We start from the raw sequence: 71,784 nt of genomic DNA on the forward strand, positions 1-71,784 counted from the left end.
TACAAAGGACATGATTTCATTCTTTTTTATGGCTGTATTGTATTCCATGCTGTATATGTATCACATTTTCTTTGTCCAGTTCACTGCTGATGGGTATCTAGGTTGATTCCATATATTTGCTATTGTGAATAGTGCTGTAATGAACATACAAGTGCCTGTGTCTTTTTGGTAGAACAATTTATTCTCTTTTGGGTATATACCCAGTAATGAGATTGCTGGATGGAATGGTAGTTCTATTTTTAGTTCTTTGAGAAATCTCCAAACTGCTTTCCATAGAGGCTGAACCAATTTACATTCCCACCTTCAGTATATAAGCATTCCCTTTTCTCCACAGCCTCTCCAGCATGTGTTATTTTATATTTTTTGAGACCGAGTTTCGCTCTTGTTGCCCAGGCTGGAGTGCAATGGCATGATCTCGGCTCACCACAACCTCTGCCTCCCTGGTTCAAGCGATTCTCCTGCTTCAGCCTCCCTAGTAGCTGGGATTACAGGCATGTACCACCACGCCCGGCTATTTTTGTATTTTTAGTGTTTACGGGGTTTCTCCATGTTGGTCAGGCTGGTCTCGAACTCCTGACTTCAGATGATCTGCCTGCCTCAGCCTCCCAAAGTGCTAGGATTACAGGCGTGAGCCGTTGCAACCAGCCAGCATCTGTTATTTTTTGTCTCTTTAATAGTAACCACTGTAACTGGTATAAGGTGGTATCTCATTGTGGTTTTGATTTGCATTTCTCTGAAGATTAGTAGTTTTGAGCATTTTTTCATATGTTTGTTGGTCACTTGCATGTCTTCTTCTGAGAAGCGTCTGTTCGTGTTCTTTGCTCATTTTTTAATGAGGTTGTTTTTTGCTTGTTAAGTTCCTCACAGATTCTGGATATTAGACTTTTGTCAAATGCATAGTTTGCAAAAATTTTCTCCCATTCTGTGGGTTATCTGTTTAGTCTGTTGATAGTTTCTTTGCTGTGCAAAACCTTTTTAGTTTAGTTAGGTTCCACTTGTCAATTTTTTTTTATTGCAATTGCTTTTGAGGACTTAGTCAAAAATTCTCTGCTAAGGCCAATGTCCAGAATGGTATTTCCTAGGTTTTCTTCCGGGATTTTTATCGTTTGAGGTATTACACTTAAATTTTTAATCCATCTTGAGTTAATTTTTGTATATGGTGAAAGGGAGGGATCCAGTTTCATTCTTCTGCATATGGCTAGCCAGTAATTCCAGCACCTTTTATTATATTAAATAGAGAATCCTCTCCCCATTGTTGTTTTTGTCAACTTTATTGAAGATCAGATGGTTGTAGGTGTGCAGCTTTATTTCTGGGGTTTTCATTCTGTTCCATTGGTCTCTGTGTCTGTTTTTATACCAGTATCATGCTGTGTTGGTTCTTTTTAACCTTATAGTATAATTTGAAGTTGTATAATGTGATGTCTCTGGCTTTGTTCTTTTTGCTTAGGATTGCTATAGCTATTCAAGCTTTTGTTTTTTTCTTTTCTTTTTTCTGGTTCCATATGAATTTTAGGGCCGGGCACAGTGGCTCACACCTGTAAGCGTGCCTCAGCCTCAGAGGCCAAAGTGGGTGGATCACCTGAGGTCAGGAGTTCGAGACCAGCCTGGCCAACATGGTGAAACCCCGTCTCTACTAAAAATACAAAAATTAGCTGGGCATGTTGGTGGGTTCCTATAATCCTAGCTACTTGGGAGGCTGAGGCAGAAAAATTGCTTGAGCCTGGGAGGCAGAGGTTGCAGTGAGCCGAGATCACACCATTGCACTGAGCGAGACTCCGTCTCAAAAAAAAAAAAAAAAAAAAAAAGAATTCTAGGATAGTTTTTTTCTAATTCTGTGAAAAATGACATTGGTAGTTTGATACGAATAGTGTTGAATCTGTAGATTGCTTTGGGCAGTATGGCCATTCAAATAATATTAATTCTTGCAATCCATGAGCATGGAATGTTTTTCCATTTGTTTTTATCATCTATGATTTTAAATAATTTTTTAGAACAAAGGAATCATTGGATGTCCTGCCAAAACCAGATGGGAGAAAGCCATGTGTATCTATCAATTGTGACTTCGCGTTTTTTCTTGTGAAGTTGCTCTTGTGTTGTAAAGAAGAAAAAGGAAAAGGAAATAAAAAAGAATCATGGTTTTGACTATTACAACTGAAATAGAACTTCATAATCATTTTGTTCCATCTTTTTTCCATCCCTCCTTTTCTTTTCTTCCTCCTTCCCTCCTTCCTTTACTCCCTTTCTCCCTTCATCACTCTCTCTTTCTTTCCCTCTCTTCTTCTCTTTTTTCACCCGCCCTTCCCTCCCTCCCTCCCTCCCTCTTTCCTTCCTTCCTTTCCTCTCTCTCTCTCTCAATCACTCTCTCTCTCTCCCTCTCTTCCTTCCTCTTCTGAGGTCTGACAGTGAGATATGCCCAAGGGCACATAGCTAATTTGTTGGCAGGGCCAGGACTCAAGTGAACTCAGCTGACCACTGATTCTGTTACATTGTTTTCTCCATATTTTGACAGACACTAAGTACCAGAAAAGCTGTTCCAAATGTGCAAATCAACCAGTCTGTTGGTTTATATCCTAATGATATAAAAGAGTAGGGAACTGGCTGGGCACCATGGCTCATACCTGTAATCCCAGCACTTTGGGAGGCTGAGAGGGGCGGATCATCTGAGGTCAGGAGTTCGAGATCAGTCTGGCCAACATGGTGAAACCCTGTCTCCACTAAAAACACAAAAAATTAGCCCACGTGGTGGTGCATGCTTGTAGCCCCAGCTACTCGGGAGGCTGAGGCAGGAGAATCTCTTGAGCCCAGGAGGCGGAGGTTGCAATGAGCAGAGATCACACCACTATACTCTTGCCTGGGTGACAAAAGGAGACTCTTTCAAAAAAAAAAAAAAAAGGAAAGAAAAGAAAAAAAGAAAAGTCAGGTGTGGTGGCTCACACCTGTAATTTCAGCACTTTGGGAGGCCGAGGTGGGCGGATCACCTGAGGTTGGGAGCTCGAAACCAGCCTGACCAACATGGAGAAACGCTGTCTCTACTAAAAATACAAAACATTAGCCAGGCGTGGTGGCGCATGCCTGTAATACCAGCTACTCTGGAGGCTGAGGCAGGTGAATTGCTTGAACCTGGGAGGCAGAAGTTGTGGTGAGCCAAGATCATGCCATTGCACTCCAGCCTGGGCAACAAGAGCAAAACTCTGTCTCAAAATAAATAAATAAATAAATAACTAAGAAATAAAAAAATAAAAAAAAGTAGGGAATAGTCCAGTATGATATGTGAGTTGAAAGATTACTAAACTTTTCAACATAGGACAAACCATGATTTCACCTTTCCCTTAATTCCTCAGAGCTGATGATTCCCAGAAGAAAAATCTGGGCTCTACTCAGAGTTCCCCATACCTCATGCATTTCTCTAGGAAATGTTGTCAGGTCACTTGACCTTTTAGCATCCATTTCTTTTCTTGCAAGATACAAAGTGTCTTGATCTAAGTACATACTTCCCTTCCTGTCTCATGGGGCTGAGAGTAAGCTTGGCTACCAGGTGTTATGAAATGTATTCACCCACAGGAAAATAAGACTATTTGTGTTTGCTGGTCATTGGAGGGCTGCAGATGACAAGCATCGTAGAAATTAGAAATATTTATTATGGGTGGGTTGTGGTGGCTCACGCGTGTAATTGCAACACTTTGAGAGGCCAAGGCAGGAGGATCATTTGAGCCCAGGAGTTAGAGAACAGCCCGAGCAATATAGTGAGACCCTGTCTCAACAAAACATCAAAAAAAAAAGAAAATTAGCTGGGTGTGGTGGCATGCGCTTGTAGTCCCAGCTACTCGGGAGGCTGAGGTGAGAGGATGGCTTAAGCCCAGGAGGCAGAGGTTGCAGTAAGCTGGCATTGCATGCTGCACTCCAGACTGGATGACAGAGCAAGATCCTGCCTCAAAAAAAAAAATTACTGTATGAAATAGTTTCATTTTAAGGTCTAGACTTAATGGGTTGTTGTCATATCCAACTGTGACAAGAATTTTGTAACTTAATTTCTGCCTTGGCATGTTACATAAGCTTAATAACCAAAACAAATCTTAAATATGAAAATATTTCACAGGCAGTTTCCAAAGAAAATCATATTTAACTGTTGAGAGACTTCTAGAATGTCAAGACATTTGAAAAATACTACCTACTGCCTTTTTTCCAGTGCAGAGTTTTGTTCTCTTTTTCCTTTGATTTTTTTTTTTCAGTGTTATGGTGTTTGAGAGTACTATACATCCACCTTATAATTCCATTTGCTGAAGCTGCCACTTGTTTTTTGTGGTGGTGTTGTTTTGAGACAGGTTCTTGCTTTGTTACCCAGGCTGGGTCTCCAACTACTGGGCTCGAACGATCCTTCTGCCTCAGCCTTCTGAGTAGCTGGGACTATAGGTATGCACCACTGCACCTGGCCATATCCATCCTTATGAATGGGATTATTGTTCTTATTAAAAAAAAAAAAAAAAAAAAAAAAAAAAAAAAGGTGGCTGGGCACGGTGGCTCACGCCTGTAATCCCAGCACTTTGGGAGGTGGAGGCAGGCAGATCACTTGAGGTCAGGAGTACGAGACCAGCTTGGCCAACATGGTGAAACCCTGTCTCTACTAAAAATACAAAAATTAGCCTGGTGTGGTGGCAGGCGCCGGTAATCCCAGCTACTTGGGAGGCTGAGGCAGGAGAATCTCTTGAACCCAGGAGGCAGAGGTTGCAGTGAGCCAAGATCACGCCTTCAGATTTCAGCCTGGGCAACTGAGGAAGACTCTGTCAAAAATAAAAAGGTTGAAGAGAGCACCCTAGTCTCTTTTGTCTACCATCACTTCCACCGCATGAGAACATAGTGTTCATTCCCTCTGGAGGATGTAGCAACAAGGCTGCTGTTTCCAAGCAACATCTTGGAAAACAGAGACAGGGTTCCTACAAGACACCAAATCTGTCTGAGCCTTTAACTTGGTCTTCCAGATATATATATTTGGAACAGCACTGTATGACCACACATTTGAAAATGAAGATGGAAATGGGAAATAGCAGCCCTTTGATTCAAAATACATGAACAGGGAAAGGAGAACCATCTCTTATCAGATAAAAAGATTAAGAATTTGAAGAAGCCAAGAGAGTAGAGGAACTAGGAAAAAATGAAAAAGGGAAGAGAAAAAAAGGGAACAGAACAGGAAGGGTAAATAGAAAATGCATCTCAGTGTCATTAATCTATCCAATAAAAATATGCGGAGCACCATCTAAGTGCCTGGCACTGTTAGATTCTGGGATACAATGCTGTGCAAAATCAGTGTTGAGCCCCACCTTTGCAGAACTTATGAGTAACAAGGAAGACATAAATAATCCAAATAATCACATAAGCAAATGTAAAGGAAGTTCTACTCAGTACCCAGAAGGTCCATCAGAGACAGTGGGAGAAAAGGCAGAAAAACCAACAAAGTGGATTCATCACCCGCCCTGAGTTCCAGGGTGGAATGGAGGCTGACACGACAGAGCTGCCTAATGAGGTACTGACTGGGCTGGCACAATGTCCAAGAAACACAACAGATTTGGCTCTCAGGGCTTTGTTCAGAAATGGTCAGCTCCTGTGACTTCCAATCCAGGTAGGTTAAATGAGAGGGAATCCAGCAGCAGACAGTACACAGAGGGCAGGTGAGGCCAGGGGATCTGGAACTCAATCCCCTGATCTGCAGGGCAAAACTCCAGTGCCCTATGGCAGGACTGGCAAGAGAAAAGCAAAGCAGCAGGAGCTCAATTCTGGGCAGGGATTTACAGCAGGGTTTCAGTCAGCAGGGCCTGAACCAGTAAGGGCCAGGATCCCAGATACAGACAGGAAAGGATCAGAGGTGGACGATAGAGACTGGGAGCACTGTGAGGCCAGCCCATCCCTCAGGCCACTGAGGTCAGGACTTTAGATACTTAGGGGTTCCAGGGTTCATGGAAGTAATTTAAGACATGGAAACAAATTTTAATTGGCAAAATCAAAATTAATAAATGGTTAATTAAATGTCTAAAACACATTGCATTATGTCACTGTCACTCACTTATTAATTTATTTTATTTTTAATTTTTTGAGACAGAGTCTCGCTCTGTCACCCAAGCTGGAGTGCAGTGGCACAATCTCAGCTCACTGCAACCTCTGTCTCCCTGGTTCAAGCAACTCTCCTTCCTCAGCCTCCCGAGTAGCTGAGATTACAAGTGCCCACCACCTCGCCTGCCTAATTTTTGTATTTTCAGTAGAGACAGGGTTTCTACATGTTGGCCAAGCTGGTCTCAAACTCCTGACCTCAGGTGATTTGCCCGCCTTGACCCCTCAAAGTGCTGGGATTACAGGTGTGAGCCACCACACCCACCCACTATTAATTTATATTTATTTATTTAGAGACAGAGTCTCGCTCTGTTGCCCAGGCTGGAGTGCAGTGGTGTGACCTTGGCTCACCGCAACCTCTGCCTCCTGGGTTCAAGCAATTCTCCTGCCTCAGACCCCCGAGTAGCTGGGACTACAGACGCCTGCCACCACACCCGGCTAATTTTTGTATTTTTGGTAGAGACGGGGTTTCACCATACTGGCCAGGCTCGTCTCGAACTCCTGACTTGTTATCCACCTGTCTCAGCCTCCCAGAGTGCTGAGATTACAGGCATGAACCACCGAGCCCGACCTATTTTTATTTTTTTAAGAGACAGGGTCTCACTCTGTCACCCAGGATGGAATGCAGTGGTACAATCACAGCTTGGCAGCCTCCACCTCCCGAGTTCAAGCAATCTTCCCACCTCAGCCTACCTAGTAGCTAGAACTACAGGTGTGTGCTACCACACCTGGCTAATTTTTAAATTTTTTTTGTAGAGAACAAAGTCTTGCTATGTTGTCCGGGCTGGCCTTGAACTCCTGAACTCAAGCAACTCTCTTGCCTCGGCCTCCCAAAGTGTTGAGATTACAGGCATGAGCCACTTCACACAGCCCACTGTTAATTAGTGTTCATAAACATTTCACCACATTTGAAAATCAGTTGTAGGTTAGATTTTTTGAATTGCAAGATTTTTGTATTATGCCTGGTGATTGCTGAGAAACTCAAGGTCTGCCATAAATTTAGTAAGATTCAGGAATAAATATTTTCAAAGGCAAAGTCATAGCAATCCCCACCATTTCTCCCTAACAGGCTTATGTGTACTTTTATTTAATGCAGGATGCCATGGCAGCAAAAGATCACCATGAAAGGCAAACTCTAATCAGACTCTGGAGTCTGACTGCCCAGTTAAAAGCTCTTCCTCATTCTAGCAGTGTTGGCTGGGACAAGACACCTGTAAAATGGGATAATAGGCCCGGCGCGGTGGTTCATGCCTGTAACCCCAGCACTTTGGGAGGCTGAGGCGGGCGAATCACGAGGTCAGGAGTTCAAGACCAGCCTGGCCAACACAGTGAAACCCCGTCTCTACTAAAAATACAAAAATTAGCCTGGAATGGTGGCACACGCCTGTAGTCCCCACTACTTGGGAGGCTGAGGCAGGAGAATCAAACCTGGGAGGTGGTGGTTGCAATGAGCTGATATTGTGCCACTGCACTCCAGCCTGAGTGACAGAGCAAGACTCTGTCTCGGAAAAAAAAAAAAAAAAAAGGATAATAATAGTACCTACCTCTAGAAGACTGTGAGAAGTAAATGTCAAGTGCTTAGAACAGTGAACAGTACCTGCCACAGAGAAAAATACTAAATAAGTGTCTTGAATGAATGGATGAATGAACAAATACATAGATAATATGGGCAGAGGCTTCCAAATGTAAATGGATGAAGCCTTAAGAAAGTCTCAGAATGACTCTGGACTAATGGGAGTTTGGGGGTGGGAGCAAATGGAAAAGGAAGTAACTAAACAGCTGAGCTGAGTCATTAAAGCATTCTAGGGTCATTCTAGAAATTGCATCCAAGTCTTAACAGTCTTACTGCTTCCCCGTTGCCCTCTCTAATCCATTTTCTGGTCTGCAGTCACATCATCTTTAAAACATAGGTCAGATTATGTCACCTCAATGAATTCCCATACAACTTGAGGGAAAAAATCCAAACTATGGGCCATATGAGGCACCAAATAAAAGACTGTAAACTAGTGACCCCCCCAAGTCATAAGGAGTTCACAAATGGAGTTAAATACTCAGTTTGGGTTTTTTTGTTTTCGTTTTTGTTTTTTTTCAAGGCAGGGTCTCACTCTGTCACCCAGGTTTGAGTGCAGTGGCGCCATCATAGCTTACTGCAGCCTCAACCTTTCCGGCTCAAGCAATCCTCCCACCTCATCCTCCCAAGTAGCTGCAGCCACAGGCACATGCCACCACACCTGGCTAATTTCCGTATTTTTTGTAGAGACGGGGTTTCGCCATGTCGCCCAGGCTAATTTTTTTTTTTTTTGGAGACGGAGTCTTGCCCTGTCACCCCAGGTTCAACTGATTCTCCTGCCTCAGCCTCCCGAGTAGCTGAGATTACCGGTGTGCACCACCAAGCCCAGCTAATTTTTTGTATCTTTAGTAGAGATGGGGTTTCATCATGCTGGCCAGGCAGGTCCTGACCTCATGATCTGCCTGCCTTGGCCTCCCAAAGTGCTGGGATTACAGGCGTGAGCCACCACGCCTGGCCACCCAGGCTAATCTTGAACTCTTGAACTCAAGGGACCCACCCGCCTCTGCCTCCCAAAGTGCTCAGATTACAGGCGTGAGCCACTGGGCCTGGCCAATTTACTCAGTTTTTTTTTTTTTAATCTTTCCAAATAAGTGACCAAAATTTAAAAATTGGGAGAGTTCATGTAAAAATGTGGGATTATGGCTCCTCCTGAAACCCTATGAGACAAGTATTATGTTTAACCTCCATTTTATAGATGAGAAAACTGAGGAATGGAACTTGAAGCTTACATGAAATCACAGCGTTAGCAGAGGCAGAGTGGAGACTTGAACCCAGTCAGTCTGGTTCCTGAGTCTGTACTCTTTAACTCCCATGTCATATCCCTGCCAGTTAGATGGGGTTAGTGCTCTCCAGCCCTCCTCTCTCCCTGTCCCCCCATCCTGGGACCCTCTCATACACACAGTTCTCTCTTTCCTGGGACACTCCCTCTACTCTAAGGCTGCCTGGCTCTTCCTCATCTTTCTGCCAACTTTAATGTCACCTCCTTGGAATACACTTCTCTGAGCAAACACGGAGAGTCCTACCTAATTTTTCTCTGTTGCTGATGTTTGTGCTTCCTTGATAAAACCTATCACTGTTTCTAATTAATTCTTGTTTGTGACTCTATTTTATCTGCGTCAGCTCCAAAAAGGTAAACACCATTCCTGTGATTGCTATGGTTTGAATGTATGTGTCCCTCCAAAATTCATCTTGGAACTTAACCCCTAAGGTGATGACATCAACAGGTGGGGCTTGGGCCAGGCTTGGTGGCACATGCCAGTAATTCCCACATTTTTTGGGAGGCCAAGGTGGAAGGTTTGCTTGAGCCCAGGAGTTCAAGACCAGCCTGGGCAACATAGTGAGACCCCCATCTCTACAAAAAAATTTTTTTTAATTAGCCAGGTATAATGGTGCACATCTGTAGTTCCAGCTACTCAGGAAATTGACGTAAGAGGATCATTTGGGTTTGAGACTGCGGTGAGCCATGATCATGCCACTGCATTCCAGCCTGGTTGACAGAGTGAGACCCTGTCTCAAAAAAAAAAAAAAAGGTGGGGCTTTGGGGAGGTGATTAGGTCATGAGGGCTCTATGAATAGGATAAATCTCCTTATAAAAAAAAGCTCAAGTGAGTTCCAGAGCCCCTTTTTTTGTCCTTCCACCATGTGCAGACATGGTATTCATCCCCTCTGGAAGATAGGGCAACAAGGCACCATCCGAAAGCAGAGAGCAGCCCTCGCCAGGCACTGACCCTGCCAGCACCTTAATCTTGGACTTCTCAGCCTCTAGAACTGTAAGAAATAAATTTCTCTTGTTTATAAATTACCCAGTTTTGGATATTTTGTTATAGCAGCACAAATGGACTAACAGTGATTTACTCTGAGCCTCTGGCAGTCAATAGACCTTCAACAAATAACTGTTGAATAAAGCAATAAATGGTCTCATTTAACTGGATGTACACGTGAGGAATATCATAGATGCAACATTAAAGAGCTGGGATGTCATCCCATTGGGGCAGATTCTCAAGACTAGTTTTTCCCCTTTCCTAATTAACTGAACTCTAGGCAAAAGTCTTCAGAGGCAGAAAAGGGTTTTCCTTCTTTAACAGATGAAATCAGCAGCCTTTGAGATATGGACCTTATGAGAAGGGAAGAGAAATGAAAATATCTACATATAAGATTCCCACTTGGCTATGATTTGAAAGTGTGTTTTCTCCAAAATTCATGTTGGAACCTAATACCCAATGTGATAACAGTAAGAGGTGGGGGCCTTTTGGGAAGCAATTAAGTCATAAGCACTCCATCCTTAGGAATGAGATTAGTGTTCTTATAAAAAAGGTTGAAGACAGCATCTTAGTCTCTTTTATCCTACAATCCTTTCCACCAGGTAAGAACATAGCGTTCATCCTCTCTGGAGGATATAGCAACAAGGTGCCATCTTGGAAACAGACAGTGGTTCCCCACCAGACACCAAATGTGTCTGAGCCTTGAACTTGGACTCCCCAGTCTCCAAAACTAGGAGAAATAAATTTCTAATATTTATAATTACTCAGTCTGTGGCATTTTATTATAGCACCAGGAATGCACCAAGACACGTCCCCCCATCAAAAATAACATAATCTTTAAAAGTTTTACCATCTTTTCTTTTGAGTGCTGGGTGTTACCTGAATAGTATCCTCTTTTTATTATATTTTTATTTTATGTATTTATTTTTTTGAGACAGGATCTCTTTTTAAAGTCACTCAGGCTGGAGTGCAGTGGAACAATGATAGCTCACTGCAGCCTCCAACTCCTGGCCTCAAGCAATCCTCCCACCTTAACCTCCCAAGTAGCTAGGATCACAGGCACATGCCACCATGCCTGGCTATTTTGTGTGTGTGTGTGTATTTTTTGTAGAGATGAACTTTCACCATGTTGTCCAGGCTGGTCTTGAACACCTGGGCTCAAGAGAATCACCCAAAGTGCTAGGATTACAGGCATGAGCCACTGTGCCTGGACTTGAATACTATCACTTTATTCTCCAGACATCTATTCTTCACCAATCATCCAGGCTTTGGGAAGTAGACCATGTACTGCAGCACTTTCCTGACTCCTGGAACACCGTCTTCAAGGTAGGGGTCCATATGTACCCACTGTAAATTTGAATTGCGAAAAAACATTCTAATTCATTAGGTCCTGACAATTTTTCCTAACAATCGGTAGTTTAAAAACATCTACACATGTGAATACTGCAGACAAATTCATGAAAAGACTAATGATTTCTCTAGAGTGACAGAAAAATCAATTGTGAAAATCATGAGTTATCACCTACAAGGAATTTATGTGATTCTTTAGTGGGTCATTGGTCAATGTGGAAATGTCAACTATAAGCCCTTTTCATTTCCCCTAGGTAAGGTTAGCTATTCTTTTTCCGTCTGTGGCTCCACTAAAGCCATTATCATATTGAATTGTAATAATTTGCCTTTGTGTCTACATCCCCATGTAAGCAACTTAAAAGCAGTGAGCACACTACAAACCAATTTGTAACCCCAGCACAGGGCCAAAAACATTCCAGAGGTACTCAGTCACTATGGAATGAATAAGTAAATGACATAGTCCCTGACTCCAGGAATGTACAATCTAGCTGGAAACTAAGACATAGGAAAGTGGAAAAATAATTCCGAGACAGTTATTTGCTAAGAAGTAAAAGAGAGATTTACAATAATTACTAAAGAGAGAAAAGAGAGACATCAGTGTGTGCTGCAATCCACAGGAAGATGTATAGGAGGAGATAGTGAAGAGAGAGAGAAAGGCTGTCCAGATATAGAAAATGGCACGGCCAAGATATTCAGGCAGGAAAACACAAGGCATTTAATGAGTTTAGTAGATACAGATGGAGTGGAGTGGATGGTTGACTCTGTTGAGATTAATCAACTAATGTGGAAACTAAAAATGTTGGCTAGTGCTGTGGTTTGAATATTTGCATCCCTCCAAAATTCATGTCAAAATGTAATCTCCGGCTGGGTGCTGTGGCTCATGCCTGTAATCCCAACACTTTCCAAGGCTGAGGGAGGTGGATCATTTGAGGTCAGGAGTTCATGACCAGCTTGTCCAACATGGTGAGACCCCTGTCTCTACTGAAAATACAAAAATTAGCCAGCCGTGGTGGCGCGCACCTGTAATCCCAGCTACTCGGGAGGCTGAGGTAGGAGAATGGCTTGAAACGGGAGGCAGGGGTTGCAGTGAACTGAGATCGTGTCATTGTACTCCAGCCTGGGCAACAAGAGTGAAACTCCACGCTGAAAAAAAAAAAAATTAATCCTCATTGTGGTGGTATTAAGAGGTGGGGCATTTGGGAAAGTGATTAACTCTCAAACAATGGAATTAATAATGGCCTTTTACAAGTCCATTAGAGAGCTTCCTGGCCTTTCCATCTCTTCTGCCATGTGATGGCACAGCATTTGTCCCCACTTTTGCCCTTCTGCCATGTGAGGACACAGAGTTTGCCCCTTCCACCGTGTGAGGACACAGCAAGAGATGTCATCTATGAACCAGAGGGTAAGCCTTTACCAAACTCAAATCTGCTAATGCCTTGATCGGGGACTTCCCAGCCTTCAGAACTGTGGAAAAATACATTTCTCTTATTTATAATTTACCCAGTCTAAGATATTTTGTTATAGTATTCCAAACTAAGAGTAAGGAATAGATCAAGAAGGCCTCTGACATTTAGCTAAGAATTTTAGAAATTATTTAATAAGCTAGAGGGTATTGGAAAGGAAAGTGACAGAAGATATTTTAAGAAGTTTAGTTTAGCAAGATAGAACAGTATGAATTGGAGGTAGAGGTAAAAATATTAAGAGTCTAAGTTGGAATAATGACAATAAAAGAGATGAAAAGTAAAAGCTACCTTATATTTCTTAAGCCTGAGTTACTGAGGAGTAGGGGTTTCATACAGAAGGATTGATCAGCCATAGCACAACTAAGAAAAGTATCCGCTACAGCTGGAAATGTGGAGATGGGGCTTAGAAGAGAAGTCTTTATACGAGATGTTAGAAAAGATACTTTGGCCAGGCACAGTGGCTCACGCCTGTAATCACTACATTTTAGGAGGCTGAGGCGTGCGGATCACTTGAGGTCAGGAATTCAAGATCAGCCTGGCCAACATGATGAAACCCCATCTCTACTAAAAATACAAAAATTAGCAGGGCATGGTGGCAGGCGCCTGTAATCCCAGCTACTCTGGAGGCTGAGGCAGGAGAATCGCTTGAACTCAGGAGGTGGAAGTTGCAGTGAGCCGAGATCATGCCACTGCACTCCAGCTTGGGCAACAGAGTGAGACACCATCTCAAAAATAAATAAATAAATAAATAAAATAAAAATACAAAAGTTAGCCAGATGTGGTGGTGCCCACCTGTAATCCCAACTACTTGGGAGGCTGAGGCAGGAGAATCACTTGAATCCGGGAGGCAGAAGTTGCAGTGAACTGAGATCACGCCACTGCCCTCCAGCCTGAGTGACAGAGTGAGACCTTATCTGAAAAAAAAAAAAAAAAATCATAGAGACAAAAAGTGGAATGGTGGTTGCCAGGGGCTTGGAGAAGGAAGGAATGGGGAGTTACTGTTTAATGGGATGGAGTTTCAGTTTGGGAAGATAAAAGTTCTGGAGATGGGTGATGGTGGTGATGGTTGCACAATAATGTCACTGAAATGTATGCTTAAAATGGCTAAAATAGTACATTTTATGTTATACATAAAATACACAATGTTACATATAAGAACACAAACATAATAAGATGATAGTTCTACCAACCATCTTTATGAAAGGAATCATTGATCCCATGGGAGAGGTGAGAGCTCTGAGGAAGAAAATTAGGAGCAAGAAAAAGACAGAATCTTAGGGATGCCCACATTGAGGGGAAGGAGAAGGAAGTGGGGTTTAGTCAAACCTTCCAAGATTTGACATCCCTACCAATCAAAGTTCTACCCTACAAGTTAAGAGGAAAATCTGAGACCTGTTGATTATACCTGAGATGTCCAGTGAAGCATTGAAAGGCAAAATTGCTGTGAGATGGAAAAGGATGGTAGTGATTTTAAACTACTTTCCAAGTTGTTAGAGTGGCAAGCTATGAATATGTTTTGAACAAATACCAGTAGCTACTTGGCAAGAAAGGAGTTATTAATGGTCACTGGCTTCTAGCCGGTTTTTCTTGCAGAGCTTGGAGAGAAAAATAAATACATCATAAAAGATACTCATTTCAGTCAGTTGTAAATTTGTGGTTCTGTGCATGAGGGAGGTAGGAAAGGATGAGTATATGTACAGATGTGAAGAGGAATATAAGACAAGGGATGATTTTAGGCTTTAATTACAAAATAAAACACCCAGCACCCATGATTATGTTGATTTAGAAAAAGTTTGTCTAGGGAAGCAGGAGTATTAAAATGATTTGGTTCAGTTTTCAGCAAGAAAAGCTGGTTCTTTGTCACTCCAACCAGGTAGGCAGCTAAAACAAATAGGCCTCTATAAATAGCAAATAAGACTTTCATATAAAAAGATGAAAAAATTGTCAACTTAAAAATACAACAAGTTTTTCCTGGAAAACATACTCATAGCTGTATTCTCTGGCAGATCCTATTGCTACAGAAGCAAGTTGTAGGGAGAAAATAGTTGTGTTTCTCCAAGAATACAGGGCAAAATTCGTATACGTTTGTGTGATAAAAACATTAGAACTTGTATGTTTGAGTTGTTTTGTCTAGTTCCTTAATTATCTGGAGATAATACTAATACATCTGTCTTTGCAGTTGGAAAATCTACACTTAGACATAACTGTCCTCTAAAATTAATCCACCATATCTCATTCTACTGGATGAACTGTTTTTATATTTTCTTTTCTTTTTTTTTTCTTTTTTTGAGATGGTGTCTCACTCTGTCAACCAGGCTGGAGTGAAGTGGCACAATCTCAGCTCACTGCAACCTCTGTCTCCCAGGTTCAAGCGATTCTCCTGCCTCAGCCTCCCAAGTAGCTGGGATTACAGGTGCCCACCACCACGCCCGGATAATTTTTTTGTATTTTTAGTAGAGACGGGGTTTTACCATGTTGGCCAGGCTGGTTTCAAACTCCTGACCTCAAGTGATCCACCCGCCTCGGGCTGCCAAAGTGTTCGGATTACAGGCATGATCCTAGCCCTTTCTAACTTTGGCAAAATATCTGATTAAAACGTCTTATAATAAACTGGCAATCAAATTTAAAATTGTATTAACTTTTAAGAACTGATTTTTCTTAGCTTCAGGAAGTCTTCTTTTCATTTATTTATTTTTAATTTAATTAATTTACTTATTTATTTATTTTGATACAGAGTTTTGCTCTGTCGCACAGGATCCTGGAATGCAGTGGCGCGATCTCGACTCACTGCAACCACTGCCTCCGAGGTTCAAGTGATTCTCATGCCTCAGCCTCCCAAGTAGCCAGGATTACAGGTGCGCACCACCACGCCTGGCTAATTTTTTGTAGGAAGCTGTCTTTTCTGAACTGAGTTAGGTTAAGTACTTTTTGGGCCTTATTACCTAACATGAAGCAGCTGGATGACACTGGAGATTGAGAACTAGTGGTCCATGGACTAAATTAAGGAAAAAGATATATTTTCTCAGGCTTGAGCTGTGCTTTGAAAGATTTTTAAATGATTATCCAACAGGAAATATTGGGAAATTCACATAACGATCTGAATTTCAGGATTCTTTTAGAAAAGAAAAGGAAAATCTGACAACCAGGACTCAAATTCTTGAATGGTGTCAATAGAATAGAGTTGATTTGTGGTTCCCCCTGCCCTCCAGATCACAATAGTCCCCACCTGGCTGACTTTACTTGTTAAAATTACCTGCTTGACTCTCATGAAACAAGAAACTGATGACTGGGCTGGAAAGCATAGGGATCTCGTGATGCTAAAATTTCAAAGCCCTATCACAGAAAAGAAACTGGATCATGCTTAAGACATCCAATACCATAGTGGATTGAACTGAAATCAACAAAAGTGACAACCCCAAGTTCTGATTAGACTGAAGAGATTACCCCCAACCAAACCTAGCTTCCTGATAGAGGAAAGGGAATCATCTTGGTGCAGTGGGGAGCAGGGGTGGTGGTGGTAAATATTATTTATAAATACTCATACACACACGGAAGTCTAAAACAAGAAATGCAAAATACATAAAAAAGGGGGGAAAATATGACCCATAATGAAAAGAAAAAAAACTCAATAAAAGCAGACTCACAGGTAACCCTAGTGTTAGAATTAGCAGACAAAAATTTTCAAATAACTATTACAAATACGTTAAAGAATTTAGATAAAAAGATGAATAAAACAAGAGATAAGAGAATCTCAGCTAAAATAAGAAAATGAACTAAAAAATAACAATATCTAAAATGAAGTATTGATTGTATAAGTTTAATAACAAATCAATATAGCAGAAAAAAGAATAAGTGAACTGCAAGATAGGTCAGTAAAAATTACTCAAATTGAAAAGAGAATAAAAGAATGAGGAAAACAAAAACGGGGAACAAAGAATCAGAGACCTAAAAGTCAGTATTAGGCAACTGAGTTGTCTTTTAGTCTGTTTTATGCTGCTATAACAGAGTACCCATGACTGCGTAATGTATAACTAACAGAGATTCATTTCTTACACTTCTGAAGTCTGGAAAGTCCAAGGTTGAAAGGCCTGCATGAGTTGAGGGCCTTCTTGCTGCGTTATTTCATGAACAGAAGGTGAAAGGGCAAGAGAGCAGGTGTATGCATGAGAATGACAGAGTGAGAGAGCTAAAATTGATTTCCTCACAAACTAACTCTCACTATAATAAACCCACTCCCATGATCATATTAGTCCATTCACAAGGGCAGAGCCCTTGTGACTTAATCACCTCTTAAATATTCTACCTCTCAACATTGTTGCATTGGGGATTAAGTTTTCTATTTTCTTTTTGAGACAGAGTCTCACTCTGTCCCTGAGGATGGAGTGCAATGACACAGTCTCAGCTCACTGCAACCTCCGCCTCCCAGGTCCAAGCGATTCTCCTGCCTCATCCTCCTGAGTAGTTGGGACTACAGGCATATGCCACCATACCTAGCTAATTTTTGTATTTTTAGTAGAGACAGGGTTTCACTATGTTGGCCAGTCTAGTCTCAAACTTCTGACCTTGTGATCCATCCACCTTGGCCTCCTAAAGTGCTGGGATTACAGGCATTAGCCACTGTGCCCAGCCAAGGACTAAGTTTTCAATACATGAACTCTGGAGGACACATTCAAACCATAGATCTAGCATACAGGTAATTGGAATCCAGGAACAGAGGAGAAACTGGGGCAAAATAAATATTTTAAAAAGTAGTGGCCAAGAATTTTATAAAATTGATGAAAGATATGAACCCATATATCCAATAATCACAATGAACATTAAGCTAGATTAAAAAAAAAAAACTATACCTAGGGATATTTTAAAAGAAGCCAGGGTAGGGGAAAGGATCTATTATGCTTATGAATAGAAAAATAAGAATGTTGGTTAACTTCTTAAGAGAAAAAAAACGGAAGCCAGAAAATGATGGAATGACATCTGGAAAAAAAAAAAACAAAAACCTGTCAACCTAGAAATCTATATCTTTAAAAGCACCCTTTAAAAATGAAAGCTAAATAAAAACAGAAACAGAAAAAAATTGTCACTTGAAGACCAGCATTATGAGTAACACTCAACGAAGTTTTTCTCCAGGAATCTGTGAAAGCCACCAGAATGGGCAAAGATGTGAAAAAACATAAAGTACTCTTTAGAAACTTTCTTTAGAAGACTATTGACCATTTAAAGCAACTAGAATAGCAAAATAATCGATAATGAAAAAATACATGACATTTGCACAATGGCAGAAGGGTAATAAAATTATACTGTAGTAAGTTTCTTACATTGTTTATGAAATGATAAAATAAGGAAAAGTTAAGAACACATACTGTAATCTTTAGTAACCACTAAAAAAATACCAAGAGATATTACTAGAAAAACAATAGGTAAGATAAAATAGAATACTGGCTGGGCACAGTGGCTCATGCCTATACTTCCAGCACTTTGGGAGGCTGAGGTAGGCAGATCACTTGAAACCAGGGGTTTGAGACTAGCCTGGGTAACAAAGTGAAACCCCATCTCTAATATATATATATACACACATATATATATGAATACTGAATAATCCTTATATAACATATAATATATAATACTGATATATTCAGAATAGTGAATGAATCTTAATTTTTATTTTTTAACTTTTTTTTTTTTTTTTTGAGATAGAGTCTCACACTGTTGCCCAAGCTGGAATGCAGTGGAGTGATCTTGGCTCACTGCAAGCTCCACCAGCTGGGTTCATGCCATTCTCTTGCCTCAGCCTCCTGAGTAGCTGGGACTACAGGCACCCGCCACCACACCTGGCTAATATTTTTTTTTTGTAATTTTTAGTACAGACAGGGTTTCACTGTGTTAGCCAGGATGGTCTCAATCTCCTGACCTCGTGATCTGCCCGCCTCGGCCTCCCAAAGCGCTGGGATTACAGGTGTGAGCCACTGCGCCCAGCCAACTTTTTTTTTTTTTTAATAGAGACAGGGTCTTGCTGTATTGACCAGGCTGGTCGCGAACTCTTGGCCTCAAACAATCCTTCAACCTCAGCCTCCCAAAGTGCTGGGATTACAGGCATGAGCCACCATGCCCAGCTGCCACCGCCTTCTTCTTCTTCTTCCTCTTCCTCTTCCTCCTCCTCCTCCTCTCCTTCTCATTCTTCTTAACTTAATTTGTAAACAAGCAAGAAAGGAATAACAAAGAACATATAGGGACCATTAAACCAATCATATCTATAGCTAATTTAATGTAAATGGAATAACATCACAGTGGAAATTGTCAAACTAAATTTTAACAAAAACAAGACTCAACTATATGCTGTTCACAAGAAACTCTAAGGACACAGACTGAAAGAAAAAAGAGAAAATATATACCATGAAAACACTAATAATAAGTGATAATAGTACAAAAAAATTACAGTATACACTAGGTAACCCAGAACTCTCAGCCGCAGGCAAGTGTAGTATAAAGGTACATAGGATCGATTATGGAAACATTCTTAGAGGTGATGATATTTGAGTCTAGTTTTAAAACAGATGAGGTATAAGTGTATCTTTTAGAATAATTTTGGTTACAGTAAAAGAAAACCTAATTTAAACTGGCTTAAATGGTAAAGAACATTTATTGGTTCATGTAACTAAAAAAAACCCAAGGAACATGTCAGGCATGTTTTTGATCAGGACTCCAACTCAGTATTTCCCTTTTTTTCACAGCTCTGCTCTCCTCCACAAGTCAGCTTCCTCCTCAGGCTAACTTACCTCATGAAAGCAAAGTGTTTAACAACAAGAAGTCTTCCCTCCAAAGGCCCCTTTCTAGTATCAAACACTTGCACTTCATTCTGATTGGGGCAATCTGGACCAATCTCTGAGGCTAGGGAATTCCTTTCTCCCTCCCTCCCTCCCTTCCTTCCCTCTCTCTCTCTCCCTCTCTCTCCCTCTCTTTCTTTCTTTCTTCTTGATGGAGTTTCACTCTTGTTGCCCAGGCTGGAGTGCAATGGCGTGATCTCGGCTCACCACAACCTCCACCTCCCAGGTTCAGGTGATTCTCCTGCCTCAGCCTCCCAAAAAGCTGGGATTACAGGCATGCACCACCACACCTGGCTAATTTTGTACTTTTAGTAGAAACGGGGTTTCTCCCTGTTGGTCAGGCTGGTCTCGAACTCCTGACCTCAGGTGATCTGCCCACCTTGGCCTCCCAAAGTGCTGGGATTACAGGTGTGAGCCACCGTGCCCAGCTCTCTCCCTCCCTCCCTCCCTTCCTTCCCCCTTCTCTCTCTCTCTCTCTTTTCTTTTCCCTCCCTCCCTCCGCCCCCCCCCACTTTCTTTCTTTCTCTTGACAGGGTCTCACTCTATCACCCAGGCTAGAGTACAGTGGTGCAATCACAGCTCACTGTAGCCTTGGCCTCCCTGGCTCAAGTGATCCTTCCTCCTCAGCCTCCTGAGTAGCTGGGACTACAGGCAGGTACCACCATGTCCAGATAATTTTAACATTTTTGGTTGAGATTGTCTCACTATGTTGCCCAGGCTCGTCTTGAACTCCTGGGCTCAAGTGTTTCTCCTGCCTTGGCCTCCCAAAGTGCTAGGATTACAGGTATGAGTCACTGTGCCCAGCCAGGATAGGGAATTTCTATGGGCTTGGACCTGAGTTACTACTTATCTCTGAACCAGTCACTGTGGCAAGAAGGATGAAATAGCTTATTTTATGAAGAATGCTTCTTTCTCATGCCTAATGTTGTCTCAATTAGTGTAACTCTAGTCTCTCTGGCTCTGGCAAGATGTATCAACTCAACTGATTGATAATTTTGTAAAACTTAACTGAGAATGTGCTACACAGTTTTCTTTTGGAAAGGCAGAACTGCCATTCCATTTGGGGAACTTCCCTCAGAGAAGAGGAGTTCTCTTCTGTTAATTCATGTAGCAGGACCTATCAAAGTCCATCATGGCCTATGACTGGGTGCCTAGGTCTGCATTATTCGGAGTTGAGTCCACTTGTTTAACAGATTTGAAACATGTGCTCCAGCTGGCCTCTATGGCAATAAAAGTTCTGTTTGGGACCTTCATATTACTCTGGTTTATCTCTCAACTGATTGTTCAGAATCTAGTTAGAAGAGATGACATTACTAGGGACCACTATGAAGCCTCCAGAAAATATTGATCGACTTCCAACAATCAAAGCCTATGCTTATGGCTGGAGGCATAGCCCACACTTGATATGGTTTGGATAATTGTTCTCTCCAAGTCTCATGTTGAAATGTGATCCCTAGTGTTGCGGGTGGAGTGTGGTGGGAGGTGTTTGGGTCACAGGGGTGGATCCCTCATGAATGGCTTGGTGCCTGCCCTGAGGTAATGAATGAGTTTTCACTCTATTAGTTCACATGAGAGCTGGTTGTTTAAGGAAACTGGTACCTCCTCCTCTCTCTCTTGTTCCCTTTCTTGCTATGTGACACACCTGCTCCCCATCAGCCTTCTGCCACAAGTAAAACATCCTAAGGCCACACCAGAAGCTGAGCAGCTGCTGGTGCCATGCCTGTACAGCCTGTAGAACTATGAGCCAAATACACCTCTTTCCTTTATAAATTACCCAATCTCAGGTATTCTTTTTCAGCAATGCAAAATTGACTAACACAACACTACTCAAAGCACTTGACTACTACAAATTCCCTAGGCAGGGAGAAGTATGTTCCCCAAAGAAATATCTAGGTGCCATCTGGATAAGGGAAGAGCCTGAACGTAGGGTGAGAAGATACTGATATGGTTTGATTGATAATCTCTCTGTTTGCTTATGTCAATTGGTCAGGATTAATCAGGGCTCTCCAGAGAGACAGAATCAGTAGGATGTATGGATACAGAGATGTAGAAAAATAGAGATAGAGAGAGAAATTTGTTTATTATAAGGAATTGACTCACACAGTTATGGAGGCTGAGAAGTCCAAATCCGGGAGAGCTGATGGTATACATCCAGCCTGAGCCTGAGGTCAAGGGCAGGAAACAACCAATGTCCTGGCCCAAAGACAGGCAGAGAGAGAGAGCATCCTTTCTTACTCAGCCTTTTATTCTATTCAGGCCCTCACTGGATTGGAGGAGGCCCACTCACATTGGAGGAGGGTAATTGCTTTACTAACTCTATCAATTCAAATGTTAATCACATCCAGAAACACCCTCACAGACATACCCAGAACCAAGACATACCAAATAGCTGAGTACCCCATGGCCCAGTCAAGTTGACACAAAAAATTTACGGTCACAGTCAGGAAACAGATTCACAGATTTAACACTAAAAGATTCACTGCCAAATGCTAAAAACACAACTGTTTACATGGTGTCACCTCCCCATGCTCAATTCTTGCCTCTCTTCCCACCCTGGTGCTTCAACCTCACACTGGCCTTTCTTCCTTTAATGGAATTGGCCTCACTTTTCTCTGCTCTGGGGCCTTTGTAGATACTGGTCTACATGCAAAAACATATCCCTCTGCCCCCATTCACACTTACCTAACTCCTACTCATCCTTCAAACATTGTTTTTAATAAATTAGCTGGGTGTGGTGGCACACATCTGGGTTACCAGCTACTCAGGAGGCTGAGGTGGGAGGATCACTTGAACCCAGGGGGTTGAGGCTACAGTGAGCTATGATCATGCCACTGCACTCCAGCCTGGGTGATGGTATGAGACCCTGTCTCTTAAAAAAATAGTAAAATCTTCTTGTTCAAGGTACTTTCTCAAGGGGACTCTGCCTTGTTAACCCAGTCTCTTTCCCCATGATGCATTGCCAAACATCATGTACTTCTGGGTGTGGGTGTGGAGGGACTTAAAACCACAGAAATTTATTGTCTCATAGTTCTGGAGCTAGAAGTCAAGGTGTTAGCGGGCCACACTCTCTCCAAAGGCTCTAGGGAAGAATCACTCCTGAACTCTCCCAGCTTCCGGTGGTTGCAATTCTTGGCATTCCTTGGTATGCCCTCATGCAATTTTTCTTGATAGCACTTTTCTAAGTTTATAGTTATACGTCTATTTGATGGATGATTGAATCAGTAATACCATCTTCATTTACTTTCCAAGTGACACGTGAATTGAGGCATAGTTATTAGAAGTAGAACTGAAGCAGGGTCCAGCTGAAACATTTTCTCTGGGTACAATGACATGAATAAAAACCAAACAACAAACAAAAAAAAGTGTGGAGGTAAGCCTGGAAGTGGACTGTAGGAAGCTGGATTACTGGGTCTCCACAAGGCCAGACTGATCCCCAAAATGCTCCAGAGGCTCCCCATCACTCATAGGAAATGCTGATTTTCTTACAGTGGCTTGTAGGACCCTAAACAATGTCCTCATCACCACCTGTACTGTTCTGATGTCACCTTGACAACCTTCCTTAGCACTTTCTCTGCTGTAGCCATCCTGGCCTCCTTGATGCTCCCAAACACTCCAGGTATGCTCCTGCCTCAAGGCCTTTGACTGGCTCTTTCCTCTGCCCTGAATGATAACTTCTCAGTGGGAGGATGCCCTGACCACCCTAGTTAAACTTGTAACTCACTCCTCAACACTCCTTATCCCACTTCCCCGCTTTTTTTTCCCCCACCTACTTTCCACAAACATAGGGATTTTGTTCTGTTTTGTTTCTGCTGTATTCCTAGACCCTAAAATAAGGCCTGGCACATAGTAGGCCCTCAATAAATATTTGCTGAATTAAAACAGACAGAACAAGCAAATATCCACAAAGACAAAGTAAGGCCAGGAATCAAGAGCCAAATAATCAGTTCAAAATCAGGGAAATCCAGCTGCCAAGGTAAGCAAGGAAGAGGGTAGGATCTGGCATGTTAGAAATGAAGTGTAAAGAGTCTGGACATCTTGGCTCACACCTGTAATCCCAACACTTTGGGAGGCTGAGGCAGGCAGATCACTTGAGGCCAGGAGTTTGTGGCCAACCTGGCCAACATGGTGAAACCCCATTTCTACTAAAAATACAAAAATTAAAAAGACATGGTGGCAAGTGCTTGTAATCTCAGCTATTTGGGAAGCTGAGGCAGGAGAATCGCCTGAACTCGGGAGGCGGAGATTGCCATGAGCCAAGATTGCGCCACTGCACTGCATCCTGGGAGACAGTGAGACTCCATCTCAAAAAAAAAGTGAAGTGTGAAGAGACAAGACCCAGCTGAGAATTAATCTAGAAAGCACTGCTCTCTGGAGATCAGTTATGAGAGCACACTGGACCTGGTTATCATGAACAGACTTCCTTGATGCCACGATGGATGAAAGGAACTTGGGGGACCAGGATGGGTAAATTTGTACTCTAGCCAGAGAATGAAGCACTGAGTCAAGAGGCAGAGAAACAAACCAAGCAGACATCAAGACTGGAAAAGCTCTGTAGATAGAAGTCTGGAAAGATGAATGAACAGAGTAAGTTAGAATGGAGTGAGCAGAGACAGAGAGGTGTACAAGGTAAGTCTGGGGACGGATAGGGTTGAATAACCCTCATGAGTACAGGATTCACCTAACCCTTAAATGATATTTCCCAGTCTTTCACCTCAAGTCCTCTACCTGTTCACTCCAATCTCCCCTGGGCCAAGTCCTTTTTCAGGGTCCTAGTGGCCGCCTACATACTGGATGACTGAAATCTCAATATCCAGTCTGACTGCCATCTCTTCCAGCCTCAGACTCCAGCTTCCGACCTATTATGTCTCACGATCATCTCAAATTCAGCATGTCCCAAAACAGTGTTCTTACCTAATGAGAACCTCTTTCTCTTTCAACCTCAGCTGATGACATTTCCACTAATTCCCCAAAGCCAACAGGCCAGACATGAGGCATTGGCAGAACCTAGATCACTTGCCTAAGAAGCAGAGATCTGGTGCTATGAAGAAGTGACCCCCTCAATGGGCCAGGCACTGTGCCTGGTGCTTCTCACAAATGACCTTATTTTGCGCCAACAGCATCCTTGCCGACTGAGAATTATTATCCCGAGCTTACATATGAGAAAACTGGGGCTAGGGAAATTGACCAAGGTCATTTAGCTTCTAAATGGGGGAGACGGGTGGGTGCTCTTTTTAGCCCAGTGTGCTCTCGCACCAATAAGCCCCATGGCACCAGCATGAGGACTCATCGCCTTTTTCTTTTTTAATAAGTTATTGAGGTAAAATTCAGATAACATAAATACTTAAAAGTAAGCAATTCCGTAGCATTGAGTACATTCGCAATATTGTACAACCATCACCTCTATCGAGTTCCAGAAACATCTTCATCTCGCCAAAGTAAAATCCCTTACCTGCTAAGCAGTTTCTCCCCTTTCCACCTTTTCCCATCCCCTGGCAGGACTCACAGCTCTGAAGCCAGCTTTTTCCCTACTAGATACCCCACATACCTTCCAGCTAGATCAAAAGCAGATTCTTGTCTGCTTTTGATCTAGGTATGTAGGCTATCTAGTAGGAAAAGCACCTTGGGAGATGGAGGCAGGAGGATCACTTGAGCTCAGGAGTTCAAGACTAGCCTTGGCAACACAGTGAGATGCTGTCTCTACAGAAAAAATTAAACATTAGCCAAGTGTGGTGGCGCATACCTATAGTCCCAGCTACTTGGGAGGCTGAAGCAGAAATGTTGCTTGAGACCAGGGGATGGAATCTGCAGTAAGCCATGATTGTGCCACTGTACTCCAGCCTGGGTGACAGAGAGAGAACTTATCTCAAACAAACAAACAAAAACCCCACAGATTCTGACAAAAAAGACACGATGCAAAATAATACTGGTGTGAGGGGCAATTACGCGAGACACTCATTTATGTTTTGTCTTCTCTGTTTCGGAGGCGTGGTGTAAGGAGTGACATTTCTGTTCCCTGATACCCACACCAAGTAGACCAGATTTCCTGCTCCACTCTGGCTTACTTAAGTGAACGTGGGGGGCTAGGATGGGTAGATTTGTGCTAACAGCTATTGTTGCCAAGCCTGATAAAACAGGGCTCCTCACACTGTTTATTCTTTTGCAGGTGGGTGAGATAAAAGTCTATAAAGGGGAAACAGAAGAAGCTGATGCTGAAACTTAAGAGATATTTCTCCAATACTAGAGAAAGAGGAGAAGCAGGCTCTGAGAATGATAAGAGGCCCACAGTTTGCATGCATGGAGCACCATTAAGAGATGGCTTCAGGAAGCCAGAGAGCAAGGCCAGGGACACAGATACCTTGGGAACCACAGCGAGGGTGTCCCTGGGCTGAGGCAGCGGTCAGTGGAGAGACCCACTGAGAGGTGACAACGTGCTAGTAGCCCTGGCTCGCTCTCGGCACCTCCTCAGACCACGGTGTCCACTCTGGCCGCGCTTGAGGAACCCTTCTGCTTGCGGGGGGGGGGCGGGGTGTGTGGAAGGAGAGGCGCGGGGGAGAACCGGGGTTGTGCCCGGTGCTCGCCGGCCAGCGCGAGCTCCGGATGGGCGCGGGCTCGGCGGGACCCGCACTTGGAGCGGCCGGCCAGCGCCACCGCACCAGGCAGTGAGGGGCTCAGTACCCGGGCCAGCAGCTGCGGAGGGTGCGCCAGGTCCCCCGGCAGTACCGGCCCGCCGGGTCCGCGCTCGAATTCTCTTCGGGCCTCAGCTGCCTCCCCCCAGGGCATGGCTCCGGACGGGCAGCCCGCCATACCCCAGCCCCTGAGCCCCCAAGCCCCCGCGAGACCCCAGCCCCAGACCGCAGCCCCCGCAGCCCCCGCAGCCCCCGCAGCCCCCGCAGCCCCCGCAGCCCCCGCAGCCCCCGCAGCCCCCGCAGCCCCGCCCCCTGTACCGCAGCACCCAGTCCCATCATTGCCCAAGGGCTGAGGAGTGCGGGCGCAGGGCGGGGAACTGGGGGGGGGCAGCTCTGTGGGCAGCCCTGGGCAGGATCCACTAGGGGAAGACAGCTGGGTTCCTGAGTGGAGTGGGGACTTGGAGAACTTTTATGTCTAACTGGAGGATTGTAAATGCACCAATCAGCACTCTGTGTCTAGCTGGGGGTTAGGGGGTTCGTGGACGCACCAATCAGCACCCTGTGTCTAGCTCAAGGTTTGTAAATGCACCAATCAGTGCTCTGTGTCTAGCTAATCTAGTAGGGGTTTGGAGAACTTTTATGTCTAGCTAGAGGATTGTAAATATACCAATCAGCACTGTGTGTCTAGCTCGGGGATTGCAAACACACCAATCAGCACCCTGTCAAAACGGACCAATCAGCTCTCTGTAAAATAGACCAATCAGCTCTTTGTAAAATGGACCAATCAGCTCTCTGTAAAATGGGCTAATCAGCAGGATGTGGGTGGAGTCAGATAAGCGAATAAAAGCAGGCTGTGGGAGCAAGCAGGGGCAGTCAACTTGGGTCTTCTTCCATGTTGTGGAAGCTTTGTTGTTTTGTTCTTTGCAATAAGACTTGCAGCTGCTCAGTTTTTGGGTCCCTGCCACGTTTATGAGCTGTGACACTCACTTGAAGTCACAGGTGAGTATGTAGCTTTACTCCTGAAGCTAGTGAGATCACGAACCCACTGGGAGGAATGAACAACTCCAGTGCTGCCTTAAGAGGTGTAACACTCCCAGCGAATGTCTGTAGCTTCACTCCTGAAGACAGCGGGACCACAAACCCACCAGAAGGAAGAAATTCTGAACACATCCAAACATGAGAAGGAAGAAACTCCCGACACACCATGTTGAAGAACTGTAACTGTGAGGGTCTGCGGCTTGATTCCAGAAGTCAGTGAGACCAAGAAGCCAACAATTCCGGACACACTATGGGAACAGTGTCCCTGAGCCTGCTGAAAGAATCCCTGTGCAAGGGCAGGGAGGGCTGGTCTGAGTAGCACTCCTGTAGCGGAATAGACTGAGGCAATGAAACCCAATGCTTCCAGTTAAGACTGGGCCCCACTCCACTGGCTGGACAGGACAATGACCCTTCCCAACTTCGATTATTTTTTCTGTATTTATTTATTTATTTTAAGATGGAGTTTTGCTCTTGTTGCCGAAGCTGGAATGTAATGGCACAATCTCAGCTCACTGCAACCTCCACGTCCTGGGTTCAAGCGATTCTCCTGCTTCAGCCTCCCGAGTAGACGGGATTATAGGCGAGCACCAACAGGCACAGCTAATTTTTTGAATTTTTAGTAGAAATGGGGTTTCACCCTGTTAGCCAGGCTGGTCTCAAATCTCCTCAGCCTCCCAAATTGCTGGGATTACAGGCGTGAGCCACTGCACCCAGCTTATTTTGAACAGGAACTACTCAGACTGTGTTCTCTCCGTCTTACTCTCCCCGAGGAAGAAAAGAATATTATCAATAGAAAATAGCAGGCCAAGGGCAGTGGCTCACGCCTGTAATTCCAGCACTTTGAGAGACTGAGGCAGGTGGAACACTTACGGTTAGAAGTTCAAGACCACCCTGGCCAACAGAGCGGTTTTCATTTAAAAAAAAAAAGCAAGGTTATTAAAGTAAATGAATAAAACGATGGCTACTCCATAGGCAGAGCAGCTGAAACCCTGTCTCTACTAAAATACAAAAATTAGCCAAGCATGGTGACGCGTGCCTGTAGTCCCAGCTACTCAAGAGGCTATGGCAGGGGAATCACTTGAACCCGGGAGGCAGAGGGTGCAGTGAGCTGAGATCGCACCACTGCACTCCAGACTGGGCAACAGAGTGAGAGACTGTCTCAAAAAAAAATCAATAAATAAAATCTTAAAGTGGCAAATGACAGTTGCAGCCAAGTAATTCCAAAAGCCAGCTTCACTCAGAGAACTCTGTGCTGCTTCTTATTTCCAGTGATCTACATATTTAGAGAAACTTTTCCAGTAATAAACCATAGAAATTATACCTGGAAGTAGAGTCTTCAACTTGGATTTTTAGGTGACCGTAACAAACGGAGGAGATTTCCCAAAACATATCCGAAATGGACTTTCTCACTGCTTTGGCTAGTCGAGGTTAAGAATCAGAGCTAATTTTAGAACATATAGATAAGCTGACAATTCATACACCCAAGTATGTAGAGCAACTCATATCTACCCCACTGCATTTGGAGGGAAAGTGTTTCCCTGGTACACTTGTGAGCATAAATAGATGGAAGAAGGTGTACCCAAAACAGCAAACTTCTAATTATACAAAATGTTATATTTTCTGTTTAGTGAAGCCACATACATGTAGATTATGATGCTATAATCATTACACATGTCAGCACAATGAAATAACTCAAATCTCTGAAAAACTTTGCTTCACTATTATGCCAAAAATTACAACTCAAATCTTCATGTCTCTAATGAAACCTCAACTCTTTTTGCAAATTTCGTTATTTAAAAATGCTGTTTTAGCCAAAGAAATGTTTCAAAAATTCTGTATTCAGGCCAGGCACGGTGGCTCACGCCTGTAATCCCAGCATTTTGGGAGGCCAAGGTGGGTGGATTGCTTGAGGTCAGGAGTTCGAGACCAGCCTGGCTAACATGGTGAAACCCCGTCTCTACTAAAAATACAAAAAATTAGCCAGATGTGGTGGTGCATGCCTGTAGTCCCAGCTACTCAGGAGACTGAGGCAGGAGAATCACTTGAACCCAGGAGGCGGAGGTTGCAGTGAGCTGGGATTGTGCCACTGCACTCCAGCCTGGGCGACACAGCGACACTCCCTCTGAAAAAAGAAAACAAAAATTCTGTATTCACAAATAGCTTGATACTAGCAATCACTTGTTTACATTGTAAATAGGTAGCAGGCTGAAGATTTTTGATGACTTAATTTCAGGTTCACAGCTATGAAGGCAAGCCAAAGGGCTACCTTGCCAGGTCTGTAAAACTGACATGCATTGTATGAGCTGTTTGATCTTTGAGTAATCACAAAAGACAATTCAGGCTGGGCATGGTGGCTCACACCTGTAATCCCAGTGCTTTGGGAGGCCGAGGCAGGTGGATTACTTGAGGTCAGGCATTCGAGACCAGCCTGGCCAACATGGTGAAATCCCATTTCTACAAAAAAAACAAAAGTTAGCTGAGCATGGTGGTGGGTGCCTGTAGTCCCAGCTACTCAGGAAGCAGAGGCAGGAGAACCGCTTGAACCCGGGAAGTGGAGCTTGCAGTGAGCTGAGATCATGCGACTGCACTCCAGCCTGGGAGACAGAGTGAAATTCTGTCTCAAAAAAAAAAGAGAAAGAAATAAAAGACAAATCAGCAAAAAGAGGAATTCATAAAAAGAGAATAAAGCTTTGCAAAAAAAGAACCTGTCTTTGGATCTTCAGAAGTGACTAAAGTATTTTAATAGGTCCCTTTTAGTGCCTCTTTTTGCTTGCCTATGAAATATTGACAGATCTTCCCAACTGGGGGAAAAAAACCCCAAAATTCATTAAACTCACTGTGTCCTACTTGGTTAAATAAAAAGAGGTAGAAAGACTATTATGAGAAAAGAGAAGCAATAGAAACTGTGGAAATTGGAGTTCCAAACATCAATCTTAATTTGATTGAATAGTAAAAAGTATATACAGTATGGAAATTGATGTTCCAAACATTAATCCGCATTCCTGAGCAGTTTTCAAATTGGTCACCAGCTCTCCACTCCTCCTGTCATGAGTCACTTATACCTTAAAAAGTATATCCTCTGAGAATTCTGAGAGGCATCCAGACCTTCCATTAGACATCTTCCAATCCATATGTGCCTCAAAGTTGTGTCTTCATTTTCCTCCTGTTCCATTTCCTTCAGATTTCCACCAAGATATGCATGTTGACCTTTGTTTTGAGACTACATCCAGATGTCACCTACCTCTCCTCTGGCCTTAAAAAGACTCTATAAGCACAGAGAGATCAGCCTGAGACATCTGAAGACCTAAGCCTGCATCCTTCCTGGTTTTTAGATTAAGGGAATGTTAAGATGAGAGGAAAATGAGCAAGGCGAGGTGATAACTCATTTCTAAATAAAACAGGAATATTTTTAAAAATCTGACACCGCTGAAGGCCAAGTCATACAGTAGGACTCCCACCAGGCCAGGCTGTAAATATTGATTCTTCTCTCTGCAACCCCAGTGTTCAGGCTTCAGAGTAACAGTCTTAGTTCCTTCAACCACATTTCTAACCACAAGGTCGCTGCACACTTCACCATCCTGGCCATCTTCCTTTAACACATACAATTGAAAGTTTAAAAATTTTATCTTTTATTTTCAGTCCTCCCACAGCTGTTGAGACTTGGACAAGCCTACCTTATAATCAAATATTTGTGGTGTTTTCTAGTTTGAAAAGCACTGTTCAAAAGTTATCTCATTTAATCTTTTCAACTGTCGACTTTACAGATAAAGAAAACTGCAGATCAGAAAGGTTAAATAAATGCCCAAGGACACACAACTTGTAAGAAAAGAAGCCAGGGCTAGGCTAGGCCGGGTGCAATGGCTCACGCCTGTAATCCCAACACTTTGGGAGGCCAAGGTGGGTGGATCACCTGAGAGGTCAGGAGTTCGAGACCAGCCTGGCCAACATGGTGAAACTCCATCTCTACCAAAAATACAAAAATTAGCTGGGTGTGGTGGCGGGAGCCTATAATCCCAGCTACTCAGGAGGCCAAGGCAGGAGAATCACTTGAACCCAGGAGGTGGAGGTTGCAGTGAGCCAAGATCGTGCACTCCAGCCTGGGCAACAAAAGTGAAACTCCGTCTCAAAAAAGAAAAAAAAAGAAGAAGCCAGGGCTAAAACCCAGTTGTGCCCTTTATCTTCTAGTTCTGGGTTCTTTTCATGCCAACAATTGCACTTCAAAGAAGTAGAAACATTTTGAAGTTTTTGATAAGACCAGTAGCAAGGCTTATTTTCAAATAGTCTATGAATTTTTATAGCTTGTAGAAAGTCTGAGGAAGATATAATTTCATTTGTATCACATCAGAAGCAATACAAAAAAAAGTATTATCCTATTTCTTTATTTTAGATTCTAGGCCTATTAGAGAACAATAAATTAGATAAACTCAAAATCCACTTAGGCCTTCATGTATCACTTTTTTTTTTTTTTTTTTGAGACCAAGTGTCGCTCTGTCACCCAGGCTGGAGTGCAATGGCATGATCTAGGCTCACTGCAACCTCCCAGTTTCAAGCGATTCTCTCAACTCGCCTCCTGAGTAGCTGGGACTGCAGGCAAGCACCACCATGCCCAGCTAATTTTTGTATTTTAGTAGAGATGGGGTTTCACCGTGTTGGCCAGGCTGGTCTTGAACTCCTGACCTCAAGTGATGAGCCTGTCTCAGCCTCCCAAAGTGCTGGGATTACAGGTGTGAGCCACCAAGCCCAGCCCATCCATCGCTTTTTTAAAAAACTGCATCTGAATTTCTGCTCTATACTCTACATTTTATTTGAATGTCTTCTGATCAAAAAATTACCAGGTTTATTAAAAATACCTTAAAAAGCATATATTTTTACACTATCTTCCTCAGAATTTGGCAGATTAAAACAAACATTCACAAATTATTGAGAGTAAACTATTTCTCAACAATTGAAATGTGTAGTCCTTGTAGCTACATATTTTGACTATGTCCTTCATATGATTTAAATTTCCTTTGCACAATTTCTTAGAGGTTTGAGAATTTCTCAATAGAATAAAAGAAAAGCACAAGTCCTCTACCCATTGAATAAATTTTTTGAGAAATGCTATCAGCTTGATAGACTTTATGAAAACTTTCCTATATGTCTAAGCAGCAATTTAGCTTTTCATACGTGTGTGTATGTGTGTGTATACACATATATATGTTACCCTCTGGACACAGCATTCAAACAATAATTTCTAGGAGAGAATTGTAGGTAAGATCTAAAGGATGTGTACTCAGGAAGCCTGGCTAAACCAAAGGAAGCCATTAATGGCGTGTGGTGCCTGGGTTCCAAGCTAGCCTTTTTTAAAAAAAGTAGTGTTGCCCATACATATGCAAATGATAATGAACCAATAATGTATTAACTGTAATCTACTAGAAAGATTTCACTAGCAATAAATGTTTGCTGTAGATACCTTTTGGGGGTAGATGCCTTTAAGATGTCAAAAAGAGTCACATTTTATCTTTGATTAAAGTGTTTCATCGAGTAATATGCCATGAGAGTGGCTAGAAGAGGGCTATTATACATAATGTGTTTGAGTAAAGAAAACATCATCTACTGATAAAAAAATGTTAGAAAATAGACTCATGATTTCAAGTTATACAGTTGCACTACCTCTGACCTGAAGATGAGCAGCTGTAAATGAATCTGATTTGAGAGAGGAAGGGACTAAGAGAGCTTCTGTTGCCTCCCATTTCACTTCTGCACCTGCCAGACCCTGATACCTTAAATGGGGAATGGGGAGAGTTGCAGAGTGCTACAGATACTGAGTACTGTCTATCAGCAGAGTTTGATACACTTAATGGAAATTCTACCTATTAAGTGATTATTCATTCATCTATTAGATAAACGAGAATGCTTTGCAGGAGGTAGGTACCTAATAAGTGCCAGATGGCAACTTAAGTTTCAATACAGTCATGCGGATCTTAACAACTGGGACACATTCTGAGAAACACATCACTAGATTTTGTCATTGTGCAAAGATCATAGCGTGTACTTCCACAGACCTAGAAGGTATATATATTATTATTTATATATGTTCTTCACATGGAAAACTAAATGCCCTATCACCATTATTGAATATCAATCATTTCCCCCACTTAATGTGCAGTGCCAGTATCTTGTGCCAGGTATCAGGTTTCTATATGTGCTCCATTATAATCTTATGGTACCACCATCATACATATGGTTCGTCATTGACCAAAAACATGGTTACGTGGCACATGACTGTATTTTGGAAGGATGGAGACTTTTGATATTCAGCATCCACTGCTATTCTCTTCACATGCTCTATTTTTTGCATTGACAGCTAAAAACTACAGTATCCAGGCTCCCTTGCAGCTAGGAGTTTAGATGTAGTCTCTGCCCTTGAGGCAGTTACATGACATTTGAAAATAGAAGAAGGTGAGGCACAGTGGCTAGGCTGGGCATGGTGGCTCACGCCTGTAATCCTAACACTTTGGGAGGCTGAAGTAGGCAGATCACTTGAACTCAGGAGTCTGAGACCAGCCTTGGCAACATAGTGAGACCTTGTCAAAAGAGAAAGAAAGAAAGAAAGAAGGAAAGAAAGAAAGAAAGAAAGAGAGAGGAGGGAGGAAGGGAGGGAGGGAGGGACGAAGGAAGGAAAAGAAAGCAGAAGAGAGGTGGAGGCCATTGTATTCCTGTCGAGGTGCAGGAGCACACGTAGGCTCCAATAGAGGTGAGTGTGGGCGGTGCTGGGCAATACATTGCCTATTCTACTGCCACAGTGGCGTCCTGACCTCTGGACCCCAGAAGTGACAGTGTATCACCTTGAAGGCAAAAGCCTAGTCATAGTCACCAATTTTTGCTCCTTTAAAAACCATCTTTCAATGGTTTTATAAGCATCTAACTTTCTCTACTAAGTTCCTTCCTGATTAAAACAGCTTTTTCCTGCACTAAACCCTGACAGGTACTAATTAGTGTAAGGTGAGGGATTCTACCCCTTTGTCTTTCTGCATACTGCAATAGGCCACGTAATCAATGGATCAGTCCTACCGTTGCAAATTCAATTAGTCTTAACTGTACCGCAGCATATCTTGATGAGCTCAAAGATGTCATACCCCACCGTTTTAGTTCACTCAGGCTGCCATCACAAAATATCATAAACTGGGTCGCTTATAGATAACGGAAATTTTAGTTCTCACAGTTCTGAAGCTGGGAAGTCCAAGATCAAGGCAACAGCAGATTTGGTATCTGGTTGAGGGCCACCTTCCTAATGGAGGGAAACTTCTCACTGTGTCCTCACAAGGTGGAAGTAAGGGGTCTCAGGCCTATTTTATAAGGACACAAATCTCATTCATGAGGGTTCAACCTTTGTAATATAATCACCTCCTAAAGGCTTTGACCACCTAGTACCATTGCCTTAGGGATTAGGATTTCAACATTTGGATTTGGTGAGGGATGCAAATATTCAGAACACAGGACACACCATTTCCAAAGCCTAACTCATTGGTAGACTATGGCTGCTCAGTTTTCTCTAGGGTTAAAAACAGTTTTATTTTGGCCAGAGCAATTAGGCGAGAGATAGAAATAAAGGGCTTCCAAATGGGAAAGGAAGAAGTCAACTCAGTCTGGTTCACAGATGACATAATTTTATTTTTATTTTTATTTTTATTTTTTTTGAGACAGGGTCTCCCTCTCTGTCTCACCCAGGTTGGAGGACAGTGGTGTAACTGCCATCCAGCCTCAACCTCCCAGGCTCAAGCAATCCTCCTGCCTCAGCCTCCTGAGTAGTTGGAACTACAGGCACACACCATTATGTCTGGCTAATTTTTGTATTTTTCATAGAGATGGGATTTTGCCTTGTTGCCCAGGCTGGTCTCGAACTCCTGGGTTCAAGTGATCCACCCACTTTGGCCTCCCAAAGTACTAGGATTATAGGCATGAGCCACCATGCCTAGTCAATATAATCTTATACTTAGAAAAACCTAAAGACTTCGCCTAAACATTGTTAGAAATAACAAAGTCAGTAAAATTGCGGGATACAAAATCAACATACAAAAATCAGTAGCACTTACATAAGCTACTGTAAGTGGGCAATAACAATCTGAAAAACAAATCAAAAAAGCAATCTCATTTACAATGGCTACAGAGAATATAAAATATCTAGGAACCAATATATCCATAGAAGTTAAAGATATATATATAAGGAGAACTATAAAGTACTGATTAAAGAAATTGAAGAGGACACAAAGAATGGAAATGGAAAGATGTTCCAGGCTCATGAATTGAAATCATTAATATTATGAAAATGATAATCCTACTCCAAACAATTTATAGATCCAATGCAATCTCAATCAAAATACCAATGACATTCTTCACAGAAATAGAAACAAAATCCTAAAATTTACATGAAACCACAAAAGACCTTACATAGGCAAAACAGTCGTGAGCAAAATAAACCAAAGCTAGGCCAGGTGTGATGGCTTGAACCTGTAATCTCAGCACTTTGGCAGGCCAAGGCAGGAGGAATATTTCAGCCCAGAAGGTTGAGGCTGCCGTGAGCCATGATTGCACCACTGCACTCCAGCCAGAATGACAGAGCAAGAACCTGCCTCTAAAATTTTTTTTTTAATTAAAGAGAACAAAGCTGGAGGCATCACATTACCTGACTTCAAAATGTACTACAAAACTATAGTAACCAAATCAGCATAGTACTGGTATAAAAACAAACACATACACCAGTGGAATAACATAGGGAACCTAGATATAAATCCACACATTTACAGCCAACTCATTTTTGACAAAGGCACCAAGAACATACCATGGGTAAAGGACAGTCTCTTCAATAAATGTTTCTGAGAAAACTGGACAACTATATGCAGAAGAATGAAACTAGACCACTATTTCTTACTGTATACAACAGAACTAACCAAAATAGATTAAAGGCTTAAATCTAAGACATGAAACTACTGGAAGAAAACATTGGGGAAACTCTCCAAGATATTGGTCTGGGCAAAGATTTTTGTGTAAGACCTCAAGAACACAGGCAACCAAAGCAACAATAGACAAATGAGATTATATTAAGCTAAAAAGCTTCTGCACAGCAAAAGAAACAAGCAACAGAGCAAAGATACAACCCACAGAATGGGAGAAAATATTTACGACTATCCACCTAACAAGAAATTAATAACCAGAATACATAAGGAGCTCAAACAACTCAATGGTAAAAAATAAATTAATTAATTAAATAAAATTAAATAAAATAAAAAAACCCACGCAAATGATTCAATTGTTTTAATGGGCAAACAATCTGAATAGACATTTCTCAAAAAAATACATACATATAGCCAACAGGTATATAAAAATATGTTCAACATTAATCATTATCAGAGAAATGCAAATCAAAACCACAATGAATCATCACAAGTCAGTTAAAATGGCTTTTATCAAGAAGACAAGGAATATTAGACCCTGTTGAGAATGTGGAGAAAGAGGAACACTCATACACCGGTGGTGAGAATGTAAATTAGTACAGCTATTATGGAAAACTATATAGAGGTTTCTCAAATAACTAAAAACTGCTATATGATCCAGCAATTTCACTACGGGTATATATACAAAAGAAGCAAAATCAATATGTCAAAGGGATATCTGCACTTTCATGTTTACTGGAGCACTATTCACAATAACCAAACTATGGGATCAACCTAAGTACCCATCATTGGGCAAAAGGATAAAGAAAATGTGGTGTATATATATACAATGGAATATTGTTAATCTGTAAAACAGAATGACATCCTGTCATTTGTAGGAACTTGGATGGAACTAGAGGTTACTATGTTAAGCAAAATAAGCCAAGCACAGAAAGGCGAATATCACATGTTCTCATTCCTATGTGGGAGCTTAAAAAGTGGATCTCATGAAGATGAAAATAAATTTGTCATTACCAGAGGCCAGGAAGGGTGAGGGGAATGAAGAAAGTTGGGTTAATGGGTACAAATATACAGTCTGATAGAAGAAATAGGATCTAGTGTTTGCTAGATCAGTAGAGTGACTATATTTGTAAACTATAGCTTACAATAGTTTATTGCATATTTCAAAATAGCTAGAAAAGAATAATGCAAATGTTTCTAGCATAAATAAAAGACAAATATTTAAGGTAATGGATATCTCAATTACACTGATTTGATCTTTACAAAATAATATAAATGTATTAAATTATCACATATGCCCCAAATGTACATTTTTTAAAATTAAAAATTAAGAGAAAAGTTTAATTTTCAAAAACAAAAATATTACTAACACAATTATGTATAAGAATGCATCAACAGGCAGTTCAAAAAAGTGGAAATAGAAATGGTCAATAAACATATGCAAAAACACAGCCTCATTAAAAATGGCAAAATGCAAATTTTTATTAAAATGAAGTAACACTTTTTAGATATATTGGCAAGAAAAAAAGATCAAGTTTGGGCCAAATGCGGTGGCTTATGCCGGTAATCCCAACACTTTAGGAGGCTGAGGTGGGCAGATTGCTTGAGCTGAGGAGTTTGAGACCAGCCTGGGCAACACAGCAAAACCCCATCTCTACAAAAAAATACAAAAATTAGCTGGACATAGTGGTGCATACCTGTAGTCCCGGCTCCTTGGAAAGCTGAGGTGGGAGGATCACTGGAACCTGGAAGGTTGAGGCTGCAGTGAGCAGTGATCGCACCACTGCACTCCAGCATGGGTGACAGAGCAAGACCCTGTGTCAAATAAATAAATAATCAAGTTTGATATTATCAAATATTGGCAAGACCATGGATAAAATAGATATTTCATGCTCTGCTGGTGGGAATATATATTGGTGCAGTAACCTGTAAGCGGAATGTGACAGATTCTACTGAAATGTTTAAAATGCACACTCAATGACTGCATTTTAACCTCCATGCACACAAGGAAAAATGTATAAGCATATTCATTGGACCATTGTTTAAAATAGGAAGAGATGTTAAGCTTAAAATGTCCATCAATAAACGACCACCTAAATAAACCATGTCCATCTTTGAAAAACTAGGCAGCTATTAATAAGGATGAGATGGAGCCATGTATTCAAATTTGGGAAGATCTCCAAATTCCACTGGTAGGTGTAAAAAGCAAGTTGCAGAATGATTCATCAGGCATGCTATTTTCTTAAAGCATATTTTCTACTATGTATATTTAATAAGCACGTATTTATCCACTGAAGTACATTAGAAATAGCCTGAAAGAATACACACTAAGCAATAATTACCGCTAGAGAATACAGGAAGGGTAGCAACATGCTGTGAGCCTCATTTCCTACATTTTACAAATTTGAAAAGCCAGTTAAGTAGAGGTTGGGTAAGAGAGTTTCTGTTTGCATAGCCTATCCCAGAGGTTTTCGAATGCTAAATATGGTCCTAAAATTATTCAGGAAGATAAAGATAAAGATACAGATTTTAGACCACCGCCTCCAGGAACTTTGACTTATGTACATATAAAGTGAAGCCTAGGAATAAAATGTTTAAAAAGCTTCCCTGGTAAGTACAAAGTGATTGGAGCCATGCTGAAGGTCACTGTTCCCAGCCCAGCTAAAATTAATTCAACACATAGAAGAGCAGAGAAGCAAGGATAAGACATTGGCTATATGTGCGTGCCTTCTACTAGGGTAGAAATATCCAGTGCTATTGCTAGAAAGCACAGACTTGACTTACCAATTACTAATAAAGCCATTCTCACAGGGTTAATAAGAATTTTGGACAGAAATATAGCTATAATTAAGCATTAATCAGACTATATTTTGACCCACTTCTTTGTAACCAAAAGTCACATAGCACTAGATACTGACCATTTGCAGCCCTGTTTTTCCTATAGATAGGATTTCTGACAGTAGATTCATAAGACTTGTTTAAGAACTGCTTAAGCAGACTCTGAATTCCAGTAGAATGGCTAATGCCAACCAGTTTGAAGACCCCCACAGCAGAACTGAATCAGCATGAGAACACGTTTTTTCATCTCCCTGGTCCATGATTTCACCCTGCACTCTTCAACCAATCAATATCTCCACACTTCAGCCAACTCCAAAATCCTTAACAACCCTAGCCCCAAATTCCTCAGGGAGATGGATTTTAGGTTTGCTCTCATTTCCTCATTCAGTAACCCTTCGATTAAACCTCTTTCTCTGCTGCAACCCAATGTATCAGCACATTGACTTGCTGTGCACATTGGGCAATGGGCATATTACAGTTACACACACTTATTGGTGCCTGAGAAATTAACTGAGAATTGGGTAGAGCAAGACGGCTGATAGAGGCTTATACTGTTCATCCTCCACATAGCAACACCAAATTTTAACAACTAACTACACACAAAAAGCACTATCATAAGAACCAAAAATCAGGTGAGCAATCATAGTACCTGATTTTAACTTTATATCACTGAAAGAGACATTGAAGAGGGCAGGAAAGACAGCATTGAAGCACTGATGCCACCCTTCCTTCATTCCCCAGCAGAGGCCATGTGGCACAGAGAATCTGGGTGCTTGGGAGAGGGAGAGTGCAGCAATTGTGAGGCTTTGCATTGAACCCAGTGCTCCCCTGTTACAGTGGAAAGCAGAACCAGGTTCTACTCAGCTGATGTTCATTTGGCCCAGCTCTAGCCAGAGAGAAATTGTCCATCCCAGTGGTAGGAGCTTGAGTTCCAGCAAGCCTCATTACCATGGGCTGGAGTGCTCTGGGGCACTAAGTGAACTTAAGGGTCGGTCTAGGTCACAAGGAGTGCAATTCCTAGGCAAGTCCTAGTGCTGAGCTGGGCTCAGAGCCAGTGGACTGGGCAGGCGTGGAACCTACTGAGACACCAGCCGGGGTGGCTTGGGAGGGTGCTTTTGTCACCCTTCCCTCACCCCCCAGCAGTGGCCATGTGGTGCAGAGAAATCTTTGTGCTTGGGAGAGGGAGAGCACAGGAACCAGGGGACTTTACATTGAACTTAATGCTGCCCTCTCACAGTGGAGAACTGGCAGGATTCATCTCCTGCTGACAAAAGGGCCCCTAGGCCCTGAATAACCACCAGCAACACCCAGGTAATACACTATGGGCCTTGGGCTCTGAGACATGCTGGCTTCAAGTGTGACCCAGCAAATTCCCAGCTGTGGTGGCTACAGTGAAAGATCTTTCTGTTTGAGAAAAACAGGGGGGAAAGTAAAGGGGACTCTGTCTTGCACTTCAGGTACCAGCTCAGCCACAGTGGGGTGGAGCAATAAGCAGGCTCTTCAGGTCCCCAAGTCCAAGCCTAGGCTCTTGGTTAGCATTTCTGGACCTGCCACGGACCAGAAGGGAGCCCACTACTCTGAAGAGTGAGTCTCAGGTCTGGTAGCACTCATCACAAAAGTGATGACAAAAGGGCCCTTGGGCTTTAAGTGAACATCAGCGGTAGCCTGGCAGAACCCCTCGTGGGGTGCTCGTGGTGGTGGCCACAGGGACAGAAAAGTGGGAAGGACTTTGTCTTATGGTTTGAGTGCCAGCTTTGCTGCAGTAGAGTAGAATACCCGGTAAATTTCTAAGGTTTTTGACTTAAATCCTTGGCTCTCAGACAGCATCTCTGGACCAACCTAAGTCTGGAGGAACTCACTGCCCTGAATGGTGGGACATAAATCAGACTGGCTTTGCTATATGCCGATCATAAAGCCCTAGGTTCTAGAGTGAACTTAGGTGGTAGCCAGACAGTAGTTACAGCGGGCCTTGGGTGGGGCCCAGTGCTGTGTTGGTTTCATGTCTGAGCCAGCACAGTCCTGGTGGTGGTGGCTACAGGGTACTTGTGTCCCTCCACCTCCAGTTCCAGGAGACTCAGCACAGAGTCAGGGAGAGAATCTGCTTGTGAAAAAATAAGAGAAAAAAATAAAAGTGTCTGCCCAGTAATCTAGAGAATTCTTCCAGATCTTATCCAAGACTACCAGAGCAGTACCTCTATGAGTCTGCAAGAAATACAATATTATTGGACTTGGGGCCCAAGTTCCTTCAAAATACCCGGAAAGCCTTTCCAAGAAGGATGGGCACAAATAAGCCCAGACTGTGAAGACTACAATAAACACCTAACTCTTCAATGCCCAGACATTAATGAACATCTACAAGCATCAAGACCACCCAGGAGAAAATGACCTCACCAAACAAAATAAATAAGGAAGCAGGGACCAATCCTGGAGAAACAGATATGTGACCTTTCAGACAGAGAATTCAAAGTAGCTGTGTTGAGGAAACTCAAAGAGATCCAAGAAACACAAAACAGAAATTCAGAATTCTTTTTTTTTTTTCTTGAGATGAACACCCAGGCTGGAGTGCAGTGGTACGATCTTGGCTCACTGCAACCTCTGCCTCCTGGGTTCAAGTGATCCTCCCACCTCAGCCTCCTAAGTAGCTGGAATTACAGGTGTGTGCCACCAAACCCAACTAATTTTTGTGTTTTTAGTAGACGTGGAGTTTTGCCATTTTGGCTAGGCTGGTCTTGAACTCCTGACCTCAAGTGATCAGCCTCCCAAAGTGCTGAGATTACAGGTGTGAGCCACTGCGCCTGGTCAGGAATTCAGAATTCTATCAGATAAATTTAACAAAGAGATTGAAGTTATTAAAAAGAAATTAAATTCTAGTGTTGAAAAGTACAACTGCCATACTGCAGAATGCATCTGGGTCTCTTAATAACAGAAGTGATCAAGCAGAAGAAAGAATTAATGAGCTTGAAGACAGCCTATTTGAAAATCCACAGTCAGGGGAGACAAAAAGAAAGAGTAAAAAACAATGAAGCATGCCTACAAGATATAGAAAATAGTCTTAAAAGGGCAAATCTAAGCACTATTGGCCAAAAAGAGGAGGTTGAGGAAGAGATGGGGATAGAAAGTTTATTGAAAGGGATAATAACAAAGAACTTCCCAAACCCAGAGAAAGATATCAATATTCAAGTACAAGAAAGTTATAGAACATCAGGCAGATTTAATCCAAAAAAGACAACCTCAAGGCATTTAATAATCAAACTCCCAAAGGTCAAAGATAAAGAAAGGATCTTAAAAATAGCAAGAGAAAAGAAACAAATAAAATATAATAGAGCTCCAATACATCTGGCCTCAGACTTTTCAGTGGAAACCTTATAGCCAGGAGAAACTAGCATGACATATTTTAAATACTGAAGGGAAAAAAAAAACTTTAACCCTAGAATAGTATATTCAGCAAAATATATCTTTTAAGCATGAAGGGGAAATAAAGACCTTCCCAGACAAACAAAAGCTAAGGGATTTTCATCAACACCAGACCTGTCCTATAAGAAATGCTAAAGGAGGCCAAGCGTGGTGGCTTATGCGTGTAATCCCAGCACTTTGTGAGGCTGAGGTGGGTGGATTGCTTGAGGCCAGGAGTTCCAGACCAGCCTGACCAACATGGTCAGGTGTCTCCACTAAAAATACAAAAATTAGCCGGGTGTGGTGGCGCATGTCTGTGGACCCAACTACTTGGGAGGCTGAGGCACGATAATTGCTTGAACATGGGAGGCAGAGGTTGCAGTGAGCTGAGATCATGCCACTGTACTCCAGCCTGGGCAAAAGAGTGAGACTCCATCTCAAAAAAAAAAAAAAAGGAATGCTAAAGAAAGTTCTTACATCTGAAAGAAAAGGACATTGATGAGCAATAGGAAGTCATGTGAAGGTACAAAACTCACTAGTAATAGCACACAGAAAGACATAGAATATTATAACACTTTAATTATGGTGTCAAAATACTCTTAAGCAGAAAGACTAAGCAATGAACTAATCAAAAATAATAACTACAGCAATTTGTCATGATAGACAATACAAGACATGAAGAGAAACAACAAAAAGTTAAAAAGCAGGAGGATGAAGTTAGAGTTTTTATTAGTTTTCTTTTTGCTTATTTGTTTGTTTATGCAATCAGTGTTAAGCTGTCATCAGTTTGAAACAATGGGTTATGAAACAGTAGTTGCAAGCCTCATGGTAACCCCAAATTGAAAAACATACAATGGGCCAGGCACAGTGGCTCACGCCTGTAATCCCAGCACTTTGGGGGGCTGAGACGGACAGATCACTTGATATGAGGAGTTGGAGACCAGCCTGGCCAACATGGTGAAAACCCTGTCTCTACTGAAAATACAAAAATTAGCAAAGTGTGGTAGTGGGCACCTGTAGTCCCAGCTACTCAGGAGGCTGAGGCAGGGGAATCACTTGAATCTAGGAGGCAGAGATTGCAGAGAGCCAAGATTGTGCCACTGCACTCCAGCCTGGGTGAAAGAGTGAGACTTCATCTCAAAAAATGACAACAACAACAAAAAACTGGACTCTTTCATCATTATATAATAACCTTCTTTGTCTCTATAGAAGGCAGAAACAAAGAAGGTCATTATACAATAATCAAGGAGTCAGTTTAGCAAGAGGATATAACAATTATATATGCACCCAACACTGGAGCATCCAGATATATGAAGCAGCAAATATTATTTAAGGTAAAAAGACAGCCCTCACTACAATAATAGCTGGAGATTTTAACATCCGACTTTCACCAATGGACAGATCTTCTAGACAGAAAATCAAGAAGGAAACATCAGGCTTAAACTGCACTGTAGAACAAATAGACCTAATAGATATTTACAGAACATTTCATCTGAAGGCTGCAGAATACAGATTCTTCTCCTCAGTACATGGATAATTCTCAAGGATAGACCATATGTTAAGTCACAAAACAAGGCTTTAAAAAATTCAAAAAAATTGAAGTAACATCAGGCATCTTCTCTGACCACAATGTAACAAAACTAGAGATTTGGAAGCTATACAAATACACGGCAATTAAACAATATGCTCCTGAATGACCAGTGGGTCAATGAAGAAATTAAGAGGGAAATTGAAAAATTTGTTGAAACAAATGAGAATTGAAACAGAACATACCAAAACCTATGGAATACAGCAAAAGCAGTACCAAGAGGGAATCTTATAAGTATCTACATTTAAAAAGAAGAAAAACTAATCTAATAACCATAAATAACCTAACAGTACGTGTTAAAGAACTACAAAAGCAAGAGCAAACCAAACTCAAAATTAGCAGAAGAAAAGAAATAATAAATATCAGAGCAGGTGGGGCGTGGTGGCTGACATCTGTAATCCCAGCACTTTAGGAGGCCAAGGCAGGCGAATCACCTGAGGTCAGGGGTTCAAGACCAGCCTGGCCAACATGGTGAAACCTAGTCTCTACTAAAAATACAAAAATTAGCTGGGTATGGTGATGTGCACTTGTAATCCCAGCTACACAAGAGGCTGAGGCAGGAGAATAGCTTGAACCCAGGAGGTGGAGGTTGCAGTGAGCCAAAATCGCACCTCTGTGCCTCCTGAGCGACAGAGCCAGACTCTATCTCAAAAAAAAAAAAAAAATCAGAGCAGAAATGAATGAGTTTAAAATGAAGGAAAAATACAAAAGATCGATAGAACAAAAAGTTGGTTTTTTGAAAATATAAAATCGGCAAATCACTATCCAGACTAAAAGATAAAAAGAAAGAAGACAAAAATAAATAAAATCAGAGATGAAAAAGGAGGCATTACAACTGATATCACAGAAATTCAACGAATCATTAGTGGCTACTATGAGCACCTGTATGCCAACACATTGGAAAGTCTAGAGGAAATGGATAAATTCCTAGACACATACAACCTACCTACCAAGATTGAACCATGTGGAAATCCAAAACCTGAATAGACCAATAACAAATAATGAGATCAAAACTGTAATTGAAAGGTCTCCCAGCAAAGAGAAGCCCGGAACCTAATAGCTTCTCTGCTGAATTCTACCAAACATTTAAAGAAGAAATAATACCAATCCTGCTCAAAATGAACTGAAAAATAGAGGAGAGGGAAATACTTCCAAACTCATTCTAAAAGGCCAGTATCATCCTGATACCAAAACCAGACAAAGACACATCAAAAAAAGAAAACTACAGGCCAATACCTCTAATGAATATTGTTGCAAAAATCCTCAACAAAATATGAGCAAGCTAATTCAGCAACACACTAAAAAGATTATTCATTCATCATGATGAAGTAAGATTTATCCCAGGGATGCAAGAATGGTCAAACATACGCAAACCAATCAATGTGATATAACACATCATATCAACAGAATGAAAGACAAAAACCATGTGATCATTTCAATTGATGCTGAGAAAGCATTAGATAGAATTCAACATCCGTTCATGATAAAAGCCCTCCAAAAACTGGGAATAGAAGGAACATACCTCAACATAATAAAAGCCATATGTGACAGACTCACAGCTAGTATCATACTGAATGGGGAAAAACTGAAAGCCTTTCTCTAAGATCTGGAGCACAACAAGTATGTCCACTTTCACCAATGGAAAGTACTGGAAGTCCTAAATGGAAAAATTATACAAGAGAAAGATAAAGGGCCTCCAAACTGGAAAGAAAGGAGTCAAATTATCCTTGTATGTAGATGATATGATTTTATATTTAAAAAAAAAAACCTAAAGACTCCACCAAAAAACTATTAGAACTAATAAACAAATTCAGTAAAGTTACAGGATACAAAATCAACATACAAAAATTTGTAGCATTTCTATATGCCAACAGTGAACAATCTGAAAAAGAATCAAAAAATGGAATCCCATTTGCAATAGCCACAGATAAAATTAAACACCCAGGAGTTAACCAAAGATGTGAAAGATCTCTACAATAAAAACTATAAAACACTGATGAAAGGAATGGAAGAGGACACTTAAAAATAGAAACATATTCCATATTCATGTATTGGAAGAATCGTTATTGTTAAAATGTCCATTCTACCCAAGGCAGTCTACAGATTAAATACAATCCCTATCAAAATACCAATGACATTCTTCCCAGGAATAGAAAAAACAACCCTAAAATTTATATGGAACCACAAAGACCCAGACTCACCAAAGCTATCCTGAGCAAAAAGAACAAAACTGGAAAAATCACATTACCTGACTTCAAATTATATTACAAAGCTATAGTAATCAAAACAGCATGGTTCTGGCATAAAAACAGCCACATAGACCAATTGAACAGAATAAAGAAGCCAGAAACAAATCTATACACCTACAGTTAACTCATTTTTGACAAAGGTGCCAATAATATACATTGGAGAGAGGACAGTCTCTTCAATAAATGGTGCTGGGAAAACTGGATATCCATATACAGAAAAATAAAACTAGACCCCTACCACTCATCATATACAAAAATCAAATTAAAATGGATTAAAGACTTGATTTTAAGACCTCAAACTATGAAATTACTACAGGAAAACACTGAGGAAACTCTCCAGGACATTGGTCTGGGCAAAAAATTCTTGAGTAACACCCCACAAGCATAGGCAACCAAACAAAAATGGACAAATGGGATCACATCAAGTTAAAAAGCTTCTGCACAGCCAAGGAAACAATCAACAAAGTCAAGAGACAACCCACAGAATGGGAAAAAAAATTTGCAAACTGCTCATCTGACAAGAGATTAATAACCAGAATATGTAAGGCACTCAAACCTCTCTGTAGGGAAAATTTAATAATCTGATTTAAAAATGGGCAAAAGATTTGAATAGTCATTTCTCCAAAGAAGCCATGCAAATGGCAAACAGGCATATAAAAATGTGCTCAACATCATTGATCATCAGAGAATGCAAATCAAAACTACAGTGAGATCTCATTTCACTCCAGTTAAAATGGCTTATCTCTGAAAGACAGGCAATAACAAATGCTGGTGAGGATGTGGAGGAAAGGGAACCCTCATACACTGTTGGTGGGAATATAAATTAGTATAACCATTATAGACAACAGTTTGGAGGTTCCTCAAAAAAACCCTAAAAATAGAGCTATCATGGGATCCAGCAATCCCACTGCTGGGTATATACCCAAAAGAAAGGAAATCAGTATATCAGCTATCACCTCCATGTTTGTTGCAGCAGATTTGGAAGGAACCTAAATGTTCATCAACATATCACTGGATAAAGAAAATATGATACATATATACAATGGAGTACTATGCAGCCATGAAAAGAATGAGAGTCTGTCATTTGTAACAACAGGTGTGGAACTAGGGGTCATTATCTTAAGTGAAATAAGTCAGACACAGAAAGACAAACTTCACATGTTCTTACTTATTTGTGGGTGGTAAAAATCAGTACAATTGAACTTATGGAGATAGAGAGTAGAAGGATAGTTACCAGAGGCTGGGAAGGGTAGTGAGGGGTTGGGGGTAAGCGGAGATGGTTTTTGTTTTTGTTTTGAGACAGAGTCACACATTGTCACAGGCTGGAGTGCAGTGGCATGATCTTGGCTCACTGCAGCCTCCACCTCCCAGCTTCGAGCAGTTCTCATGCCTCAGCGTCCCAAGTAGCTGGGGTTACAGGCACCCGCCACTACACCCTGCTAATTTTTGTATTTTTAGCAGAGACAGGGTTTCGCCATGTTGGCCAGGCTGGTCTTGAATTCTTGGCCTCAAGAGATCTGCCTGCCTGGGCCTCCCAAAGTGCTGGGATTACAGGTGTGAGCCACTCCCCCCAGCCTGGGGATGGTTAGTGGGTACAAAAAGTGTATACAGTTAGAAAGATGAGTAAGACCTAGTATTTGATAGCACAAAAGGGTGATTATAGTCAATGATATTTAATTGTACATTTAAAAATATCTAAAAGAGTGTAATTGGATTGTCTGTAATACAAAGGATAAATGCTTGAGGGGATGGATACCTCATTTTCCATGATGTGATTATTGCTTATTGCATGCCTATGTCATGTACCCCATAAATATATACAGCTACTATGTACCCACAAAAGTTTTAACATAATAATTTTTTTAAAAAAAGAAATTGACTACCAGTGGCCAGGCATGGTGGTTCATATCTGTAATCCCAGTGCTTTGGGAGGCCAAGGTGGGAGGATGGCCTGAGGTCAGGAGTTTGAGATGAGTTTGGTCAACATAGCAAGACCTTGCTTCTACAAAACATAAAAGAATCAGCCAGGCATGGTAGTGGCATGCCTGTAGTCCCAGCCACTAGGAAGCTGAGGTGGGAAGATTGCTTGAGCCCAGGAATTCAAGGTTACAGTGGGTTTATGATCGCCATGGCATACTGCACTCTACCCTGAGTGACAGAGCAAGACCCTGTCTCAGAATAAGAGGAGGAGAAGAAGAAGTAATAGTAGTAGTAGTTAACAGAAATTACAGTATCTTCTTCATGAAATTTAGCCCCAACAGTCAAGTGGTTGGAGGTAACAAGACAGCCAAGAGACCTTTTGGAATAAGGGGAATAAGACTAATTGACACCAAATACCTGATTGCTCTGAAGTTACAAAAATAAACGAATAAATAAATAAAGAGTAAGGTTGACTGAGAAAGGGCAGAGCCATTCTTCCATGTGTGCGAGCTCCCAGAACTGTTTAACAGGGTCACAGGAAGTGTTTGTTTGCAATACAGCTCCCCACAGCCCCAGGGGAGGTATTATGTGTGGTGGAGGACATTGAGGATCTGAGATGAGGCTGGGGATCTGCATTTTAACATTTCCTGCATGATAAACTAGTGGTTCAAAGATGACACTTTGAGAAACATAGCTTGAATTTGCTCACGATTTCTTTTAGTTTTTGCACATTCTGTCTCCAGCCTTGTTTTATTTTATTTCTTTTTCTTTTTTCTCTATAAAAAACCTGAGCTTTAATTTTTAATCCCTACAAAAAATGAGTCATTCAGCTTATTGGTGTCTGTATTAGTCTGCTCTCGAACTGTTACAAAGAAATACCTGAGACTGGGTAATTTATAAAGAAAAGAGGCTTAATTGGCTCAGGGTTCGGCAGGCTGTACAGGAAACATGACGGCTTCTGCTCAGCTTTTGATGAGGCCTCAGGAAACTTACAATCATGGCAGAAGGCAAAGGGGAAGCAAGCACCACACATGGCTGAGCAGGAAGAACAGAGAGAGCGAGGAGGTGCTCCACATTTTTAAACAACCAGATCTCACAATAACTCACTCGCTATCACAAGAACAGCACCAGGGGATGGTGCTAACCCATTCATGAGAACTCTACCCCCATGATCCAACCACCTCCAACAAGCTCCCACCTCCAACACTGGGAACTACAAGTGGAAACAAGATTTGGTGGAGACACAGATCCAAACCATATCAGTCTCTTTTGCAGCAGTTGTGTACCTCTGCTATCACATGACCCACCACGGGCTTCACAGGGTTGTTTTAAGAAAGCTTTGAACTCAAGTGTGGTACAACATCATTTACGATAACTAGCCTCTTTAATGAGTATTCTCAAACTGTGAGATAGATATCTTAATCCACTAGATAGGAATTGCTGTGGTTTGAATATGGGTCCTCTCAAAAATGCATGTTCAAACATAATCCCCATTGTGGTTATTAACAGCTGGGACCTCTTGGGAAGTGATTAGGTCCTGGGGGATCTGCCCTTATGAATGGAGGGAACTAGCTTAGGTCCTTTTTGCTCTCTTGCTCTTCCGCCTTCCACCACTTGAGAACAGAGCAACATGGTGACGTCTTGCGAGCAGACAGCAGCCCTCACAAGACACCAGTGCTGGTGCCTTGATCTTGAACTTTCTCAGCTTCGGAACTGTAAGAAATAAATTTACACTCTTTATCAATTACTCATTTATAGTATTCTGTTATAGCAGCACAGACAGACTTAGACAGAAATAACTAAAATTTAAAAAAAATATATCTACTGGGGCCAGGCACCGTGGCTCATGCCTATAATCCCAGCACTTTGGGAGGCTGAGGCAGGAGGATCACTCGAGGTCAGGAGTTTGGGACAAGCCTGGCCAACATGGTGAAACCCCATCTCTAATAAAAATACAAAAGTTAGCCGGGCATGGTGGCTTGTTCCTGTAATCCCAGCTACTCGGGAGGCTGAGGCAGGAGAATCGCTTGAACCCGGGAGGCAGAGGTTGCAGTGAGCCGAGATCATGCTACTGCACTCCAGCCTGGGCCACAGAGTAAAACTCTGTTTCAAAAAAAAAAAAAATCTATTGGGTTTTAAATTATACAATCATTCTAGAAATTGTCTTACAATACAATGTTGTATAAGCTAAGAATAAAAAGTAAAAAGAGTAAAAATTGCCAGGCATGGTGGTTCACACCTGTAATCCAAGCACTTTGGGAGGCCAACGCAGGCGGATCACAAGCTCAGGAGTTCGAGACCAGCCTGGCCAATATGGTGAAACCCTGTCTCTACTAAAAAAAGAAAAATAGTTGGGCATGGTGGCGCATACCTGTAGTCCCAGCTACTCAGGAGACTGAGGCAGAAGAATTGCTTGAACCGGGGAGGCAGAGGTTGCAGTGAGCTGAGGTCATACCACTGCACTCCAGCCTGGGTGACAGAGTGAGACTGCATCTCAAAAAAAAAAGAAAGTAAGAATTTACAAAATCCACTTTCCTTCCAGCTCCAATTCTACAAAGCAAAGGCCACCACTGCTGTTGATATGTATATATAAGCTTCATGAGGGTTTGTCTGTTTTCTCTAACACTATATCCCTAATTTTTGGCAGTGTCTAATGCATAGTAATCATTCAATAAATATTCATTGATTAAATTATTAAAGTAATGTTCTGCATGTATATTTTTTACTTAGTATCACATTTAGTGTGTATATATAAGATTACATTGTATTCTATATAATTAATATATTATACATTATTTAACCAATGCCTGAACTTTTAGGCTGTTTATAATTTTTCCTATAGCAAACAATGCTGATACGATCAACCTTTTATGCACATCTTTGTACTTGTGTGATTCTTTCTGAAGAAAAATTTTTAGAACTGAAATTACAGTGTCAATGTGCAAACATATGAAACATTTTTTAGTATTTCTTTCCTCTATTTTTCTATTTAGGGGGCTTTTTTTCTTATTACAAAAGTAGTGCATGTTGTCTGTAACAAGTCTAATTATAATGCTAAAAGTTACCAAACATTTATTGTGTACCAGTCACTACGCCAGGATTTTTTGTGTATTACCTTATGTACTGGCTAGCTAGGCCAAGGGAGGGTAGCCCATGGAAAGCCCCAAAGTAAGGAAAATTAAAAAAAAAAAAAATTCTTCCGCACAAGAACAGATGAGAAAAGATTGTTTCAATGACAATACAGCAAAAATTACATGTTCTAGAATGCAGCCATTTGGTTCGGGGATGATGTGCCTTTCCAAGGATGGTTACTTTTTACAATAGTAAGTATAATTTTGGGAGCTGACCTTCTTGAGGATATAAAAGACCTCAATCCTACATTGTTGTGATTCTCTCACCAGGCAGACATCTCATTCTATATCTATGCTAACAACTAATTGTTAGCATCTCTGACCTTTGGAGACTTTTCCATAAAAAGACAAAGGAGGCAATGGGAAACCACATCTACCTAGTTGCATTTTTATCTTATATAGACCTTCAAGGTAACTATTAGTTTAAGCAGACTTAAACAGAATCCAGATCATTATTCTCATTCTTTTTTTTTTTTTTTTTTTTGAGATGGAGTCTCGCCCTGTTGCCCAGGCTGGAGTGCAGTGGCGCGATCTCGGCTCACTGCAAGCTCCGCCTCCTGGGTTCACGCCAGTCTCCTGCCTCAGCCTCCCGAGTAGCTAGGATCACAGGCGCTGGCCACTACGCCCGGCTAATTTTTTGTATTTTTAGTAGAGACGGGGTTTCACCGTGTTAGCCAGGATGGTCTTAATCTCCTGACCTTGTGATCCGCTCGCCTTGGCCTCCCAGAGTGCTGGGATTACAGGCGTGAGCCACCGCGCCCAGCCTATTCTCATCCATCCTTAGGACTGGACTCTTTGGTCATTGTTAACTGACTTTTTCGTATAGGATAAATTCTTAAACATGAGATAGTAGTCAATTCTGCCAACATTCAGTTGTTATTTCTGAATTTCCCACATTGCTTAAGGTCAACTCCAACATGATGCTATAAAAATCCTTTTCTACATTTTTTCATATATTTGTATAGGCTTGTTTTTACATTTAAGTGAATTTTAAAGATAAAACTTACCTATCTATATGGTATGAAGAAGGAAACCTTTTACTTTCATATACATAACCAATTATGTTACACTATTTATTACATAAACCATACTTTATCAATGATTGCAGTGCCATCTTTGTCATATATTAAGTCCTAACAAATACCTAAATATGTTTCTACAATCTCTATTCTATTTACAGATCTACTTGACAGCTGTCGAACCAATACATGCCATTCTGACCATAATACCTTTAAGATAAGTTTGACCGTTTAACATAAGAAGTAATAACCAGACCGGGCTCAGTGGCTCACGTCCCAGCACTTTGGGAGTCCGAGGCGGGTGGATCACCTGAGGTCAGGAGTTCGAGACCAGCCTGACCAACATGGAGAAACCCCATTTCTACTACAAATACAAAATTAGCTGGGCGTGGTGGCACATACCTGTAGTCCCAGCTACTCAGGAGGCTGAGGCAGGAAAGTCGCTTGAACCCGGGAGCCGGAGGTTGCAGTGAGCCGAGATTGCACCATTGCACTCCAGCCTGGGCAACAAGAGTGAAATCGTCTCAAAAAAAAAAAGAAAAAGTGGAGAAAAAAATCTTCCTCAGCTGAAGAAAGAAAAAAAACAAAACTGACATGGTAGACAAAATAGTCTAAAGGAATTCCCTACTACAAAATAATGAGATCGTGCACAAAACAAAATGTTTATTGCTGGGCTTCCAGGAAATAAAGTAAACTGTAGGTCCAAACCTTGAACTGACACCAGAACAGAAGTCCTAAGATGCTTAAAAAGTCAGCTTGTCCTGCAGGCATATGTGATATCAGCTCTGCAATGTAGAGTTCAAATTTTGGGTCAATAGAAAAAAAATAATAAAAGCTGAAGCTGGGCTTTCCTGATTAAAGAAAGGGAACAAAAGTGACTCCTAGCAGAAGCTATTCCACTCACAGTTTCATTCGATGGATTTTCTACAAGTTAAGGTTAATGAAATCTGACTGCCAGGCATACGTGTTAATGAGTTTCTTCTGAGTGAGAGCCAGCTGAAATCACAAACAACAGATTTGGACACCCTTAATTATTTTAATTATGTATAAGATGTTTTAAATAAATAGGAGATCTTTTTTGTAGTTCATAAATGCGGTGATTGGGTTTTCATGTTTATGTGTGAGATGTGCTTCCCTCAAACCTTGTTATGATGTCAGTACGTTACCCATCTGATGTGGAAGAAAAAGAAAACAAACAAACAAGAAGAAATAAATAGAAGTCATAAAGCAATAAATTACAGAAACACAAATATGAGGAATGAAAGATTATCCAAAATGGCCAGACTTTAGAAGAAGCCAAAGTGAATTTTTAGTTTTCAAAAATTGTTGAAGTAAAAATTTGAATATATGGATAAAAGTTAGATACAGCTTAAAACGGAATTAGTAAACTGGAAGTTGGGTAGAACAAATTATCCAGAATACAGCCCTCTCACTCTCAAATGGATAGTACGATAAGAGTTAGAAGTGTATATATCTAATCCAAATCCAGAAGGAGAGAACAGATAAGACTGAGAAGTGGCAATATTTGAAGCTATTTGCCAGGTGCGGTGGCTCACGCCTGTAATCCCAGCACTTTGGGAGGCTAAGGCGGGTGGATCACGAGGTCAGGGGTTTGAGACCAGCCTGACCAACATGGTGAAACCCTGTCTCTACTAAAAATACAAAAATTAGCTGGGCGTGGTGGCGGGCACCTGTAATCCCAGCTACTCAGGAGGCTGAGGCAGGAGAATTGCTTGAACCTGGGAGGCAGAGGTTGCAGTGAGCCAACATCGCGCCACTGCACTCCAGCCTGGGCGACAGAGTGAGACTCTGTCTCAAAAAAAAAAAAAAAAAAAAAATTGAAGCTATTATGGCTGAGAATTTTCCAGAAGCAATGTATGACATTGATCCACAGATACAGATGGAAAATGAATACCAAGGAGAACAAATAGAAAGAAATCTACACTTGAAAACATATTTCTGTGAAATACAAAACACCAATGCCTCTCCCTACCACTCCCCTCACACACACAGAATGCAACTACTGAGATAAAATAGATTACCAATAATGGGATGACAATTAGAGTGACAACAGACTTTTTCACAATGTGGGAAGGCAGGAGATAGTGGAATAATATCTTCAAAGTGTTGAGAAAAAATTCTGTCAATCTTAAATTGCATACCCAGAAAAACTATCTAATTTTAGGAAATGCATTGTGAAGTATTTAGAGGTAAAGTACTTAAGAGTACAATAAATCTGTAACTTAACTTCAAACATTTAAGAAAAAAATACATAAATAAATATATGTATATACACACATATATTTAAAGAGAGAGAGAAGCCAATAAGATAAAATGTTAACATTTGGAGAATCTTAGTGAAGGGGATATTTGGGAATTCTTTATGCTATTCTTACACCTTTAGGAGTATAAAATGATTTCAAAATTTCAAAAGATAAAACTTACAATAGCAATAATAAATATAAGTACCTAGAAATAAAAGATATGAAGAAGACTACAAAGGAGAAACACACTGCATTGATGAGAGAACACTTAGCATTATACAATGTATATAATTATACAATTGCACACTACACTTCACAACATCCCCCACATTTACCTACAGACTCAATGCTTTTCCTATAAAAATCCCAAAAGGAATATTTGAGTAACTTAAACTGACTCTAAAATTTATATAACAGATAAGAGACCCCAAAATAATTAAAATAGCCCTGAAGAACAACAACAACAACAACAAAAATGAGTGAGGACATACCCTGTCAGATAGCAAGACTTACCATAGATGACATAGTACTTAACACAGCTTAGTATCAGTTCAGATAGACAAAGTAATCATCTGAACAAAATTGAGAGCCTGAAAAAAAAGGCCCACACTTATGTGAACACTTGATTTATGACAAAAATGGTGACCTATTCAGTAAATGGTGTTGGGACAATAGGTTATGAAAAAAAAAAAAGAAAATCGTATACTTATATACCATACACAGAAGCAGCAGTCTCTGCTGTACTATATACAAAACTTGAATTCTCTTAGAGAACGTTATAGGATAATATTTTTATAACCTTAGGGTAGGGAAGTATTCCTTAAACAAGATTGAAAGGCACAGATAAATTCAGCTACATTAAAATTAAGAACTTTTAGCGGGGCATGGTGGCTCACGCCTGTAATCCTAGCACTTATGAGGTGGAGACGGGCGGATCACTTGAGGCCAGGAGTTTGAGATCAGCCTGGCCAACATGGTGAAACCCCGTCTCTACTAAAAAATACAAAAACTAACTGAGTATGGTGGCGCACACCTGTAATCCCAGCTACTCAGGAGGCTGAGGCACAAGAATCACTTGAACCCAGGAGGTGGAGGTTGCAGTGAGCCGAGATCACGCCACTGCACTGCACCCTGGGTGACAGAGTGAGACTCTGTCTCAAAAAAAGAAAAAAAAAAAAGAGCTTTTGTTCTTTAAAAGGCACCATAGAGAAATAAAGAAGCTATTTGCTACACTTATAATCATTGAAGGGTTAGTATCCAGAATATCCAAAGTCCAAAAAATTAGTAATCCATAAAACAGTAAATCAGCAAAACACACACGATGCAATATAGTTCTGGACAGGAAGTATGAGCAGGCATCTCACAAAAGAGAAAATATGAATGGTGAAAAGACTTATGAAAGTTCCTCAAACTCACTAGTAATTAGCAAAATAAGACCATAAGGAATTATATTTTATACCCACTGGATTGCCAAAAGTTAAGAAGCCTGAGTCTACAGAGTTGGTGAAACTTTAGATCAACCGTAACTCATATATACAATTTTTGGGGCTGGGCATGGTGGCTCACACCTGTAATCCAAGCGCTCTGGGAGGCCGAGGCAGGAGGATCGCTTGAGCCTAGACATTCAAGACCAACCTGAGCAACATAGCGAGACCCTGTCTCTACAAAAAATAATAATAATAATTTAAAAAGTAACTGGGCATGGTGGTGCTTGCCTGCATTCCCAGCTACTTAGGAGGCTGAGGTGGAAGAATTGCTTGAGCCTGGGAGGTTGAGGCTGCAGTGAGCTGTGATAATGCCTCTGTACCCCAGCCTGGGTGACAGAGTGAGACTTCATCTCAAAAACAATAAATAAATTAATTAAATAAATAAAACCTCATCTTGGTAAGCTTCTTCTCAATATATAGGTGACTATATTTCCAGATTTTTAAAAAAATATGGTTTCTTGGCCAGGTGCGGTAGCTCACACCTGTAATCTCAGCACTTTGGGAGGCTGAGGCAGGTGGATTGCTTGGGCTCAGGAGTTCAAGACAAGCATGGGCAACACGGTAAAATGCTGTCCCTACAAAAAATACAAAAAACAAAACAAAAAAATTACCTGATAATGTTGGCACATGCCTGTAGTCCCAGCTACTCAGAAGACTGAGGTAGAAGAATCGCTTGAGCCCAGGAGCTTAAGGCTGCAGTGAGCCATGATCATGCCACTGTACTCCAGCCTGGGGGACAGAGTGAGATCCTGTCTCAAAAGAAAATAATATATATATGTTTCTTTAAAGATGTCTTTGGATTCTTTGAAGTTTTTACATATACTAACACAATCTTCATCTCTTTAGCAAGGCTATCCACATTGACTCTGGATATATATCCAGGAGTAATTTTTTAAAGTTTACTTACAATCATAAAACTGTGTTTGTTGCTCAGTAGCCCTGCATAGTTTACTAAAACAGTTCAAATCATTTCAACATAGTAACACCAGTTAATTATCACAAACTAATCACACTTGGAAGAATTGTTTCCTTGACTAACAATTGCCACATCTCAGAACCATTACTTCTGAATAATATAAGCTCTTGGTCATTAGGATTGAAAAAATAGGAGATGGGCTCATCATCATCTTTGGAGAGACAAGCAGGGGGCAAAAGCAACAAGACTGCATGTCCTGGCTATTTTCCCCAGAATAGATTCCAGTTTGCCTTTCTCATAATATGCTCAGAATATAAACCAACACTTCACATTTGGTCTATTTCTTGCTTCAGTCATTACGCTTTCATTAGTGGACTTTTTAGTTCCTTTAATTCTTTATCTCTCACTAGCACTACTTTTTAATATTTCATTTTATAGTCTTTATTAGCTTATTGGTTGTATCTCTTTTTATTTGTTCTCTTTTGTCTGGGTTTGTGGCTTTGGGGTCTACAGTGTATATTCCTCACTTGTTCTTTTTTCTCTTTCTTTTTTACAGACATGATCCCACTTCCATCACCCAGACTGGAGTGCAGTGGTGCAATCGCAGCTCACTGCAGCCTGGAATTCCAGAGCTCAAGCGATCTTCCCACCTCAGCCTCTCAAGTAGCTGGGACTATGGGTACACACAACTACACCCTGCAAAGTCTACAGTGTACCTTCTTATCAGTCTCTTTTCAAATAATATTAGACTACCTTTTTATTGATTTATTTTTTAATCGAGACAGAGTCTTGCTCTCTCGCCCAGGCTGGAGTGAAGTGGTGCGATCTTGGCTCACTGCAACCTCTGCCTCCCGGCTCCAAGTGATTCTCCTGCCTCAGCTCCCAAGTAGCTGGGATTACAGGTGTGTGCCACCACGCCCAGCTAATTTTTGTATTTTTAGTAGAGACAGGGTTTCACCATGTTGGCCAGGCTGATCTCGAGCTCCTGATCTCAAATGATCCACCCAACTCAGCCTCCCAAAGTGCTGGGATTACAAGCGTGAGCCACCACACCTGGCTTAGACCACCTTTTGTATAAGAATTCGGCCTATTATATAAAAGCCTTACAACAGTGCGCTTCCATTTTTCTCTCCCAGTTTCTGTGCTATTGTTGCCTTTTACTTTACTTCTGTGTACATTTTATTCTCATTATTTACAGATTCTATATTTGTAAAGTCACCTACTTGCTAAAATTTATTTGTAACTCCAAAATCTATATGGTAATTCTGTAGTTATTTGTGAACATGCTCAGGGCAGCAAAATCTTTGAGTCCCTTGAGGTTCACAATCCAATCAGAAGAAATAAGGCAATGCCTGTCTTCTTTGTTTCAGCTCTTCTACTGTAAATAAGTGTCCTATTTTTGGTCTAGTTATTGCCATATTGTTTATATGTTGTGCTTTCCATGTGGATGATTTCACTGTTTAAAGTGGCCCCCCAAAAGACTTGTATACTGAAAACTATGAAATGTTGTTGAAAGAAATAAGTAAATGGAAGGACATCTGGCGTTCATGGAAGACTTGGTATTGTTAAGATGTCAATATTACGCAAAGTGATCTACAGATGCAATGCAATTCCTATCAAAATCCCAATGACATTTTTTTTTTTGCAGAAATAGAAAAGTCCATCTTAAAATTCATGTAGAATCTCAAGGAACCACCAAATAGCCAAAACAATCTTGAAAAAGAAGAAAGTTAGAAGTCTTATATTTTCTGATTTAAAAATTTTCTGCAAAGGTATGGTAATCAAAATAGACTGGTACTGGCATAAAGACAGATATAGAGACTGGTGGAAGAAAATAGAGAACCCAGAAATAAACCCTCTCATATGGTCAAATGATTTTCAACAAGGCTGTCAGCCATACCCAATAGGGAAAGAACAGACTCCTTAACAAATAGTGTCAAGAAAACTGGATGTCAGGCCAGGCATGGTGGCTCATGCTTGTAATCCCAGCACCTTGGGAGGCCAAGACAGGCAGATCACCTAAGGTCAGGAGTTTGAGACCAGCCTGGCCAACATGGTGAAACCCTGTTTCTAATAAAAATACAAAAATTAGCCTGGCGTGGTGGCACATGCCTGTAGTCCCAGCTACACAGGAGGCTGAGGCAGGAGAATCACTTGAACCCAGGAGGTGGAGGTTGCAGTGAGCCAAGATCATGCCACTGCACTCCAGCCTGGGCGACAGAGCAAGACTCTGTCAAAAAAAAAGGAAGGAAGGAAGGAAAGAAGGAAGGAAAGAAAGAAAGAAAGAAAGAGAAAGAAAGAGAAAACTAGATGTCCACATGCAAAAGAATAAAGTTGGACCTTTATCTTATACCATATACAAAAATGGACTCAAAATGGATTAAACATCTAAACACGAGGCCTAGACCTATAAAACTCCTAGAAGAAAACATAGGGGATAAGCTTCATGATGTTGGATTTGGCAATGATTTAGTGGATATCACTGGATAATGATAAATATTAGATAATGATTTCTTCCTTTGGATATGACACCAAAAGCACGAGCAACAAAAGAAAAAAAAAGACAAATGGAGCTACATCAAACTCAAAAACTTTTGTTCATCAAAGGACACAGTCCACAGAGCGAAAAGGGAACCTATGGAATGGGAGAAAATATTTCAAAATCCTATATCTGATAAGGGATCCAGAATGTATAAACAACTACAACTCAACAACAACAAAAAAATCAAATAACCCATTTTAAAAGTGGGTAAAGGCATGGAATACTGTGTGGCTATAAAAATGAGTGAGATCACCGAGTGCGGTGGCTCATGCCTGTAATCCCAGCACTTTGGCAGGCAGATAACGAGGTCAGGAGTTCGAGACCAGCCTGGCCAACATGGTAAAACCCTGTCTCTACTAAAAATACAAAACTTAGCCGGCTGTGGTGGCAGGCGCCTGTAATCCCAGCTACTCAGGAGGCTGACGAAGTAGAATCACTTGGAGCCGGGAGGCAGAGGTTGCAGTGAGCCGAGGTCATGCCACTGCACTCCATCCTGGGTGACACAGTGAGACTCTGTCTCAAAAAAAAATAAAAATAAAAATAAATAAGATCATGTCCTTTGCAGCAACATGGATGGAGCTAGAGGCCATTATCCTAAGCAAATACAGAAACAGAAAGCCAAATACTGCATGTTCTCACTTATAAGTGGGAGCTAAACAATGAGTGCACATGAACACAAATAAGGGAACAACAGATACCAGGGCCTACCTGAGGGTAGAGGGTGGGAGGAGGGTGAGGATGGCCAAACTACCTATCTGGTACTATGCTGATTATATGGGTGACAAAATAATCTGTACACCAAATTCCTGTGACACACAGCTTACCTATATCACAAACCTGCACATGTACCCTGACCCTAAAATAAAAGTGAAAAAAATGGATAAAGGATCTGCTTGAGTAGACATTTCTCCAATGATAATACACAAATGACCATCAAGCATATGAAAAGATGCTCAACATGACTAATCATCAGAGAAAAGCAAATCAAAACCACAATGAAATATCACTTTACACCTCTTAGAATATCAAAAACAACAAACAAGCAAAACCCCAGAAAATAGCAAGTATTGGCAGGAATATAGAGAGGCCTGGACCCTTGAACACTGTTGGTATGACTATAAAATGGTACAACCACGGTGGAAAACAGTATAGTGGTTCTTCAAAAAGTTAAAACAGAACTACCATACGGTCCAGCAATCCCACTTCTGAGTACATCTCCAAAAGAACTGAAATCAGGGTTTTGAAGAGAGATTTGCAAACCCCTATATCTAGCAGCACTATTAACAAATGCGATATGTATGCACAATGGAATACTATGCACTCTTAAGAAGGAAAGAAATCCTGTCACATGCAACAACATAGATTACCCTTGAGAACATTATGCTAAGTGAAACAAGCCAGTTACAAAAGAACCAACACCGTATGATTCTTCCTATATAAGGTATCCAAAATAGTCAAATTCATTGATATAGAAAGTAGAATGACGGTTACCAGGGGATGAGGGAAAGGGAAAATGGGGAGATGTTGTTTAATGGATATAGAATTTCAGTTCTGCAAGATGAAAAAGTACTGGTGATCTATTTCATAACAACCTAAATATGCTTAACACTACTGAACTGTATACTTAAAAAAGGTTAATATGGGCGAGGCGTGGTGGTTCATGCCTGTAATCCTAGCACTTTGGGAGGCCAAGGTGGGTGGATCACCTGAGGTCAGGAGTTCAAGACCAGCCTGGCCAACGTGGTGAAACCCCATCTCTACCAAAAATACAAAAATTAGCTGGGCAAGGTGGTGTGCACCTGTAATGCCAGCTACTTGGGAGGCTGAAGCAGGAGAATTGCTTGAACCCTGGAAGGTGGAGGTTGCAGTGAGCCAGGATCATGCCACTGTACTCTAGCCTGGGCGACAGAGCTGGACTCTATCTCCAAAAAAAAAATTGGTTAATATGGTAACTTTTATGATTTGTTTTTTAACCACAATTTTTAAAATCTTATTTTAGTGTATATGTATAACTAAGATATACAGAAATTCCTGGCTCGGTGACCCTTCCAGATGCTGTGCCTTTGGGAGAGAAATCAAGTAGAAGTTGGGAGGGGCTAATACAGTTACACAGATCATAAAGTATGCTGTGAGAGAAAAGAGGCAGAGTTGTTTGTCTATTTTGTGTTTTGGGCTCACATTTGCTCAAGAGCTTTATGTTTATCAATCAGATAATTAAAGAATATTTGCTTAAATATCACTTTGGTTTGCTGAAATCAACACAGCCTAAGGATAAAAACCTAGTGTTTCCTCAAATTTTGTCATTACAGGTTGAATTAAGTGTGTCCCCCCAGATTCACACATTGAGGTCATAACCCCCAGTACCTTAAGATGATATATTTTATGTTGTGTTTTTTACCACAATGAAAATTTAAAAATTATTTTAAAAATAAATAAACTCAAAATGGATCAAACACCCAAATATAAACTATAAACTCTCTTAAAAGAAAACATAAAACGGCGTGGTGGTTCATGCCTGTAATCTCAGCACTTTGGGAGACCAAGAAGAGTGGATTGCTTGAGTCCAGGAGTTTGAGACCAGCCCAGGCAACATGGGGAGACCCCATCTCTATAAAAATACAAAAATTAGCCAGGCGTAGTGGTGGATGCCTGTAGTCCCTGCTGTTCAGGAGGCTAGGGTGGAGGATCACTTGAGCCTGGGAGGTAGAGGCTGCAGTGAGCTGTGGTCACACCACTGCACTCCAGCCTGGGTGACAGAGTAAAACCTTGTCTCAAAAAAAAATTAGGGAAGAAGCTTTATGACATTGGGTTTGACAATGATTTATTGGATATGACATCAAAAGCATAGGCGACAAAAGAAAAAATTGACAAGATGGACTTCTTCAAGACTGAAAACTTTTGTGCATCAAAGGGCACTATCAACCGGGTGAAAGGGAATCCATGAAATGGGAGAAAGTATTTGTAAATCATATGTCTGATAAGAGATTGATATTCAAGATATATAGAGAACTCTCTTAAAATGCAACAACCAAAAAAAAAACCTGATTTTAAAATGAGCAAAAGATTCAAATAAATGACTTTCAAAAAAATACAAATGGCCAATAAGTACATTTAAAAATGGTCAACATGAGGCCAGGTGCAGTGGCTTACCTGTAATCCCAGCACGTTAGGAGGCTGAGGTGGGAAGATACTTGAGGCCAAAGTTCAAGATCAGCCTGGTCAACATGGTGAAATCCCATCTCTACTAGAAATACAAAAAAAAAAAAAATTATCTGGGCATGGCAGTACATGCCTGTGGTCCCAGCTACTCAGGAGGCTGAGGTAGGAGGATGGCTTGAGGCCAGGAGGTGGAGGTTGCAATGAGTTAAGACCATGCCACTGCAATCCAGCCTGGGCGACAGAGCAAGACCCTGTCTCAAAAAAATAAATAAATAAAAAATAACATCAGTAAGCATTAGGGAAATGAATAATAAAACACAGTAAAATACCACTTCACATACACCCATTAGAATGGCTATTACTTGTTATTTTAAAAAATGACAACAACAAATAATGTGTTGGTGAAAATCTGGAGAAACAGGAACCCTTGTGCATTGCTGAGGAAAAATGTAAAATGGAGCAGCTGCTGTGAAAAACAGTATGGCAATTTCTCAAAACATTAGACATAGAATTACCATAAGATCCAGCAATTCCACTTCTGGGTGTATACCCAAAGAACTAAAATCAAGATCTTAAAGAGACATTTGTACACCTGTGTTTATATCACACTGTGATTATAGCATTATTCATAATAACCAAAAGATAGAAGCAACCCCAGCGTTCATCAATGAATGAATGAATAAACAAAATGTGGCATATACATACAAGGGAATATTATTCAACCTTGTCACAAAAGGACAAATATTATATGATTCCACTTATATGAGTGTGGGAACAAGAGTGACTTCTGACTAACCCTGAGTCCAAAAATGCCTCCATAATGTCTAGCTGTCATTACTTTTTGTGTAGGAACCGCTAGTCACTGTAAGTTTCCTCCAAAACAGCACTTAACGCTGTTACAAACATCACAGGCTAGGATTCCTGTAGCACCTATACATTCCTTCCAGAGCACATATATTTATATTTTTCCCAAAGACATCAGCCTCCCCAAGGATCTGGGAGGTTGTGGTGCTAAGATCTACCTGTCTTGCAGCCCCCAAGACCATGCTTCTGTCCATAAGTTCTCCTGATAAATAATCTCATACCAACAAACTGGATTTGTCTGCTTCCTTCTTTGATTTCTCAGCTTCTTTGGTATTTGGGGATCTCTTTGCATATACAGCCCTTTCACAGAACAATGAGGTACCTAGAGTACTCAAATTCATAGAAACAAAAAGTAGAATGGTGGTTGTCAGGGCAGAAGGCACAGAGGACAAGGGAGTTATTGCTTAATGGGTATGGAGGTTTTGTTTGAGAAAATGAAAAAGTTCTAGAGATGGGTAATGGTGGTGGTGGTGGTTGCAGAATAATATAAAAATACTTAATGGCACTGAATTGTACACTGAAAAATAATTAGAATAGTAAATTTTATGCCATATATATTTTTCACCATAAAAAAATGGCTCCCAGGGGCAATTGTAAAGTTATATCTGGCATTCCTAGTACAAGAAGACATGGATGTGCCTTATGTGTGTGTTAGATGAGCTTTGTTCAGGCATGCTGGCTGTGAGCTCCATGTTAATAAATCAATGATATATATTGCATAAGCTGTCTTTAAATAGAGACACACATAAAACAAGGTTATGTGTTCATTGCTTGACAAAAGTGTTGCAACCAGAGGTTTACAGAATCTAACTCTGTATTTCCCCTATGAACAATGTTCAGTGTTCACTAATTCATCATTTTCAACAACTTTACAGAACATAACTATCATGACTAAAAAGAATCAGCTGGGACAGATGCAGTGGCTCACACCTGTAATCCCAGCATTTTGGGAGGATGAAGTGGGAGGACCGCCTGAGTCCAGGAGTTCAAAATCAGCCTGGGCAACATAGTGAAACCCCATCTCTAATTTTTTTTAAAAAGTAAAAAAAAAAAAAACAAAAAACAAAAAAAAACCATATGTTATAAACTCCACAATATATTACTATTTTTGCTTTAAAATATTCAATTATCTTTAAAAGAGATCTTTTAAAAACATATTTTATATTTACCCACATATTTTTTATTTGCAGGCATGTTCCCACCTACGTCTTTGCACTTGTTTCTACTCCTGTCTGGAATTCTCTTGCTCCAGCAAGCCATGTGATCAGTTCCCCATGTTCTCTTTAGGTCTCTATTCAAAAGTTACTTTTTCAGTTAGACCTTCCCTGGCTACTTTAGTTAAATAGCTATATATCTTCACATCTATTTCCTTATTTAACTATCAACGTCCTTATTTAATTCTCAACTATTAATTATCCTTATTTTACAAATGAGGAAAATGGAAGTCAGAGAGATGAAGTGAATTGCCCGAGGTCACACTGCTAGTAAATGGTAAAGCACGTAGATTGTCTCCAGAAACTTCTCAATATATTTATCTTATGTACATGATATTTAGCCTATATAAATATTTATATATATTTATCATGTGTATACACACACCTATAGATATATCCCATCTTCAAGCTATATTTCATCATAGCTGTTTCTAAGTCCTCCATGACTGATGCAACTGGTAGAGACTTGGAAGTAAGATGATGCACTGACCCAGCTAGCATTTACTGGGCATCTGCTACTAGGTGCTAGGCGTTGTGATGAATGCTAAGGATATAGAGATGAAAGATGCAGTTGCTGTCATCAATGACCTCACAGTTGGGAATAGGGGGAAGACAGACACTTAGAAGTTCCATGGAGAAAGAACTAGGTAGGCCCCAGTGGATAAAAAATACTGAATGAAGATTCTAATCCAACACAAGAAAGTTTCTAATGGTCAAAGCTGTCTGAAAATGAAATGGGCTAGAGGGTGGAGTTCCTCTCACAGGAGTTGTCCCAACAAAAGTAGGGTGACAGTTGAGCTGGCTGTTATAGAACGGATTGACTTAAACATAACATGGCTGATCAGGAGCCAGGTAACCAATGTGAGCTAGGGTTTTTAAAGACACTTTTCAACAAAGCGACTATTTGCAGAGATGTGTGTAGGACTAATGGAACTAACAAGAATTTTGATGCACCCAGGGGACTAGCAGAAACTAGAAGGCATTTCCACTTCATGCCTGAAGGCACAGGGGGAGTCTGATTAAAAGCCAGAGCCTAGGAAAATAGGCTCTCAGAGAGAAAAAGAATTTCTAGAGAAGCAGCAACTGCCAGAACTGGAACAATACAGCATTCCCAGAAACAATATACCTGCGCTCCTCTATCCGTAGGTTGTTCGGTTATTTGCAGTACCACTTATTCACCAAATGCAAGTGGAAGCCAGAGGCAAGCGCCTGCCAGTGACGCAGTTGGCAAAGGAACTAATACTGTCCACAAAGGTCAGTGTCCAAGGGCACCCAGCAGGGCAGAAGAGGGTGAAATAGATCCAGACAGAAAACGCAGGATAATCAGCAGAGTTGGTTTTAAGGGCCCTTTATTTATTCAGAGGCAAATTTTTTTTCCCTTTAGACTCTACAAATGAACAATTGGGAAGCGAACCTCAACTGTGGCGTGAGTGGGGCGTGGAGAAAATTGGATCTGAGTGGATAATCTGGCTCTGCCCTTCTCACGTCTCTTCCCCACGCAGCGTCACCGTCATGCTCGCCGGTGCACACCACCAGCCATCCCTGCCCTGGCGCCTGGACGAAGCTCACGGGCTGGGGAGCCTCTTTCCTGCGCCGGTGATCAAGGGCGTCCCAACTCACTGAGGGCCAGGAGGCGAGGCTTGGGCACACGTCCCTTCCTGCCCGGACGCTGGTGCCCGCGGGGTCCTCTTGGCCCTGCTGGGAGCGCAGGGGTCGCGGCGACCATTCAGAACCCCGGCTGCCAGACAAGCGAGGCTTTCCACGTGGGCAGAGGCGACGTTGTTCAGGTGGCAAGGATCCAAGGCTGAGCCTTCCTCCCTCTGCGTCCACCCACTGCCCCTCCCCATCCCCGACCTAGAAAAGGACACGCACACAAAAAACTTTCGCCACACTATTAATATATTCGCGTTTCCTCCCACTTTCCCAATGGGCTACCAGCTGCAGAACTCCTGAATAGAAAGCTTAATTGTGCTTTGTCATGCAGAGTACCTCGATTTTCTATAGAAGGTTACAAAGGGCCATTTGAAGTATTTCTTTCTCGCCTAATAGTGAACCATTTGCATAGGGCACCTCTGCGCCTGCCAGACCCAGGTAGCTGCGCCGAAGCTCCGGGGGCCCCGGAGTAACAAAACCCAGGGCGGTTTCCAAAGGGCGCCCTACCCCGCCTCTCGCCCAGCGTTTGGACTTTTCTCTCCAATTCCCTCGGGTCACGGCCCGCCCTAGGCAGCTGATTTGGAGGACGCGAAATATGGCCTGCAGGCCGCGGGTGCCCAGCCCGTCCGCCTGATATCTTGGAGGCCTCGGGCCATCCACGCCCTTCTAGCCTGGACCGGAGCCTTTTTTAGGCAGGGTCTTCCGAACCCAGGTGGTGTTTTTCATCTACTATCTGCAGGTCCAGAGACCAGGCCTTTGCCCAAGCGGGGTCCTCCACCCACTTGCTTCCCACGTAAGGCCCAAGTGAGGCGCTGAAGAACTGGAAGTTGATTATGATTTCGATACCACGCTGTTCGTTTCTCCTGGTTGATTGACAGGGCTGCGTTCAGAATATCTTTTCTTGTTGCTTGTTTTGACAGTTCAAATCCAGGTCTGTGTGACATATAAAGCTAATAAAATTCTAATTTCATTGTTAATCTTATTTCATTGCAGTATAGGTTTTTACCCTCACACCTGCATGGCAGGGTGTAATTCCATTAATAAAAAAAAAATCAACATATTCATTGCATGTCTTTTCCCTGATGATATATTGTGAGCAGTGTGAGTTGAGAAAGAGCCATTTATTCCCACCGTGAATGAGCCTGCATGGGGGGGAGCTTTACCTGCCCCTCAGTCAATTAGGAGTGTATCGAAAAGTCTAGCAGAAAACGAGTTAAATTAACCGTTGGCTAATTTCCTTGTGTCCCTCCTACATAATCCCCCCTTTTCAGCTTGCCCCAGAAATTACCACATGTTGCAAGGTTCAAATAGTGCCTAATGAAACAGTGACTAAACGCTTCTCCCTCCAGTGCCACCGACGGGGGAGCCCTTTCGCCGGCCTTCAAAGCTTGCAGGATTTCGTGGTTCTGGTTCCCGTATCCAAGAAAAAAAAAAAAGAGAAGAAAAGAAAGAGAAAGAAATTTTTGACAAGCAGAAAAAAAAAAATCTAAGCTGTCAATAACTCTCGATCCAGCGGGTGAAACTACATTACTGCCCACCCACTTCCTGCCACCGACATGCAGTGGGATTCCGAGATGCCTGTGCCCACAGTAGAGACCCAAGTAGGAATGGCAGCTTTAGCATCCTCCTCTTTCCCCGGAGAGCTAGGAGGATTGAGCCATGGCCAGGGGAGACTGGATGGGGAAAACGGCCAGGAGAACAAAGGGTGGGGGTGGGGGGCGGATATCAAGGCAGAAGGAGATGGAGACAAGACAGAGAAATGCAGGCAGAGAAAGATCACTGCGGAAGCAGATGCAAAGGCAAAAAAAAAAAAAAAAAAAAGACAGAGTGACAGCAAACACACCTCTAAGTCTCAACTCCCTTATCCCGAGTTAAAACTACATGTATGGCTTAAGCAACTCGTCAGCCTCTAGCAAAGGCATTTTGAAGCCTTGACATTCAAAATCCTAATAATTAATCATTCTTATTAATTAATTAAGGAGGAAAGGAGGAAGGTGGCTGGCTGCTGCTAGACCCCAAACAATCTAAATTAGGATTTGTGAAGGAGGTCTCCAAAAGCATGCACTCCCTCTCCTTCCTATTCTTTCTTTTTCACACTCTCAAAAATTTCCATTATAATCCTTCAAGGTCTGGGGCAGGCAGAGCTTCTCACCCTGCTCCATCCTTTCCCAGCAAACTGAGACCAAGCTAGCTTCTGCTCCTTGGAGCCGGCTGCCACTGATAGGCAGGGAGCTCTTTCCCATCGGGAGCAACTCCCACCTGCCTTTTTTTCTCTGCACCTGCTGTGGGTGGTTTCTCCTTGAACTTCAGAAACCAAGTAGTTGCCTAGAATTACTTTCGCTACAGTGCTCACAGGCTAAATATTACTACATTCTCTCTTTCTCTCTCTGTCTCTCTCTCTCTCGTCTTCTCTCTCCTCTCTCCCCTTGCCTCCCTCTCGCTAGAGACTTGAGTCCCCTATTTGAAATGGTGCAGCTAATACAAAGTCATCAAAGCACTATGGTTCTTGTCTTAAAGTGACAGCCTGCTTTATGAGACTGTTTGAAATACTCCCCTTGCTTTTCAATGTCTCTCTATCCATCTTTGTCTGCTCTTCAGAAAAGGGGACAATATAAAGCCCAGCCTGGCGAGCTCCCCACGCTCAGGCCTGGGCAGTGCCAACCTCCGCCTTTAAGCAGATTGAAATTGTCACTGCTTCATTAATCTGAAACTAGTTACTTTCCTAAGCACACAGCATACACTTCCGATCTGTTAGGATTCACTCAGGGGAGCCCCTGGGGCCTTCCTGGGTTTGGGATTTAGAAGGCTCAACAAAGATACAGCAAGGGTTCAGGAAAACATAGGGCTCAGCTTGAAGAAAAGCAGTGCCCAGTACCGAAGGGCGGCATTGACATCAGTATATTAAGAGAGCACAAAACACTATTTTCAGAGACAATGGGATGCCCAGGATTTTGGTGGGTACACTTGAGAATAAGTAGTCTGGCTATGGCAACAGACAAGGTTATCTATTGCCACATGGAGCAGCACTAGAGGTCTCACAGGCCTCAGAATTTTTTCCCCAAATGGAAGAAACTTGAATCCAAATTTCTTTGCAAGTTGGAGTTTTGTTGATTTTTTTTTTTTTTTAATCTGAGTTCTGATTCAAGTCTGATTCTAAGAGATGTCTTAAGTTCTGTGCTTCTTTGGCCCCTCCCTTAGTTCCAGCCTGTGTTGCCCACTCCAAGTGCCAGACGTTGGATGTAGAAGCTTCGGATCCTTATAGAATTTCTATGAGACAAGTTGCCCCTTTTCTTCATACCCCCATCATTAACAAAAGACAATACAAAGGATTCTATTAGTTTTAATATTTCTAGCTGGCTTAGAATAGCAAGTTTTTGGGTTCCATTCTATGTAGTTTAGGGAAGAGACATGGGCATTTTTTAAGAGAAGCTCAATTTTCAGTAATGTGAGCCTAAAGATTTATAAAATAGATTTATATTAAATTATGTTAATAGACGCCTAGTAAATGCACCATTTAATTGCATGGAAAAAAATGTTCCCTTTTAAAAGGTCTGTCACCTTAACAGGTACATTCAAAAATTCCCTGTGAATAATGAAAATAGGAACAATTGCTTTGATGCACCGAACTGCATTCATCGTCTAGGACAGCTTTGGGCTGTGTTTGGAGAAGATGGGAGGAGCTCTTTTGAAAGAAGTGATTGCTCCTTTAAACCCGATTTCCTCTAGCAAATAGGTTCTATTGGAGTGTCATTCTCCTCCCCTCTCTCACACTCGTAACACTGGGCTTGAGATCATGCCCCAGAGCTCTCTCCATGTCTCTCCTCCTTGTTCAGACTGTTTTTCCTCCCCATAACCCAACACTGAGCACCTCCCCATCTCCCTCAAAGAAATCTCTCATTAAAACTGAGTGGAACCTGCAGGAAAGGTATAAGTGGGAAACAAAAAGAAAAAGAAAACCTGGTTAAAAATTACTCTTTTCCACCTACATCATCACCATCAAAGGACCCTCTCTGTCTCTCTCACACACACGTGTCTCATGCATGCATGCACTACACACATGTACATACAAAGACCCTGTTGCCCTCTGTGACCACTTTTAGTTAGAACCACCACCTTTCTGGCAATTGTCTGACCACAGTTAGAGTGTGCCAAGCAAACTGCATTTCTAATCCTGACCAGATATAACTGGACAGAATTGGTGGGGCTTTGTGGGTTGGGGGGGGTGGTTGGCAATGAGGAGATGGAAGGGGAGGTCAGAAATCAAAGACTTCACATCCCCGAGTGTTTTGTCTCTCCTAAAATTATTAGATATCCTTTAGGGGAGTGGGGAAGAGACTGAGCTATGATGACCACTTCAGAATAAGAACCCCAGAGGAAAAGAGGTCTATGGGCACCAGTGTCTCCATCATGCAGGCCCACTGACAACCTAAGGATGGGCTACTGGGTCAGTAAACTACTGGCCTAGTTTGCTATCAGTATCAGGCCCTTGGCCTTAGGCATTTGTTGGTGGCTGAGTGGGAGAGTGAAGGGGAAAAGTCTCTGTTCCTCCTCTATGCTCTGAATGTCTGGGCTGGGCCAGGGCACATGGGTGAGAGGTCATCCTTCCTGCTCTCCGTTCTGCCTTCCACCCCCAGCTCTTTTCCTGTTTAAAACTAAAAAGAGTCTTGTTCTCAAAAAGATGTACTCAACCACACTCACGGCTGGTGCTACCCACTGATTTTCTCTTGGTGGAGCAAGTTCCTGCTTTCTAATTCTCATTTTCATTCTCTTTCTTTCCATTCTTTCTTTCTTTCCATGACCTCTCTAAGAGGTCATGCTCTGGGGGAACAGAGTTCTGTTTCTGTTTTTCAAGTGGGGCATATTGGAAACTAGTATCTAGTGCTTCCCAGGTAGAGAAATTGTCAAGGGTGACGCCATACATCTTAAACTTTCCTCTTAAATGGGTGTTTGATATCAAGATTATTTAGCTGAGAATGTGAGTTTCTGAGGGTTGGCTTAAATGCTCTTAAACTAAAGTGAAACTGTTGGTCTTTAGAATCAGACCGACTCCAAAATACCAAAGCACTATTCTGATTTGAAAACTTCAAAAACATCAACTGATATTTTTTGAGAGGTGGGGATAGGGGAACATGTAAAACTTATTCTAGCATAGTAGGAGACCTCATACTCCCTTCTGAAAGTGACCAAAAAAGTCCACTCTGCATCGGATGTCCCAGAAGGAAGACCTCTGGGAACCCTGGAGAACTTTTCTTCTATGGAGAGTGTCCCATAGGTATCGCTACGCTTTTTTTTTTTTTTTTTTTTTTTTTTGCCTCTGGGCAGAAATACTTTGTTTATTCTCCTTTCCTTAGGGAACTTCCCCAAAGATCGAAGCAAGAGGGGCTGG

The 71,784-nt window shown here is 41.6% G+C and overlaps 1 long non-coding RNA gene, 1 other non-coding gene and 1 pseudogene across 2 annotated transcripts; 1 reads left to right on the top strand and 2 right to left on the bottom strand.

Annotated features, from left to right (window-relative positions):
* Window positions 1–2,650: 2,650 nt before the first annotated feature.
* LOC134761350 (uncharacterized) lies at window positions 2,651–21,780 on the bottom strand. Its single transcript, XR_010139873.1, has 3 exons — window positions 21,665–21,780; window positions 7,644–7,696; window positions 2,651–2,714 (listed from the first exon to the last, which is right to left on the bottom strand). It is a non-coding gene; the product is annotated as an uncharacterized LOC134761350 (long non-coding RNA).
* Window positions 21,781–28,369: 6,589 nt separating this feature from the next.
* LOC112133335 (small nucleolar RNA U3) lies at window positions 28,370–28,565 on the bottom strand (annotated as a pseudogene).
* Window positions 28,566–53,370: 24,805 nt separating this feature from the next.
* Window positions 53,371–53,475, top strand: LOC112133298 (small nucleolar RNA U13). The gene has a single exon (XR_002914965.1). It is a non-coding gene; the product is annotated as a small nucleolar RNA U13 (small nucleolar RNA).
* Window positions 53,476–71,784: the final 18,309 nt, after the last annotated feature.

This window comes from Pongo abelii, chromosome 3 (genome assembly GCF_028885655.2).
Source record: "Pongo abelii isolate AG06213 chromosome 3, NHGRI_mPonAbe1-v2.0_pri, whole genome shotgun sequence".
In the NCBI taxonomy this organism is placed as follows: domain Eukaryota; kingdom Metazoa; phylum Chordata; class Mammalia; order Primates; family Hominidae; genus Pongo; species Pongo abelii.